This window comes from Macrobrachium rosenbergii, chromosome 4 (genome assembly GCF_040412425.1).
Source record: "Macrobrachium rosenbergii isolate ZJJX-2024 chromosome 4, ASM4041242v1, whole genome shotgun sequence".
Taxonomy (NCBI): Eukaryota; Metazoa; Arthropoda; class Malacostraca; order Decapoda; family Palaemonidae; genus Macrobrachium; species Macrobrachium rosenbergii.
The window spans coordinates 21,122,882-21,194,970 of NC_089744.1; positions in this window are offsets into that span (position 1 = coordinate 21,122,882).

Consider the following 72,089-nt stretch of genomic DNA (forward strand, 5'->3'; position numbering starts at 1 on the left):
ATATATGGCGATAGAGTATGATGGTGTTTGCATATGACGCATTTGATATCGTATGCTGATGTAGGATTATAATACATGCTGGTTTAACATGTTGATGTTTATATCTGACGTTGATGTAGGATCATAATGCATGTTATTACATGTTGATATTGATGTCTTATATTGATGCAAGGTTATTATGCTGATATAATGCTGATATTTGATTAAGATGGAAGTTGGTCTAGTACAATGTTTGATTACAGTGTATTTGATATAGCTTTTTTTTAAGTATGAATTATGATGTACAGTGATACCGAATGCTGATAGCTGATAATGATGTGAAGTGACGTAGTATGTTGCTAACTGATTATGGTATATAATGAAATGGAGTGTTAATGTTTTACGTTATATAAATATATATATATATATATATATATATATATATATATATATATATATATATATGATATATGATTTTGATGTATGGTGATATAGGATGGGGCTGTTTGATTTTGATATATAGTAAAATAGTAGGTTGAGCTTTGATTGTGATGTAGAGTGATATGGAACGTTGATGAGCAGTTTTGTTGAATGATTTTGTTTCTTTGATATACAGTGATGTAATAAATACATGTTTCATTATCATGTATTTTGATAATGTAAGTTAATTTCTGACTAGCAGATGCTCGCTGTCGCTCGCATTTGCTAGTTCCCATATCTGTAACATACCCATACCCATATCCTTACCATACCCATACCCATACCTATACCCTTAACCATACCCATACCTATACCTATACCTATACCCATATCCGTACCGTACCAATACCGATACCCGTACCCCCTATCTGTACCAAATCCATACCTGTACTGATACCCATACCCATATCTTACCATACCCATACCCATATCCATTCCATACCCATACCATACCATTCCCATACTCATACCCATATGCATACCATACCCACACCCATACCCATACCCACAGCTAAATTAACCCTACTAATAATAGTCAGCAAAAGTCTACGGGCAGCACCAGCCCCGTTTACCTTCCGGTCATATACAAACAACTGACCATCTCTTGGTGTAGGTGCAGGAGCAGCTGATGGGTTTTGAACTAATGTTGATGCCAGTGGCGGTTCCGGACCATCGCCAGTAATGCCTGCTTTTGTTCTAGAATTACCTGCTGAGTTCATTTCGAAACGAAAATAAGAAAGCTCGGCCAAAAATCCTTTACTATGTATCGTTGGGTCACTTAGTGTTGAAAATTTCTTGACAGTTATTAAAATATTCTTGAAAGATGTCTTCACAACTCCAGGATCCTTTGAAGCAGTCTTTAGCCCCTGAAGCATTCCTGGAGAAAAGCCCACTGAATTATAACTTCTTAAATTCGTAAAGACTCCAGGATCCTGTGAAGCCGTCTTCAGCTCCTAAATGGATTCCTGTTGGATCCGCTTTCCTTCAGGGAAGAAATCCAGAATCTGTCTTCGGAATCATTTCTTCCACCTCATGGAGAAACGCCCATTGGATTATAACGTCTTCTTAAATCTTAAAGACTCCAGTTGTATAACAGGAGTAGTGTTTACTGTGATCCTCATAATGCAGGTGGTTCATAGTTACCACATGAGGTTAATTAAGCACTTCATAATATTATAAATTCTAAAGGTCAAGCAAGTTATATTTTGATTAGAAAAATATGTACATTACTTTTATTTAAAAAATGATGTCCTTACAAACCTATAAACGTTTTGTTAATGGTACTCAATCTCAACACATTTTATTTCATCATAAAACATGGAAAATGGAAGAGGGAAGGGGAGGGGAGGGGAGGGGGGGGGAGGGGAGGGAAGAGGGATTGGAAAGAAGGAGGGGGGGGGGGGGGGGAAGGGGAGGGGAGGGGAAGGGAGGGGAGGGGGAAGGGAGGAGGAAAGGGGAAAGGGGGAGGGAAGGGACATACACACAAAACACACGCAGAAAGGCAGCCAAGGAAATTAATGTAATAGAATATGATGTACAAGATTACTGTATGATAATGCTTCATCGTGATGTATGGTGATATAGTAAGCTGACCTTTTGGTTTTGATGTATGACAATATAGCCTGCTGGTGTTCATGAGGTATGTTGGTATTATATGTTAAAGTCTGGTAAGGAAGAAGAGTGACATGGTATATGGATTTGGTTTTGATGTGTGGTCATATAGCATGATGTTCGATTATGATGCATGATGATATTGTATAGTGATAACTGATTATGACGTTTAATGATACGGCATGTTAATGGTTGGACAAGCTATACAGTGATTTATTGCAATAATGTTTCATTTTGATGTATAGTTAAGTATACCTTAGTTTTACCACACCACTGAGCTGATTAACAGCTCTCCTAGGGCTGGCCCGAAGGATTAGACCTATTTTTTCGTGGCTAAGAACCAGTTGGTTACCTAGCAACGGGACCTACAGCTTATTGTGGAACCGAACCACATTATAGCGAGATATGAATTTCTATCACCAGAAATAAATTCCTCTAATTCTTCAATAGCCGGCCGGAGACTCGAACTCGGGCCTAGCGAGTGCTAGCCCACAACTCTACCGACACACCCAACGAGGAACTTTGATGTATAGTGATACATGGTGATGTGTGCTTATGATGCATGATGATACCACATTTTGATGTCTGATTATGATAATTATGCAAGAAAAGAATATATAAAAATGGATAGGAATGATCATCTTGGAGAGACGGGGAGACGCTGCTATACAGCAGAGAGAGTGGGAGAGAGGAGCCGCAAGAAAACGCTGTTGAAAATCATCAGCTACCCCAACTTGACATCCACCCCTGTGATGGAAGACTCCACTGGCCCTGGTAGATCCAATTAAGCTGTGACCAGCACAAATTTGTAAGTCTGAACTCAGAGAAGGCATGGAAGCCTCTCAACATAAACTACGTTGGGCAATAATCAACACTCTTGTGAAAAAGCATTGTCTTTCTCGGGGGTTAAGTATACCTTAGTTTAACCAGACCACTGAGCTGATTAACAGCTCTTCTAGGGCTGGCCCGAAGGATTAGACTTATTTTACGTGGCTAAGAACCAAATCGTTACCTAGCAACGGGACATACAGCTTACTGTGGATCCGAACCACACTATAGCGAGAAATGAATTTCTATCACCAGAAATAAATTCCTATAATTCTTCATTAGCCGGCCGGAGACTCGAACTCGGGCCTAGCGAATGCTAGCCCACGATTCTATCGACTTGCCTAACGAGGAACTAAGGATCCAGGGATATAGGACCAGCGTGGTTTCCAGGGTTAAATTCAGAGGAGGTGTGAAACGTCTAAAAAGAAGTAAGTTGGATGCAGAGTGGCTTCAGACTTTTGGTGTTCTCTCTGGAGCTGGGGGATTCATAGAAAAATATTGTTGCATATGCAATTTGGTCATTTTAATTTTCATAAATTAAAATTTGAGTGAAATTTTCATTTCGTATTTTAACTATTTTTTTTTTCGTGTACTATCCCTCATATTAGAATGTAGTTCCACTGAAAATCTAATGAATTAATGACTGAAACAACTGTCTGCTTGGGAATAGATAAATATAACAACAAGGCAACAGCTCTTGTTTGTCTTCTTAGACTTCAGTCATAAAGATTGGAAGAAACGCCAGAGATATTGGAAGTGTTGCCAGTAAGTTATACATGCCACATGTGCTAAGAAAATACATGAAAGGCTATATAAGAAAACTATATACATACTTATATATATATATATATATATATATATATATATATATATATATATATATATATATATATATATATATATATATACATATATGCTTATGTATACTGATATATTGACAAATACTGATGGAATTAAAAAATTTTCACGTGTATTTCAATCATAAGATTGAAGACACGCTGATACAACCATGCGCTTGTGTGTGCATGCAAGCAGTAATCCCTCAGGCAAAAAAAATGTATTCTCGTGAACCAGGTGATTCCAGAAAGAGCATCGTTTGTCATTACCATTCCATCGCCCCGGCAACTGCCCAGATGCGTTCCGTGCTTTGCATATCATCTGCAACATGTGGTAGGAATGTCAACATGGACCGAGATAAAGGAAGGATCTTCCAAGTTCTATTTTCTTTGAAGATGTTTCCGCCGGCAGGGACAAGAAACAGCTTCCGCACATTTTCTCTTTGCACATTTTCTCTTTGTACTTGGGTTGTCTGTGTCGTATATAGGAGAGAAAGTGTCGAAATGATTAGGACAGTTTTGCTTGTCTCTTAGCTGTCAAGTTCCAGTATTGGGTATTTTTCTTTTATATGAAGTATTCATTGCATTTTGAAACGTATTTAGACTGTAGCTTCTTAAAGGAGCTATTTCTCTTTGATGAAGTGTAATGTATTCAGATATTCCCGTAGGGAAGGAATTTTCATTATTTTCTTAGAGAGAGAGAGAGAGAGAGAGAGAGAGAGAGAGAGAGAGAGAGAGAGAGAATCTAAATTCTCCCGTAGCCATGCTGCAAAATATTCACAGGCTATCGTCCTACAATTTGTTTGTTTTTTAATAAAGTTGAGATATGAGAACTTCGTTTTCTGTATTCTCAAAATATTTTCACCACCCATCATCTAAGAGATGAGTCTATCCATTTTTCGATAAGCCTCAGCTTCCTTTTGTATCTTAATAACCAAACAATTTAAATTATTGAGAGATAACTTGGAAAATCTGTTATTAATGCACTACCAAATAGGCATTCTTAACAACCCCCAACACCCCTTCCACAACCCCCAGCGTTTCTTAGATAAAATAATCTGCGCTCTTTTTCTTCTAAATGGCCAGGCTTTATCACGCTGCCGCCTGTCTCGCTAGTTTCACCATCGAAAAAGATGTACCTCGTAGTTTTCTCATCCAGAAAAATTCATAAAATCTGAACAGAAAAAGTAAAAATAAAAAATTACTTTCTTCCCCACCACAATTTTCGCATATAAAATTTGCTTCTAGTAATGATTCGGAACGTGATTCATCTTATCCTTTCGGTGGCGAAGGAAGCTTCGTGAATAATAAATTCCCGGACTTGCAAACTCTTCTTATTTTGTTAGTCTGCTGAAGTTTACAAGAAATTTGTCTACGTCTTCCAATAGAATAATTACTAGCTAACGTTTGTTTATTGTTGTAGAACTTAAATGAGATTGTTAATTTTGCAATTCTCAAGTGAAAATTCGTTGAATGACTGCCCTCATGGAGTGGAATACGCAACAGCTGCGAGGCATCACAAAGGCGCTCTCTTCTGGCCTCATCACTCCGCCTCGAAATGTTGATGAGATCATCTAAAAGACAAATGGATTCTTCTGGGTGATTTGACTTGCTCTGCTTTCATCATCATCTACAAAGGGGGAAAGGAAAATGGAAGTTGGTAAACAGCATGGAAAAGAAACAAAAAGGAAGCGAAGATATTTTTATCCAGTTGATGATGGTCAGTTTTTTTTTTTTTTAAGTTCCTTGTTGGACGAGTCGGTAGAGTTCTCGGCCAGCACTTTGCTAGGCCCGAGTTCGAGTCTCCGGCCGGCCAATGAAGAATTAGAGGAATTGATTTCTGTTGATAGAAATCCATTTCTCGGTATAATGTGGTTCGGATTCCACAATAAGCTGTAGGCCCCGTTGCTACGTAGCCAATTGGTTCTTAGCCACGTAAAATAAGTCTAATCCTTCGGGCCAGCCCTAGGAGAGCTGTTAATCAGCCCAGTGGTCTGGTTAAACTAAGGTATACTTAACTTTTTTGTATTAAAGTACCATGAATGTCATTATATAACGGTCTCCAGTATTTTGAGATATTGTCACTTATAACTTTACTTTCATACTTTTACACTTGATCTGTTGAATTACGGGTGAACTCCCTGTTGAAAATTCATGCAGAGCAATAGCTGCATTGCACAGTACATCTATACCAAATGCTCATCGGCATCACTCTCTTCCTTCACGGATGTTGAGGACCCTTCTCTCCGATGCCACTTTCTAGGTCTTCCTCTCCTCCTTCCTCCCAGTTTTTCTTCCTCTCCTCCTTCCTCCCAGTTATTCGAACTATGTGCTCTTTCCACTAAGCCATCATCATCATCCATCCATTCCCATAACCAGGACGCCTCGAACACTTTCATCTACGTTAACCCTTTTACCTCTCTTACATATATCCACATTTCTCACCCTTTCATTTTTCTTTTACCACAAATTACCTACAGCTGCTTTCTCTCTGTCTTTTCACATTACCGCATTCATAAAAATGTTCAACTGTCATGGAGACGTTACACACCCTTAGTTCAATCCCGTATTTACAACAAACCAGTAACTCTCCTGCTCATCAACAGTTTTCATAACATTGTCGACACTTTTCACATTGAATCTCTGTCAATTCTGTCATAAGTTTTTCTAGGTCCATGTAACCCACATACAGTGTTTCCCTTTACTTTCTCCTATAACTGCTTCATACTAAACATTTAGTCCCTAAATTCTTTTCCTCTTAAACCCTATATATATATATATATATATATATATATATATATATATATATATGTGTGTGTGTGTGTGTGTGTGTGTGTGTGTGTGTGTGTGTGTGTGTGTGTGTGTGTGTGTGTGGATGTGACCTTACAGACCTTACAGTTCGTTCAGGCTGCCCCAGGTCCCTCAGTGTGAGGCACCTCTGATGTCTACCAGAGAATATCTAATGCATCTTCCGGTATATTCTGCATCTTCCAATCTTGGATGGTCTGGGATGCAGCTTAGATATTTGTGTGTGTTTGTTGTCCAGATCTTATAACGTTTAATACCTTTGGTCAAGGACCTACGTTGGAATAAGGCCAGTCTAATGTAAATGGACTACCAGCATCATATGAGGTCCCATTTTAATTATTTTCCCCTGGACTGGAAAGATGTGACCTGGCATCTGGAAAAGTCGAGAAAAGCTGAGGCACCAGGAGCACCGGGAACCAGGTTGTCAGCTAAATAATGGCCAGGTGGCATCCTATGAGTTTAGTTGCTATTTCTAGAGAGAGACTCGAAGTTTAGTATGGTGGTTCGATCAAGTGAATTGAGGTGCCAGTTAATGAGTGTCCAGATATGTACGTTAAATTCACTAGAATGTGAGTTGTTCCTTGTTCCTGTAACTGCAGAATATCTTACTATTTTTATCCTATCAAAAGAACTTAATGAATGCAATGCAACACATGTTTAATAAAAACAAACAGTTAATAATTCTTATGTTAGCGTCATCAGTCAACACTGCAACACACACCGGTGTAAATAACTGGACAATATATGTTATTCTAAACAGATTAATGGCTGTCATGCACTGCATTTTAAAGAGAATAATCATCGTGTACCCTACCTGTCTCTTGGGCAACAGTCACAACTACTCATCAAACTACTGATTAATAGTTGTGATTGTTACCCTGAAACCTGGTAGGATATGGAATGACTTCTCTTAAACATGTCATATATCATACTGACTATCTATTCAGAATTGGACATATTACCCGTTCGCTCACTTAGTGTGTTTGCACAGTGTTACTTGATAAATCTAAGATAAGAATTATTGCCTGTTTGCTAACTTGAGGGCGCGTTTCATTTTTAATTACTCAAGTCAGAATGATATTAATTTCTTGTTAATTTTCTTTAACGTGCGTTGCCTTGCAATTCCTTTCTCATTTACTCTCTCCCTCTAATGTGTGCTGCAAGTGTTGGCTATCTAGGGTAAGATTCAGATTCATCATCCGCTGGATCCCTTTAATATGCGTTTGCTCAGGCGTTGTGTTTTAATTCTCCTGTTAAGTTTTTTGATACCCTGAAAATAAACCTAAGCAGCATTTTGAAACGAGTAACTGTACAGAATTCAATAACTGCTAAACATAGTATCAAGTTACTGTACTCAACTGAACATATCACAATTTCCACTTCGTCAGTCTTTTGTTGGAACTCATCAGTTAAGTTTCGGTTCCGATCCAAGATCTTTGAATTTTCCCTACTTTCGTAATAAAGTAAAACGAGAATCTTCAAATCTTAATCCATCATCGCTTGCAAACGAAGCAGAAAGAAGTGGAGTACAATCTGATTTTGTGGAACAGGAATAACCCCAGTAATATAGGCTACGATTTATCAGTTCCAAAGTTATGTAAAGCAAAATCCGGAAGAGTTTGGGCGAGTTCTGTATAACATTATTTGAATTTCAAATTTTGACACAGTTTCCACGGGGCTCGGCCTTAGGTTGTAGTTTTTTGCAAGCCTCTCTCTGTACTGATAACAGCGAGGTAATCACCTTCCAACTCTGGCAACCTGTGATAATCCTACCTGCCAAAAGGATATGAATAAAAGAACAATTTTGGCCCCAAATACCGGTTAACCCGGTGGGGGGCCATGAAACAAGCCATGCAATCTCTACATATGATACGTACATAATACCATTTCTATTCATCTTTTTTTCCATTTATATCCTTCAATGATTTGTTCATTAACTGATTCAATAATTTTTCATTTTTGTCAAGAAATGTATTTTTCTTTCACATACCACTCTATTGATTTATTTATTATCAAACATCTATACGTGCAAACACATCTGGCGTTCGTGTGTATACATTCTAAAGAGGTATTACAACGACCCATTGTAAAAAGGCACCGTATCTAATGACGACGACATACCCCATTCTTGAAACAGCTCGTATCTTAATCTCTGATGAAATGACCCCAGCATCAAAGATTATGAACCTGTGCCAAAGATGAGCCCATTCGAAAAAAAACTAAAATGGGACAGTGCGGGTCCGACCACATTACTTGCTCAAGTTATTAACTCGACAAAGATATTGCAGCTGTGATCGTGGATCACTGAAAACAGGTGTGATGAACAAACGTTTGATAGAGTTTAAATTATATGCAAAAGTGACACCAAAACGTCGTCATCTCAGATGTGACCTTCGTGCCTTGGTTAAACTACAAAGCTCACGATTCTTAATTAAATTATGCCAATGATGCATGAGTATATCCCGATAAATAGTTTTGTCCTTGACTTGACAGAATTTCTACATTCTCAAAAAAATTTACAGAATAACTAGGAAGGTAGCGTTCCAAATTTTCTTGAAAAAAATCTCAATACATTTCCCACACCCAAATTACTATAGAGGTACTTGACTAACCTAACCTTATCCAACCTAACCTAACCTAACGTCAGGGGCATGGCAAAAAAACCGGGGCTGGTGCAATACTAGTATACATCTCGGGAATGTGCTCCCCGGCAAATGACTGCTTAGTACTGGCAGGCAGCACGAATTAACAACCCTTAACAGGACAACTAATGATGATAAACGACCAAACAGATCTTCACGAACGGTACTGCCTTCACGAACCCGTTTAATCGGGGGAATTAGCCATTGATTGGTTTAATATCAGCGGAAGAGAATATTTCTAAAAAAAAAAAAAAAAAAAAAAAAAAAAAAACCGGTAATTAGACACAGAACTGAAATTTGCTTAACTTCGAGTAGGCTCATTATATTGCTGCTGTAAAGCGGACACTTATACAAGAGTGTTTGAGCCTTAAAGCAAAACTGTCTTGCATCATCCAGTCTCACTATACTTGAACGTGACTGGTTTGTTATGTGTTTATTATATTAATTGTTTGTTTTATATTGGTTATTGTTAATATTGTCAACGTAGTTTACAAGTTGTGAATCATTTTTGCCTGAACGCTCATGGCAATTGTATCTAACACAGCATTTGCTTGTTTCTGCTTGTAGAACGAAGGTTTTGTTCATATGTATGTATGTATGTATGTATGTATGTATGTATATATATATATATATATATATATATATATATATATATATATATATATGAAGAGATTCGTAGATTCGTTTGAGAGCAAAAATATTAGGCGTAATTCTTTTTTTTTTTTTTTTTTTACAATTAAGTCATGATACCCTTTTGACTTCAAGGTGGGCTGCACTGACATACATACATAATACAGACATATATATATATACACATACATGCATATATGTATATATATACTCGTATATACATAATGTTTCCTTAATGAGAGAAAACTTAAAATCAAAGAGGGTCATATGACCCACCTGGAAACACATTTGTTTTATGACCTATTTGGCCTACGATTTCGTCATAAAACCGATGGTATATATTGATGGAATAATTGCCTATTTTGTTACCAATAATGTGTCATCAAGGTTTATGCAACCAACAATGAAACTAAAAATATTTACTATTTACTGAAAAATGGGAAGCGAAGGGAGGCAAACAGGTTGTGCCTCGCAGATTAGCACCAGACAGTACTGCCGACTGCGAAAAAGTATACCTTAGTTTAACCAGACCACTGAGCTGATTAACAGCTCTCCTAGGGCTGGCCCGAAGGATTAGACTTGTTTTACTTGGCTAAGGACCAATTGGTTACCTAGCAACGGGACCTACAGCTTACTGTGGAAACCGAACCACATTATAACGAGAAATGAATTTCTATCACCAGAAACAAATTCCTCTTATTCTTCATTGGCCGGTCGGAGATTCGACTCGCGGCCAGCAGAGTGCTAGCTGAGAACGGAACCCCCCCCCCCCCCCAACGAGTAACGCCTGACTGGGAAAAACAAAAATGCAAGGCACTTGCTTTTATCCAAGGAAATAGACACCAATGGGGCCAGAATGGCCCAAAAGCTTTTTGTGAATATATAATTGAAACAAGTAAAGTATATAAAGATGTTTCAATCAACTTCAAGAATAATGAAAGGTAACTGGCTACGATATTGTTTCAGAGATGTTTCATGAAGTTTGCGCAGGTAAGGATCCGAAACTGGTTTACTGGCATTTTGTCTTACTGCAGCTGCTGTCTTAGTCTGTTATCGTTCTGTTTCAGTGACTGGTGAACCTTTTTGGCTGTTCTGGAGGCGGCAGACTGACACAGCAAAGTCCCCTTATACCGGAACTGATTAAGTTTTTGTGGGACTCCTAAACTTAATTCTTGGCTTGTAATCACTTCACCACAGTTCTTTAAAGTTTTTGTGGGACTCCTAAACTTAATTCTTGGCTTGCAATCACTTCACCACAGTTCTTTAAAGTTTTTGTGGGACTCCTAAGCTTAATTCTTGGCTTGCAATCACTTCACCACAGTTCTTTAAAGTTTTTGTGGGACTCCTAAACTTAATTCTTGGCTTGCAATCACTTCACCACAGTTCTTTAAAGTTTTGTGGACTCTAAGCTTAATTCTTGGCTTGTAATCACTTCACCACAGTTCTTTAAAGTTTTTGTGGGACTCCTAAACTTAATTCTTGGCTTGTAATCACTTCACCACAGTTCTTTAAAGTTTTTGTGGGACTCCTAAGCTTAATTCTTGGCTTGCAATCACTTCACCACAGTTCTTTAAAGTTTTTGTGGGACTCCTAAACTTAATTCTTGGCTTGCAATCACTTCACCACAGTTCTTTAAAGTTTTTGTGGGACTCCTAAGCTTAATTCTTGGCTGGCAATCACTTCACCACAGCTCTTTAAAACACTCCGCTCATGTGAGCAAGCATCAAATTTGTTCAGTAAGTTGGGTGCCAGAGAAAAATAAGATTATACGAGTACTTCAGAACCTCGTACTTTGTGTCAGTTGGAACATTCTCCGTTCTCTAAGGCACACTGAAAATCAACCGTTGTGTTATAACTCTCCCTGTTAATTAACTATCTGAGATTACTTAATGAGGCACCGAATATAGAACTCTCTAATTCAAAATTTAAAAACTCCTCTTCATCACTAATTTAGCCAAATTGCATTACTCCGATCAAAGCAAAGTACAATGATTTTACTTGTGGTTTAATTGCATTCACTCATCAAGCAATGTACAAATGTTTTACTTTAGCACTCAATTCTATCTAGGCTATGCGCAGTTATTTTGCTTATGTCGTACCAGAGTATATTTTGTTTTGTCAGCGCTACTAACGCGAGGAACCTCACGCTCGCTTTTTCTATCAAACTAAGCATCTCTCTCCCTTTTGTAGTAGGAACGGTTTGCCAAGGTTAAGTTCCTACTGCATTCAACCGATCTCCGATTAGTATAACTTTGTGTGTACGCTGAGGTGATCCGTGGAAGTTGAAAGAATGGTTGGTAGGAGCCTTTCCTGAATTTCATGGGACTTTTAACTTTCCCTCTTGGAGTTCTCTGAAACCTTGAGATCAGTAGAAGCTGCGATAGTTTATTATGTCATATGTTTAGAATTCGACACTATATTTCTGCATATTAGCTATTAACTGGGCATAGCTGTGAATTGTCCCATTATATTAATGGGGCATTGTGGGGGAACCCCTTTATTAAATCAAAGGTTTTGTTGTAGGCTGGACTTTTGATCTTCATTCATTAAAACCTTTTACATTTCATTTGATTAGTCAAGAATTAAAATTACGCTTCTTTTGTGATAATATTAACTTTAAAAAGATCCCTGAAGTATAAACCCTTCTATACTTTCAAAACCAGAAGTATTGATTGCTGTCGTTTTACGTGAGCTGGAAAAAATGTTCCAAAACTTGAAAAATGAATGTTACTGAGGGATGTTCCTAAAATGTACAGATGAAGCTTAGACAGTAAGATTTCACATCTCAAAGTTAAAAACTCCCTTATGGCCTCCCTCTAAGCTGTTGATTTTGCAATTCGTAGTCTGGAGACGGATAAAAAGGGTTTATATTTCTTCTGAACCTCCTTTCAAAAAAGAATCCTTGATCTTTACTGAAAGGGTTTCTTAAAACCAATGTTGAGAAGCTGTTACCTAAGACAGCTGCAAAGTAGCTCTTTCTGTAACCATTAATGTGAGAGAACTGCGATTTCAAGAGGTTGTATGATCCACAGTGAAAAGGCATTTGGTTGTGAATACAGGACAGGATTAATAATGTTATAACCTCGCTACCACGTCTTTATGCATCCAGCAAGGAACATCATATTGGTCTGGGTTGATGTGGAATGTTTTCATAAGATGACTACGTATATTTATAATATATGATTACATATGTTGTCCTCTTTATTTCTGGAGAGACAGGGAAGACTTAGCTCACATGCCTCCCTCTTGCTCTTCCAGTTTATTTGCCTTCTTTTCAGAGACTAGCAAAGGCAGTTGCTTCAAACTTTTACTCCACTAGAGATATGTAGTAATTTCTACTTTTGTGTTGTACCTTAATCTTGCCAATATCTTCTTAAAACTTTCCAAGCTTACAGATACTTTCAGGCTATTTTACCAAACTTTTCAGTTTCCATTTACTACCAGCTGATGATACTATAGGTTCTAGGAGACATATTCTCCATCTTTTTTCACCATTCCGCAAAATGTCTAATCACTCTCAAAATATTGCTCTCTGCCCCATGTATCCTCTTTATCAAATAAACAAGGCTCAATATAGCTTTGTTTATACTTAAAATTCTTTCTCCCATTGGTCGTCATCTTCCCGCTTTACTCTCTTATCACATCGAATGCTCTATCCGCGGTACATTAATTATTGCCATATCCCAGTACCTGAAAGTCTCGTCCGTTTAACTGTACCTGTATACAAATGACCATTTACTCATTCATTCTCTTCGTAAAAATGTTTCCTTAAAGTCTCGTCCGTTTAACTGTACCTGTATACAAATGAGCATTTACTCATTCATTCTCTTCGTAAAAATGTTTCCTTAAAGTCCCGTCCATTTAACTGTACCCGTATACAAATGAGCATTTACTCATTCATTCTCTTCGTAAAAATGTTTCCTTAAAGTCTCGTCCGTTTAACTGTACCTGTATACAAATGAGCATTTACTCATTCATTCTCTTCGTAAAAATGTTTCCTTAAAGTCCCGTCCATTTAACTGTACCCGTATACAAATGAGCACTTATTCATTCATTTTTTTCGTAAAAATGTTTCCTTAAAGTCTCGTCCGTTTAACTGTACCCGTATACAAATGAGCACTTATTCATTCATTCTCTTCGTAAAAATGTTTCCTTAAAGTCTCGTCCGTTTAACTGTACCTGTATACAAATGAGCATTTACTCATTCATTCTCTTCGTAAAAATGTTTCCTTAAAGTCTCGTCCATTTAACTGTACCCGTATACAAATGATCACTTATTCATTCATTTTTTTCGTAAAAATGTTTCCTTAAAGTCTCGTTCGTTTAACTGTACCCGTATACAAATGATCACTTATTCATTCATTTTTTTCGTAAAAATGTTTCCTTAAAGTCTCGTTCGTTTAACTGTACCCGTATACAAATGAGCACTTATTCATTCATTTTTTTCGTAAAAATGTTTCCTTAAAGTCCCGTCCGTTTAACTGTACCCGTATACAAATGAGCACTTATTCATTCATTCTCTTCGTAAAAATGTTTCCTTAAAGTCTCGTCCGTTTAACTGTACCTATACACAAAGGAGCATTTACTCATTCATTCTTTTCATAAAAATGTTTCCTTCACACTCACACACACTACACATCCTAGTCAGCCACTCAGCTACGTATCGTCACATTAATCATCGCATTAACCGACCACCTCACCTGTACCCCCGCTGCCATTCTATTCCTGAGCCTTTTAATTACACTCCAGACGTTCTCTCATTCGCCGTCGCTTTCTTTTCAAACCTTCCTCGGCCCTCTACCTGATATTCACCAACTCTTGAGAATGCCAACTGAAACAAAAGAGGATGGCATCCCTTCGTCTGTGTCTTTTATTATGAGATCCATTTATTCATGAGTCTTTCCGTTAGCATTTACTTGTCTTCGGTGCAGCTTCTTTAGAGGAATTTATTTCTGGTGATAGAAATTCATTTCTCGGTATAATGTGGTTAGGATTCCACAATAAGCTTAGGTCCCGCTGCTAGGTAACCAATTGGTTCTTAGCCACGTAAAATAAGTCTAATCCTTCGGGCCAGCCCTCTCTGGGAGAGCTGTTAATCAGCTCAGTGGTCTGGTTAAACTAAGGTATACTTCTCTCTCTCTCTCTCTCTCTCTCTCTCTCTCTCTCTCTCTCTCTCTCTCTCTATATATATATATATATATATATATATATATATATATATATATATATATATATATATATATATACACATTATATATATACATATAATGTACGTATGTTCGTTTGAAATATTCAAAATAAGGCCTCAACTTCTCGATTACGTGGCATATTTGTAGATGCGCTTGTAACGACCAAGCCCTTTATACAAAATGTAGACCAAGACTTCAATGCTTTTTAGAGGCAACAAAAGCCAGGGTTTGAAGAAATCGAGAAGCTAAGAGGAGTTTTTGGCCATTACAGATTCACATATACACACATACACGTATGTATATATATATACATATATAGCCTATACACACACACATACGAGTATGTTTGTGTATTTTTAAGCTTACGCACGGTGGGGTGGGATGCCGCACAGAAATAACGGGGAAAGAATTGAATAAGAATGTGGAAAGATATTCAGCGTCACGTCAGAAGGCTTAAGACAGATGGAGACAGATGGCTGCGAAACAAACGCTGAGACCTTGCAGGTCAAAGGAAGGATCGAGAAAGGGGGCTTAACTGGGATGAGGTCAAATAGATTTAGGAGAGAGGGGAATTTGTAGGAATGAAAGGGATTTATGAGGACTGTTGACGATGGCGCGAGATCCAGGTATTAACATGTTCAGAATTTTCATTCATAGTAAGAAAAATCTCTGCTAGATATTTCTGAAAGGTTGCGTATATAACCATTAGCAAAGCCCGGATGGATAAGCACCCTTACGACAATCTAATTCCACATAAAAACATAAATCATCTAATTCAGTGTCAGCAGGGCTTGACACTGAAGGAAACGAGATTTATGGATGGCAAACGACAGCTGGTGCGGTCAGGAGTCTTTTTCTTATACATTTAGCATTGTTTTTTAAACGATTTACTTCTCGATTCTGCTGCTATAGAACAAAGAGGGGCTAACTTCTTGGCGAGAAAGCAGAAAACATACTTTGAGAAGAAGTCGAGGAGAAGGAAGTAAATAGAATCCAAAAGAAAAAGATATTGCTTTTCATACAACAAAAAGTATACCTTAGTTTAACCAGACCACTAAGCTGATTAACGGCTCTCCTAGAAAGGGCTGGCCCGAAGGATTAGACTTATTTTACGTGGCTAAGAACCAACTGGTTACCTAGCAACGGGACCTATAGCTTATTGTGGAATCCGAACCACATTATAGCGAGAAATAAATTTCTATCGCCAGAAATAAATTCCTCTAATTCTTCACTGGCCGGAGTGCTAGCCGAGAACTCTACCAACTCGTCCAACGAGGAACTTTGCAAGCAAATCGTTCCTTTTACCTATCATTTCATTCAATCGTGATTCCTGTTTAGATTCACTTCGCATTCTTGGTTTACGGATATTTCTTTGGGTAGTGCCCCCAAGACCTTTTTCATTGTATACATGTTCACATCCTCGTTCTACACACCAAGGGTTCGTAGTTCTACAGATAAAAAGTGAAAACGAAAAACTCAAAAGTGGCCAGGTCTCGATCCGTCTTTCAAGCCTTTCGCTTCTGGGACCGCGAATTTAACCTGTCTCTTTTCAAAAGGCGTTTCTGTCACTGCTTTATCTCGTAAAAACACACGTTACCGTGAAGAACTGGTAATGTTTTGGACGACTGCCTGTCTCGACCATAAAACAAAATCCTGCGCTCACATCAAGAGCTGAGAATTTTATGCAAAGTACTCCAAGTTGATGAAGAAAAAAGTTAAGTATATCTTAGTTTAACCAGACCACTGAGCTGACTACAGCTCTTCTAGGGCTGACCCGAAGGATTAGGCTTATTTTACGTGGTTAAGAACCAATTGGTGACCTAGCAACGGGACCTACAGCTTATTGTGGAATCCGAACCACATTATACCGAGAAATGAATTTCTATCACCAGGAGTAAATTCCTCTAATTCTTCATTGGCCGACCGGAGGCGAGAGCGCGGGCCCAGCAGAGTGCTAGCCGAGAACTATACCGACCCGTCCAACGATGAAGGGGAAGAAGAAAGTCAAAGAGTTGGAGGCAGTGAGCAGCCTCCAAGAAGGCAATGGAAATCAGGGAAGACGGAAAGAGAGTGAGATTACCATAGCTTGTAGACAGAGAAGAAAAAATGAGTCATTTGATGGAACAACCGGAGGATAGGGTATATTTCAGTGGATTCAAACTGGGATGTAGCAGACTTGCGGGCATCAAACTTATTCTTATAGATATAAAAAAAATTAAAGATTAGCTGAAAATTACTCAAGATTTCCAATATAATTCTCAAGTAAAATATATTGAATTGTCATAAGATAATTTAAGTGAAAGTTCTATTAAAAATCTACTCAAAATTGAGATTGAAAGAAATATTAGCTGAAATCGGATGCAATCAAGAAAAAAAAGGCCATCAAACTATAATTGATTTAAAGTTTTCAATAATTTCACTTAATCTGATCTCATTCAGATAGAATTACATATCCTAACAGCATAAGTAATCATATCATTCAAACAACTTTGGGAAAAGTGACGCCACTACTCCAGCCGAAATAAACAACGTTGATTCTGAGTCGGATTTCTGAGCAGTCAAAAGTTCATTAATCCAGATTAATCCCGTCTTATTTACCTTCTCTTCCAAAGGATTAATCTTTAATAATTAATCGACAAGGCCTCTCTCTCTCTCTCTCTCTCTCTCTCTCTCTCTCTCTCTCTCTCTCTCTCTCTATTATTAGCCCTTTGTTGCTTTTCCTATAAATAGTGCTCCAGTTGAAGACCAAATTAATTAGCTGAAATAAGGAGACAATTTCTGTTGCAAAAATATTAGCTAAAAATAATCATAAATTATGCCCCGAAAGCTCTCTCATTTTGTGTGTTAATATTGCTCAATTTAAACCTTAATTTCGTTGAAATAGGGCACAATGGCCAAAATACTGTATGAAAATATTCGTTTTAATATTAAACAGTATAAAAAAAGATTACCTCATAATGTTTAGTTGGACTGACATCTGATTTATGAAAATCAGATTTTGCGAAAAAATCGTTTAATACATGACTGTTTATTCTCACATGTACAAACAACATTATATATATAATATATAATATATATGTAAATATATAATATATATATATGTATATATACTGTATATGTATATATATATATATATATATATATATATATATATATATATATATATATATATATATATATATCTTCTTCTTCTTCGTTTTAACGTGCTTTTTTTCCCATTTTCTATATGGGGTAAGCACGATGCCTTCTTTACGAAGGACTTTGATTTGGCGTTGGGGTAGGCCGTAGCCTCGATCGGCTGCCCTGCCTGACATCGCTTAGACCCCTGTAACGATGTGTACGTGTATCGTGCCAATCCCATATATATATATATATATATATATATATATATATATATATATATATATATATATATATATATATATATATATATATATATATATATATACATATATATATATATATATATATATAATATATATGTATATATATACTGATATATATATATATATATATATATATATATATATATATATATATATATATATATATATATATATCAGTATATATATACATATATATTATATATATATATATGTATATATATATATATATATATATATATATATATATATATATCAGTATATATATACATATATATTATATATATATATATGTATATATATATATATATACATATATATATATATATATATATATATATATACATATATATATATATAATATATATGTATATATATACTGATATATATATATATATATATATATATATATATATATATATATATATTTGTAGACCTGGAACTTCTAAGTCTTCTGTTGGCCACAGTAGAGCAGCTGATAACATAATGTGCTATTCTCTCAAGCTATCTCCATCTGTCTTTCATCACTATGTCTCATCTCCGTATGAAACTTTCTTAATTTTCCCTGTGGTGTGTTTTCTAACTCCATCCTCCCATGTGACACCTAGTATTTTTTTCTTAAAGCTTTGTTGTCTACGATTTTTTTTTATATTCTATTTTCATACCACCTGTTTGTGAAACTTATCTGTCCTTGGATATAAAAGGGTGTTCGCATCAGGAAAGGTTACGGGTAAACTGAAAGCCTCCTGCCTCTCTGACAGCCTTGTTCCTTTTAGTTTCAGCTAACCTCACTGTCCCTTTATTTTATAGTTGAACGCTGCTCTCAAGTTAAGTATACCTTAGTTTAACCAGACCACTGAGCTGATTAACAGCTCTCCTAAGGCTGGCCCGAAGGATTAGACTTATTTGACGTGGCTAAGAACCAATTGGTTACCTAGCAACGGGACCTACAGCTTATTGTGGAAACCGAACCACATTATACCGAGGAATGAATTTCTATCACCAGAAATAAATTCCTCTAATTCTTCATTGGCCGGCCGGAGACTCGAACTCGGGCCTAGCGAGTGCTAGTCCACAAATCTATCGACTCGCCTAACGAGGAACAGCTTATTGTGGAATCCGAACCACATTCTACCGAGGAATGAATTTCTATCACCAGAAATAAATTCCCCTAATTCTTCATTGGCCGGCCGGAGATTCGAACTCGGGACCTGCAGAGTGCTAGCCGAGAACGGTACCGACCGGTCAAACGAGGAACTACGCTGCTCTCAAGAGCAATACTTTATGAGAAAGGGGGATAGAGGGAACTGGATAGCACATTTTACATAAAGATGGACACGTAAAGACTATAACTTCAAATTTAAATCAGAGAGAGAGAGAGAGAGAGAGAGAGAGAGAGAGAGGGAGAGCAGGTAGGGAGACGAAAAAGGGATGGTAAATGTCAACTGCAGAACAATAACGTTTCTATTTTTGGAGAGGCCTTGCCAGAGAAACAATGACAGCAAAATAAGACACCAATGCATCATACTCTTATCCTCCGCGCCGCAGGCTGCCAACCCCCTCCCCCTCACCCCGACTTAGTTATCAGGAACAGTCAAACTCATCACCAGCTGGTTTGACAAGCACCTTTCTCCTTTACGTGACATGTTACAGACTGTTTACCCGTCTTCCTATTCTCGTTTTCGAGGCTAAGATAAAATCCACCGTTTATTTGTCAAGAAGCGTTCAGGCATTCATCTGTTTATTAGTTTTTCTTATCACTTGTAAAGTCTTTTGTGCATTGAAGATTGTTCCAATTTACTTCTTTTGCAGTGAACTTGGTTAATTTTTGTTGTTGTTGTTTGTTTTCACCTCGTACCTTAGATTATTTGACCCCTTACTACTCCTTTTCTTTCTTGGGTATATAGCCACCTCAGTGGAAGTATCAACAGAAATTAGGCCCAAGGCCCAAAGCTGGGACCTATGAGGTCATTCAGCGCTGAAAGGGAAATTGAGAGCACAAAGGTTTGAAAGGTGTAACAGGAGGAAAACCTGGCAGTTGCACTATGAAACGATTGTTGGGAGGGCGGACAGTAAGATGGAAGAAAGAAAATGTGTAGGAATACTGGCTACTTACTTACTATATCTCGTTTTCATTAAATCTATTTTATAGTGAGGGTCGAGGCGTTGCCACATCTTCAAGTTTGTTGTACGCCTAGTTGTTACAGTAATCTCCTTTGGAAATCATAAACAAAAAATCATAAGGACCTTCAAAGATAATCTCGTTTCAAACCCCTGCATATCAGGCCGTACCATTAGAAATTACCTCCCTCATCCTGTTTTTATAACGAAACTAATTTATTTTCTAATTTTCTTTAACCGAATCTTGGTAATCAGTGAAATCTATGTTCCCTTTCATGTCAGTTACTGTATCAATGGTCGGAATTTCTTTTCTTACGCAGAGTTTGAGGACTGTTATTCGAAGCGCACATTCGTCAGAAACATCTAAACTAGTGACAGTTTTAGACCTTTGCTTTTTTTTTATCTCGACAACTGCCTTCATAAATAAACGTTCGGTGTCTCGTGCTTCCTTGGTGATTCCCTCAACTGTAACTTTGCTGACTTTCGTTGGTATCACCTGTAACTTTGCTGACTTTTGTTGTTGCCGCTGTAAGAGCTTTCCCCAGAAACTTTAGTAGCCGGACCTCGTGACGCAAAATACTTCGAAACGCTATAAATAATCTCTTTAGCCTGAATATGTAGGACTCTAGTTGACAAGCTTTGACCAATCATGATGTCAAAGGTTTATTACGGTTCCTTAATGACAGGAGCGGAATATTCAATACCCATCCTTGACCTGAGATAGGCGATGAGGTACGTTGAGTCCACGTTTCAATTTATCATGGTTAAGGAATTAATCAAGACAATAATCATTACCAACTGATATATATATATATATATATATATATATATATATATATATATATATATATATATATATATATATATATATATATATATATTCACTTTAGTCATCCACTGGGTTTCTTTTTCTCAATATATTTTACAATAAAATTATAAGTTTGAGATCGCCCATACATAGCGCTAATCCCACTTCAAAGCCTGAGTATGAACGTTCGTTCCTTTGGGATTTATGCATATTTTGAATAATAATGATAATGATATTCATAAATATTGAATAGCATATTATATTTAAAAGCTTAATTATGCTCTGTTCGTCTACATCACCCCTTTTAAACTTATGTGAAGGTATAACGTAGTACCATCGTCTTCTTGTTTGATAAAAAACGTAGAAATATCACCTATGAGTGTCATGTACTTAAAAGGAAGAAGTCTAGTTTCCATCTCACCAATTTAGTTAAATATATTTTGAAGTTTTCAAGGCTCAGAAGCAAATAAAAAGGAAAACTTTAGCATGAAACGTAATAAAACGATTTTCACATCTGTCAAAGTATATAATAATAAACACAAGAAATCTCAGTTTAAAAAATGATAACGACCACTACCTTCTAATATCATTTGTTAAACCCATCTGAATTTATTCATGAAGCTGAAATCCACTGACAGGAAAATATGTAGAATAATTCAAGCTTCTTAAGGCTACATAACGAAGAACATAGAGATGAGGCAATCCTTCGCCCAACTGAACGTTCAATCATCAAAAGTGGACATTAGCCGAGCAGCTCAGGGCTCAGCTCTCGACTTAAGATCAGTCATGGCTTACCGTCTACACAGACTTTGAAAGCAAATGAATAAAGAATTGAAGCTCTGAAAATGGACTTTTTGTACATTACATGTATGGAAAAAAAACCGTAAAAGGATGAGAAAAATGTAGATTAGCAGGAGAAAAGGTAAAGAAATTATCGTGATTAAAAGGATGAATACGAGTGTGTTGAGTTGGTCTGATCATGTGGAGAAAACGAAAGACAATATGTTTGTGAGATTAGTATACTGACTGGAAGTATAAGAATGAAAGATGGAGGCAAAGTGAGAAAATACTAGGTAGGTGGCGTGGAATAGGCACTGGAAGAGAAGGGTCTCATATTCAAGTAGGAGATTCGTACATGACAGAAGAGAAGGACGAAGTGCTGTTGATTAGTTTCTTGTGCGGATGTATGAAGCTCCTGACTTTCTCAGGTAGGAGGTTAATCCTTGATTCAGTTAAAAGATTCATATGGTACTGACTGTTGACTCGTTTCTCGTATGGAACCACGCCCAATCAATGACATACATACATACATACATACATACATACATACATACATACATACATACATACATACATATATATATATATATATATATATATATATATATATATATATATTTACATACATATATATATATGTATGTATTGTCACTACCAAATTATTTCTCCCTAAAATGTCCCTTAGTAAGTATCATGCAAAGAGTGAAAAGAAGGCCGTATGGTGGTTGTGGGGTGTGACGTTACAATAATCTAATTAAAGCACTGAATAAAAGATTAGAGTATAAACTTATTCCTATATCAAAACACAATGATTTTCAGTTTGGACGAACTTAACTTGTGGCGTGGCACTAGTGTTCTCGGCTAGCACTCTGCTATGCCCGAGTTCGAGTCTCCGGCCGGCCAATGAAGAATTAGAGGAATTTATTTCTGGTGATAGAAATTCAATTCTTGGTATAATGTGGTTCGGATTCCACAATAAGCTGTAGGTCCCGTTGCTAGGTAACCAATCGGTTCTTAGCCACGTTAAATAAGTCCAATCCTTCGGGCCAGCCCTAGGAGAGCTGTTAATCAGCTCAGTGGTCTGGTTAAACTAAGGTATACTTAACTTTAACTAGTTAACGGGGAAGGGGTGGTCTTATCCTTAGAACGGTTCCTCGCTTCCAACTAACGGAAGTATCATGTTTTGCTTGAGACGACTTGGGGAATTTCGGGAGTTCCTTTGACCTTCAGTCTACTTGCTCTCTCTGCTCTGCTCTGCTCTGCTCTGCTCTGCTCTGCTCTGCTCTGCTCTGCTCTCTCCTCTCCTCCTTAGCCATTATATGCGTGCTCCAGTCTCGATGATTCCGAGTATACGCTTGTTACCACAAGCGGATATTACGTGTTCCTGGTTAACTCAGGCAGTCTGGAAATATCTTGAATTAACAGATTACGAAATTCCGTAGAGAAAATCGTAACTAACTTGCTTTTAAGCATTATTCCAGATAACCAAATTTCACTGATTTCTGTATAAAAGGCTGTTTCTTCTGACTAAATTTATGTACGAAATTAACTCTAAGTTTGTTAATGGTTCTGGAATATAAGAGAAAACTGAAGAATTTGATTTTGTTTAGCATCAACGGAAAACGGTGCTAGGGAGCGCCATACAAAACAAAAATGATAATCTAATAAATTATTCATTCTCCGATGAGGTGATAATGAAGATGAACAATTTCAAAGATAACCAATACAGTTTGTCACTCTCTCTATAGTCCTCAGTTCTTCAATGGAGGGGTGGGTAGAGCTTTCGGCTAGCACGCTATTGGCCCAGCGTTCGACTCTCCGAGCGGCCAATGAAGAATTAGAGGAATTTATTTCTGGTGACAGAAATTAATTTCTCGTCATAATGTGGTTCGGATTCCACAATAAGCTGTAGATCCCGTTGCTAGGTATCCAGCTGGTTCTAAGCCACGTAAAATAAATCTAATCCTTCGGGCCAGCCCTAGGAGAGCTGTTAACCAGCTCAGTGGTCTGGTTAAACTAAGATATACTTAACTTTTATCGTCCTTTAACTGGTCACTTGAGATGTATCAACTGAGGGCACCTTCCACAACAGCCATCATTTCGCATCCGAAACAAAAGGCCCACAACAGAGCGTTACGCCCTTACTAATGCTTGCATTTTTAACTGCACTTAACAAATATTAAGGGATTTCTTCCTGAATATCATCTTGCCAGCAATTTGGTTCTGCCTTTCTGCCCTCCTCACAAACTTCCAGATTAAACATACTTTAGCTAACTTCTCTTCACAGACTACTTTGAGATAGTTGAACCAAAGGTTCATCTTTGATTCAGCAGATGAAAGTCAAACGAGGCAGTGAACGGTGTCTTGTTGTTCACTGCAACTAGACAGATATCGATGTCGAAAGCGAGCTTCGTAGTCATGCTTAAAGCCTCACTAATGTCTTTAAAAAAATATTATGATTGTCTTCTTCTTCTTCTTCTTCTTCTTCTTCTTTGTTCTTTTCAATCGAGCGTTACAACAAAAGTCCCATAAAATATCTCGGGGCAACTAAGACTCATAATTTTCCGGAGGGAATTCACCTACGTTAGTTCCTAACAATGGAGTGTGGAAGAATGAGTCTCGGTCTCACCCTTCCTCTTTCTGCTTCATTCTTATCTTTCTGCTTATTCTTTTTTTTTTTTTGTCTTTTCCTTTCCCCTTAATAAAGAACCTTCGGGCAGTGGGGTCTGCTTCCTGACAACTTTACCTGCATAGATTTGATACACTGAATTCAGTGAGATATTTGAACACTGGGGCTCGATGGATCATGAAACATTTCAGATGAAATAAGCCCTCTACCATCCCTCCGGTTATTTTGGAACTTATGGAGTAGACGCAAATTTTTGTCTAAGTCGCGGTTGGTAAATATAATGATGAAATTCAACCCCTTCCGTCAACTGCCATACATGTTTATTGCATTATCAATACAATGGAAACGTCGCTGTCAATAACCTTAAAAAGAGAACGCTGAAACTGAACTTTCCCGTGATGGCTTCCGTTTTATTTTAAGCACTGGACAAATAAAGTTATGTGATTTATTTTTCCAACTTTTAACACGGACTTCTATATTTATATAGAAGTCCGTGTTTCAATTACTTTCGAAATGAACGCTATCCCTTTTACAGGTTCATGCCAATAAAGGTTTAATAACCTGTTCTGCACGTCACAGAAAATAGAAGAAATATGCAAAAGACATCACGCCGCAAGTTCAGTTTAAATAGATTTCATTCGAAGCGATTATTGGCCAGACTCCACTTTTGGTTAACGAGTTCAATTCAACGCTCACCATTTCTGGCGAAGATTTACTCAGCATACTGATGGTGGAGTGGAGATCAAAATTGATATTTACAGTCAAATAGATTTCAGGGCGTTTATGAGGTTCATGTGAGCTACTCGCACCATTGGCTCCTGCCCCCGCCCCCTCCCTCGCTGATAATAAACCATTGTATTATTTTTACTAGGAATTATCATAAAACACTTAATTTCACACGAAGAATATTTAATGACAATGCATATTTAATTACTTGTTGTTCTCCCTTTAAGAGAACTTGCGCTCACTGAATTTGAGACTTCTTTCTTGTGTAGAAATTCGGTGTCCTGTAGACTGCTTCATTAGGAATCACTCGTATGAGCAGTTTTTGAAATTCAGAATCGTTCAGCAATGGTTTGGCTGGCAGGAGATAAACGATTTGCTTGCTCAGAATTGCATGTTAGTGTTCTCTTCATCATCAGCTCATGTATAGCATTCAAACTTTTGTTAGGAAACTTAGAACCTATTCTCTCACCAACTTATTGATGTATTCATCAGTATTTCTTTGGGAGAACATCGGATCATAAAAGCTTACGATGGTTTATGACGAATGCAGACCATGCACACGTAGCCTTCACATATCGGGAGAAAACCAGAGTAATTCGAATGACGAGCATAATATATCAATTTCTCTTCATTAATCTCTGTTACGGTAAAATTAAATGACATACATAAAAGTCAGGTTCTTCATATGCCTACTTGTATCACTCCTTGGATACACCCTTAGCAAACTCTTAGGAAGTATAAGTCGTAGCGCACTGAGTTAAATGTTAATGCATGATTAAAAGTTTTCGAAATGCTATGTACATCCTTCAAGAACACGTGTGTATGGAATTAAAACGATGGCAAGTACACAACAAATTTGTTCTCTGTTTATTGTAGTGCTTGTTCGTTTGCTCAGTTGCTCATACATTAATTCACCATTGTAGAAAGGATTAGGGATTAATTAATAAGCAATAAATTTTGAACCAAGTTATTAATTATCAGCTGGGTTTTATGTCTACGTCGGTAAGCAATTCAACTGGGGGAAGATCTGGATAATTTATGATATAGAGGTAGTGACGAAAATATAATATAACAATGAATAATAATCAAAAATGTCTCATCGGATGTGGCTATGCTATTTCTGTTGCATATCTCTTACTAGATATTTGAAAATATATTGATCAAACCTGGAAGTATCGATGCATAACAATGATAATAATAATAACATACAGTGATCAGAATCAAAGTCCTGCTAACAAGCAGACTGGTTGGCACTGACACATCATGAAGCTTCTTAATGCTGTAGTCTAACACACACGCCAAAAAAAAAAAAAAAAACCTTCTTGGCAAGCCTTCCCAGTGCAAGCCAAAATGGCCACAACCCAACCAGCTGGCCCTGCTTCAGCCCAAGGGTGCCACCATCCAAATAAGAAGACCTCCAGATGAGCCTTTCTCAAGGGATTTCAGGGGCACCCGAAAGGTTTGGAGACCCACCTAAATAGACGCCTTTTCTAGGAAGCCTTGGTCCCCCACCCTTTGTGGGGATGTTTTTCGGTATGGAGACCTGCCTCCCTCCTGAGACCTTGGAGGAGAACTTACCTGGTGGGGTTGCCTTGGCTTCCTCTGGGAGGGAATCATGGGAGAGAGGCTGGAAACCCTCCTTGGGATACTTACCTGCCTGGCAGGAGCCATGTCTCTCTCATGAGAAGGAAGCCACAGAGGAGGACACTCCCAGTCAGGGTGCCCAGACTCCTACTGCAAAGGCATATCCAGGGGAGCGGCTGGGGGCCCTCTTCAAGGGATGCCTTACTTAGAAGGCCAAGGCAATGCTCTCCTGTAGTGACATTTCCCAGGTTGGCAGGAGCCCAGGCTCTCTTTTGGGAAGGCAGTTTTGAAAAAGGGCATCCATTCTTTGGGTACCCTGCCTCCTTCTGAGAAAATACCCTGAGGGAGGGGCTAGAGACCCTCCTCAAGGGATCACTCACTAAAAAGCCTTGGTCCCAATCCATACGATGAGGCCCACTTCTGGGAATGTTCCCCGCCTTGTAGGTGTCTTGCCTCCCTCTTGGAAAAGCAGGCCAAGAAAAGAATCTCGCTGTTGGCATTAATATGGGTCACTCTGCAAAAGCAGCCATGCATTAGAAGGCTACAGACTCTCCTCTAGGGATCCCATCACTGGGGAGTCTTGACCCATATCCCTGCAGTGAATCCTTCTCTGAGGACACTTCCTGACCTGACAGGAGCATTGTCTCTCTCCTTGGAAGGCAGTCACTGAGGAGGCTCTCATTGACAGGGGTTCCTCAGCCCACTCTGGGTAATCACGCCTGGGGGAGGGGCTACAGGCCCCCTTCAAGGTATGCCCATGGTGAGACCCTTCTTTGAGGATGCTTCTCAGCCTAGCAGGAACCCAGCCTCCCTCCTAGGAAGGCAAGCCCTGAAGAGGACCTTGCTGGTAGGGTTCATGGTGGTAAGTGGTCTAGTGGCTTCATAAAGTGATGTAGGTGAAACATTTGCTAAAATGCAAAATATAAAATTATTTATTGTACTCCAATGTGTTTTCACTTTTTACTGAATGCGATCTAGCAGAGCTTTTGTGTACACACGTCGTCTCTATCTCTAGAACGGCTCCTCTCTCAACTGCTAGTAAAATTCATTCCTTTGAAGGAAGCTCTGGGGTCTTCTTCCTATATGAGATGGGGTAGGTTTCCTTCTAATAGTCTGTCTCCTTCTCCGCTAACTGACTGTCTATCTTGTACCTTAGTTATATACATGGTGCCTTCAGCCATTACTCGAACATTCTACTACTTAAACCTCCGAGAAATCGCTATTAACTTGCTTATAAGTGACATTATAAATTAGTAAAACCTCATTGTATAAAATTAACACATCTTTGTTAATGAATCTCGAACGTAATTGAAAATTACCGAATCTTTAGTACTCTTTTTTCAGCTCTATAACAGAAAACGGGGCAAAGGAGGACCTATACAAAAGAAAATTTTAGTCTAATAACATTTGCTTTTGACACCTAGCTCCCTCTGGGTATCGGTTGGAGACCTTCTCCCAGGGATGCTTTCTCCTAGAAGCCGCCCCCTTAGGAAGGGTAGTGCCATCAGTGCACCTCTCGCGGTGCACTGCAGGCATTACGCAAGGCTCTTCGTAGCGTTCCTTCAGCCTCTAGCTGCAACCCCTTACACTCCTTAAACTGTACCTCCGTTCCTAATATCTTTCCTCCATTTTGCTTTCCACTCTCTCCCAAAAATTGTTTCGTAGTGCAACTGGGAAGCTTTCCTCGTGTTACACCTTTCAAACCTCCCTTACTCTCGATTTCTCTTTTAGCACTGAAAGACTTCATAGGCCCCAGCGCTTGGCCTTTGGCCTAAATTTTATATTTCAATTCCAATTCCTAAGAAGCCGTGAGGTGAGACCCTCTACCTGCGTCTCATGGAAGGCTTGCCCCGAGTTCCAGGTTCCTTCTGTGAAGGTATCCCCGGGGGGGTGGGGGTCTCCCGGCTGACCTGTGTTGTGACTCTCAATCTCAGTGCACAACATAAAGGACATCTGAACCATATTTCTACAAATTAAAACTCCCCGAAGAATCAGTCTAAGTGATTCTTGGAAGGCTTCAGCTCTCAAAAGATGCTCCGGAGTTCAATGAAGAATTAGAGGAATTTATATCTGGTGATAGAAATTCATTTCTCGTCATAATGTGGTTCGGATTCCACAATAAGCTGTAGGTCCCGTTGCTAGGTAACCAATTGGTTCTTGGCCACGTAAAATAAATCTAATCCTTCGGGCCAGCCCTAGGAGAGCTGTTAACCAGCTCAGTGGTCTGGTTAAACTAAGATATACTTAACTTTTTTTTCCAGAAGCTTGCATATTGTCGGCAATTCCAGATCTTTGGATCGATTCGAACTGGGTCTTATTCCTCATTTGGAAAAGCGTCACCAAAATAATAAGAAATTTGACGGCTTTAAATTCACTGAAGGGCCTCTACAAGTTTCTTATGTTCATAGAGGGAGAGATTTCCTACATCAAAAGTTTCGAGCTTATTTCTATGAGAGGCTTCCGGGGCAATCAGTGAGTTCTCAGAAAGCTGAACAGGAAACTGGAAAGCGTCTGCCAGCTGGTGAAAATAACGAGCCGGTTTTCCTATTAAATAAATCTTCTTTCCTAAGGCAGACACTTTATAAATTGAAGCAATCTCGAACAAGGTTTAAAAAGAAATTCCAAAACATTCCACACAAACTCCCACTTCTTTTAGGGTCTTAGGAGATCTTGAATGTTACAGGAAACGTTCCATAACCTTCCTTGGGGAAATGTTCAAGTCTCTGACGTAAAATTTTAATTCGTCAATCTGGAAATTTTTTACGGTAACACCTACCGCTATATTTGGTATTTGAGACTGACTTATAACTGCACCCGTTTAACTATTATTTTATACCTTCACTTTCATATTTATGTCTGAAAATGAATATCCAACTATGATTGAATGTACTTTAAGAATGACATACTGGGAAATCTGGATTGAAGTTTTAAAACACATTTTTTATCATAATTATTTACAAAATTACAAAACATACATAATTTCCTGAAGCCTCAGTAATATATTATTACATTACTTTACCACTTTATTACATACGTTATTTATTGATTTTTATCTTATGTTGCTGTATTCATAAAGTTCTTTTAAATGATCTTGATATTAATTTAGAGATTCTTCAGATCCTTGCATCATGTCCAAACTATTTGACCTCCTCCGCCAAAGAAAATTGCTGGCTTCTTCGGGATGATTCTCGAATATGCTTTTTCGATGCAGCAGCTCATTTCCATCTTGAGTGCCGTAAGTAAGTAGCTCCTACTCGTTTATGCAGTTTTATTTCGTCTTTATATGGAATAAAATTCTCATATCTGCCCGTGACGACTTTCATACATCATGAAATGGGTCTTAATCATTTCTCGCTATAATGTGGTTCGGATTCCACAATAAGCTGTAGGTCCCGTTGCTAAGTAAGCAATTGGTTCTTAGCCACGTCAAATAAGTCTAATCCTTCGGGCCAGCCCTAGGAGAGCTGTTAATCAGCTCAGTGGTCTGGTAAAACTAAGGTATACTTAAGGTCACAATCCAAGAGCTCTCGAGATCAATGCCAAAAGTAATACCCATAAAATAAGCTCAAGCAGAGGGAGGATACGCTACAACGAAACTGAAGTGAATTCAGTTTCGAACTCCTGCCTAGCGAGTTCCAGTCCACAGCTCTACCGACTCATCCAACGAAGAGCTATTGGATTGTGCCCTGCCCCTCCCTCTCGACCTCGTTGCACACTTGACTTCCCTGGGTCAATTTGTTTCATTTCTCCATAATGTCCACTTCCAGGATGTGGAAGTTTCTGCTTCTTTCTATTCAGAAACAACATCCTCAATATAGCCTGGTCCCTATAGATGAAACTGAGAGCGAAATATATTGGAAAGCAATATAGTGCCTAACATTTTATATTTAATTGCAATTTTGCAAGAAATGCGTATGCCATCTGCTCTGTTATTATGGTTATAAATACACTGATGTTCACAAAGTGACAAGCCTTGAGTATCTCACCCCCCCCCTCCCCCTTCACAGCAAAAGACTTGGCTCCCCCACAGCGCCTCCCTTCTGCCCTTTTTATTTCAGCAGAATTAATCAGCGTCGATTTTCAAAGGTGGTTCCCATTTTAGGTAATCATGCCTAATCCAGCACTTCCTATTTCCAGGTTGGTTCATTTTCAGCTGAAAAGAATTTCTTAATTGAATGAGGAGTAGTCCGGCTAATACTAATTAATTAACCTCGTTAGTGTCATAACTGTTACCTGTTTTGAGTGCTAAATCTTTTCAGCATTTTGTTCAAGTAAAGCGAAATGAACTATTTACGACACCTGTGCTGCGCATTCCGCATCTTAATTAGTAACGCTGTCGATTTCTTAGAATTTAGATCTGGTCTCATCAGCATTATTTTCCACTTGGTACTCTCTCTCTCTCTCTCTCTCTCTCTCTCTCTCTCAGCACACCTACCGTAAGCCATTTGAATACCCCTCCGAAACCCTCCAAAGAACCAGAAGTTAAGATGTGAAATGAACCTTTTTGGTTTTTCCCTTATTCTTCTCATTATCTAATCCCCCTTAAATCCTGGACCACTTAAGGCCGTCTAACTTCCTACTCTGTCGGCCTCAATACGTAGGATCATCTTCAGATCAAAGGTTCATCCAAAAGCAGATGAAAAACTACATAATATTCGCCTCTAAAAATAGAATAAAAGTTTTTTTTTAGCGTGGAAAATAAAATATCACGGGTTTATTCCGTGAGCAGTCCCTTGATATTAAAAGCAATCAAAACTGCGTTTTGAAATATGAAAAAGATCTTTCATCAATTGAGAGAATTGTTTCACGTACAGTCTCTCGGAAAATAAAATAAAATCAGAAGCAAAAGTGGAACGAAATAAGATTGTCATCATCAATTTCCCAAACCCGTAAAGTGTACCAAAGATTTAAGAGAGAGAGAGAGAGAGAGAGAGAGAGAGAGAGAGAGAGAGAGAGAGAGAGAGAGAGAGAGTAGATTAGATTCCACGTTTGAAAAGGTTATCAGCGAATTGCACTAACTTTTTCGGAAGCCCTCAAAAAATATTTTTTGTGAAAAATATCGTGGATGAAATAAAACTATTCGCGAGATCTACAGTAGACATCAGTCAGTCGTTTATCCATCTGATTATCTTTTCCTTCTTTCCATTTGCTTTTGAGTATTATATCCTTTTTTTCTTTTTTAACTTTCGGAGGATATATTTTTATTTTTTACTTGACCCTTTGCTTTTTTGTTAAATGTAACTGACCTTGATATATTTCGCTAGAACAGAAATCCGTTCTAGCTTCAAAGATGTGATACCTACACAACGTCTACAAACTGAGAGGTCACTAGGAACTTCATAGGTAACAAGAGCAGTTTGTGCCTTTACAACTTATGTTTCATCCATCTCTGGTACCCAAGTAATGCATGGGACGTCAATAAGCACGTACTCTATGTATTTGCCTATATTCCGTATTCATTTCTTGTTACAAACGTCAATTCTAGCATATGAAAATGTGTCATAACATTACTTCTGATTTGTACATTCAAATAAACCACTTTCACCTGTTTTTGCTGCACATTCTCTAAGCATTTTCAACTAATTCCCTGATGACAAGTATCATAATTGCTGAATTATTGAATGAATACATAAAGTGTACAAGTAGGCTTAATAAATGAATGTGTGATAACTCGCACTAATGGTAAATATACAAAGTTATAAATAATAATTGCAGGTTTACACCAAATGATGAATACATCACCAAGAAAATCACAGAAGCAAAATTAACCCCATTAACTGAATACTAAAAGCATACATGGCAACAACCGCTTATGAAATTCTTTTATATCAGTCATGAATGCGCTATTATCAAAGCCTTTTACGCCAAAACAGAAGTAGGAGAGAGTTAGAACCTCGACTCGTGAAATTGGCAATGGTTCTTTTTACGGTATGATTCATACTGTCAACAGTATACACACAAACAGTTGTTATATATATATATATATATATATATATATATATATATATATATATATATATATATATATATATATATATATATATATATATTGCTACAAGTATTCACTTGCTGGGATCCCTTCATGCTCAAACTCGGGGAAATAACACCCAGATTAGGGAGCGGCCTTAAGCCGGTTCCCTGCTAATTAAATTTTGCCCATTAAATGAGTTAGGTTCTACACTTTCCCTCACGAAAGCCTCCTACGCAAAGCGCTTGTCTTAAGCTGTTTGTCCCAAGACACTCTTTGGCCGATCCCTCTTCTTCCCACACAGGATCTGCGTTTCCAGGCTGAAACGTAAAACTGCCCGAAGCCGGAATTAACAGGAATCGCCCTCCTCAGCCAGGACACCTGAATTGCTTGAGACTATGAAAGCCGGCAAGAAAGCGATGTCTGTTACAGGCTGACGCCTTACCATCCGAGCGCTACCTGAAGTGCCACATGTAGAAGATCCGACTCGTCTGAGAGTCATTTTATTCTGTAACCAAGGAGTTTCGCTAGAGGACGAAAGGTACTGTGTGGTAGAGAGTGTTCGGTCATTTATCTATTACTCTTATTTAATTTCTTTTTACCTTTTCGCCTTGCATTGTGCTAGACCCTGAAATTTGTTGGTAATTTAACTGAACATATCCTAACGTTATTCCTTGAGCCTTCAGCGTTCCACGTGATAATTAAGCTGTTTTTCGGTTCACCCAGTGATCGTCCTCCTTCTCCACGCATTACAGAAGGGGTGTGCGAACGCTGTAGAACATCTATATCCTTCTGTGGCCCTACGTCCATCAGTCAAGCCTTCTAGCTGAAATTATTTATGTCTCATTATTGAGTGGCACTCTGAACTTTGTCTGTTGTTAATTTTAACCTGAAAGTGTCAAGAGCCTAGCGTACACGACTCCCTGTAATTTATTCATCTGATTTCTGTAAATACATGTAATCAATTTAGTCCCGGAATTTCTTTTCTGAGTCCTTTCCTTATTGAATTCTCACTTAGATCACCCTTTGTTTTTGTATTATGACGTATTGGTTTCCAGTCAGAAGCATCCCCAGCAGGTTAAGAATTGCAGCTGCACCAGTACTTATAAGAATATATATATATATATGTGTATATATATATATATATATATATATATATATATATATATATATATATATATATATATATAAATTATAAATAATATATATGTATGTATATATATATATATATATGTATATATATATATATATATATATATATATATATATATATATATATATATATATATATATATATATATATATATATATATATATATATATATATATATATATATATATATGCATATATACCTATACATTGCTTTCCGTAAAGGGATATAACCCTTCCAGTCTTCAACAGGGCTTCACTGGATGAGGTTGCAAACCCCACTCCTTTCTTCTCCCTAACAGCGACCCCAATCCGCAGTCGACTAACAACTGGGTACGTAATTCTCTATTCGGGTAAAAATAGGCACAATGTATTTTTCAGGATACTGTTAGTGTTCAAGTTGACTCACACACTTGGGATCGATTTTGGGTATATCAGTAGCGAGGCGAGATTGTTCTGAATACATATTTATAGGTTTTTTCGCCATTTATAGAATCAAACATTCCTATTCATATTACAATGACAGCTTTTCATAAGTTACTATGCCTTTTTAAAAACCCGTTCTCCTTTTTTCAAAAAATCGAATTATTACTTAGCTTTCTTTAAGTTTCTGGTTATTCATATTTCTGATTATTCTCATCAAAATTCCAGAGCAATCCCAATGTCTTAGTTTGTTGCAATCATCACATCAGAACATAACCATCATTCACATTATCGCATTAGAAGCATCACTTTAACATATAATTCATTAATGGAATTCACGTCTACTTCGCTCTGTCATTCACGTCTCATCAATAACGCTTAAAATTCATTTACTGGCGCTGGCCATTCAAGCTGAAGTTTAATGTTTCAATGTGAATGATGTTGTTGAAAGGTATTTCTTGACATGCCTGTTTTAGACCATGACATATTTTAGGCATTTTATGATACCCGAGTGGAATTCATTTTTCAGTCTGAAGATATTTCGTACATGCTGTATCTTGTTTCATTTCAGCAGAATGTTTGTATCATATTTGCAGTATTCAAAAACCTTGTAAATATTTGAACTTTTATTGGTTACTGTTCCCTTTTTACACTGGAGTGTGATGGCATATGCGGACAAAAAAAATTATATTGAGATTCCTTTACATCGCAGTGTCAGAAGTGAAGCTTCTTGTCTTGACTCTCTCTTTTCAAGTTCATATTCCTGAAAATGGTTATTTTAAAACCTTGTTTCTCAGAACACGAGAGCTGTAATTGCTCTACTCACTTTTCCCAGCACTGTACTGGCATTTGGTAGGTTGCGTTTCAGAGATCTCACGACTTCTGGTTGCTCGCATAACTATGGCACGGTTTCTATAAATATATGTCGTCAAATGTTTCTCGTAAATTGCCTCATACAGGATTGCATGTTTGGCACAGCGCTATCATTTTTTTTTTTACCGAGACCAATATGTAAAGATACGAAGACAGACCCGCGTAAATAAAGGGTTCCGTAAAGGAGAGAATTAGATTTTCTGAAGGTACTTCGATAGAAGCAGCATTGCTAATAACATTCAGAGTTGAAGCGCGGTCATTTTTCTTTTATTCATTGACGTATTCATTTTTATTTAATAATTATGTCTTGGCATATTTAACGACGACTGGACGAATGTTTATTATGAAACATGCCTCTTAAAATATCTGTCCTTCATAAACTGTATATTTCCAACGACACTAAAATTGTTGATACTTTCTCATCGCCAGTTTAATCACCATCAATAACGAACTTTATATGAAAATTAACTTAGAGTGTTTCACCCTTTTGCAATCAAGAAATGGAAATTTATCTCCCCGCCACCAAGCCAAACCTCTCTACAACAAATGGATGCGACTTCGATCCCATTGATTGCAAGCCATAAAAGGGGAAATATAGACCACATTCGTTCCTTTAATCTGTCTCACAAAAGGGACCATCACGAAATTGATGGAAGCAAAAACGAGGTACGATCCGCAGGCCAGTTACTGCGTCACTATGCCTACGGTGGGGTCCACAGACTTTTTCCTCTAGGACTAGTTCAGAGCTTCGTTACCTCAGGGAGATTTCGAAGAATTCTGCCTTCAAGCTAGCTAAGACTTTTGCCCAGATGAAGTTTCAGAGGCCTGTGTCTGCATACTTGGATCAGTTATTTGACCTTTGATGGGGTTTCAAATATGCCTATCGCCAGACGTGTTCGACGTCTTCTGTAGTTGGTTCCACAGGAGTAAAGGAAGACTTCTGCATACAGATTTAGCTCACAGACCTCTGCAAACAGGAGTGATATTAAGACTTATGTGCACAGATGTAGCACAAAAACTTCTGTCTTCTGGTAGGCTTAAAAGACTCTTACCATCCGCAGTAGTTAAATATGACTCCCAGTTTATGACTGATTTTTGGAATTTAGGCTGTCATTCAAGCGGCGCTTAAGACGGCGAAAAGAGGGAGTTGAAGTGGTTGGACAGCAAAATAAACAAACCCAGGACATAAAAGACATGAAGAAGAGGACCTAAAGGTGAAACTGGGAACCCTCAGTTTCACCACTTAGAAGTAGTGGTTAGAGAGGTTAGACAAGACCGAAGAAAGGGAACGAGAATGGAGGTCAAGTAAAAGTGTAAATAGCGGGTGCAGTTACAGGACAGAGGGATGCTGTAAACACCCTTTAGTAACGCATAGAGTGCACCACTTGAGGTGCACTGAAGGCACCACCTTGTATGGATACTCTTTTGGTTAAGATTTCAATCTTACCACTGCCTTCCCTCCTTCGTCGCCTTTCAGGGTCGTCCCTTTTCCATAGTTCCTCATTGGACGAATCGGTAGAGTTCTCGACTAGCATTCTGCTAGGCTCGAGTTCGAGTCTCCGACCGGCCAATGAAGAATAAGAGGAATTTATTTCTGGTGATAGAAATTAATTTCTCGGTATAATGTGGTTCGGATTCCACAATAAGCTGTAGGTCCCGTTGCTAGGTAACCAATTGGTTCCTAGCCACGTAAAATAAGTCTAATACTTCGGGCCAGCCCTAGGAGAGCTGTTAATCAGCTCAGTGGTCTGGTTAAACTAAGCTATACTTAACTCAGTAGCTTAATCACATTCGTTCCATTTGTTTCCTCAGTTTTTCATCTAAAACTTCACTTTTTAGATTACTGATCATACTTCGCTTTAATTGAATTCTATATAAGCAATTACGCTTTCAGCCAGAATCTGAAATTAATGGTGCGAATGGTACGAGGTATAGCATTTCAGAATTACGGAAAACTTGTAATTCACATGATTTCCTATTGTAAAATAAGGTCTAGGTGCTCCTATGATATAGTTTTAGAAGGATAGCAGTTGTTCATGATGCTGTAGTAAACTTCATAAAGACCATTTTCTCCTTATTTTGTTCACTGATAAGAATCATTAAGTTGCTGCTTAACGAAATTTATACTGGCGTCGGCGGTTAGCGTTTCTTCGAAATTCCTAGAAAAAGAAATTTTGTTTACAATCTCAGATGAACAAAGCAGCCTTTTTATTTTTTAGAAAATGGAAAGATTAAAATTGAAAAAGTTAGATGTACTGCTAATATATATATATATATATATATATATGTGTGTGTGTGTGTGTGTGTGTGTGTGTGTGCACTAGCTGACCAACCCAGTGCTGCCCGGAAAGAATCTTAATAACAACCTATGGGCGGGCCCATTAAAACTCTGAATAATAGTCTACGGGCAGTGGGAGGGCAGAGGGAAAGGGTAAAGAAGTGAGAAGGTAGAGGAGGAGGGGAATGGGGAGGGAGAGGGAGGGAGGGGAAATGTAGGGGAAGCAGAAGGGGAAGGTGGAGGGGAGGGAGGGGGATGGGAGGGTGAATGGAAGGGGAGGAGGAAGGGATACGGGTAGGGGAGGGAAAAAGAAGGGAAGAGGAAAGAGAGAGGGGAACTGGAAGGGGGAGGGAGAGGGAATGGTGAGGGGAAGATACAGGGGGAAAGGAAGTTACGCTCTCCTGTTGGAAAAGAATAAACGATATCACTGAACAAAAACAATAAATCAAGGATCTTTTTCTAATTCTAAAGTAAATTTACTAAGAAAAAGTCAATTGCCTCCCTTTCTTAGATGTTTTAATGCAAAATCAGTATTTCTAGGAAACCAACCAACAACTTAACATGTCCATTTCTATTCAGGCCACCACCTTAATATCAAAATATCCATTTTTTCTTCTAATTTATGTTTTTACGAGCATTGCGCATTGTCAATCTTCAGTATTTGGATCAAGAAATCGAATATATAAGAAAAATAGGAACAGGTTTATGTTAGCCTTCACATATACAAGATATCCGCTATAATAAACCCCACAAAAAGTTTTATAGTGAAAGTAACAAGGAAAAAGAAACCCCTAAGAACATTCTCAGCCTGCCTTATCTTAGTGGTTTTAAAACCATAAAATTACTGTTAAAATCTTTTAATGTCAACCTGGTTTTTTTCCTATAATAACAGACTAAAAGGAATGTTAATAACAAAATAGCCCAAGGAAAGCAACAACATATATAAAATTCCATGCTTGGACTGCTCTTCTTTTTATATAGGTCAGTCCAGTAAGGATTTAGAAGTGAGAATTAAACACCATAAGTATTCTGTCAAAACTGGGCAAACATCCAGTGCAATATTCATTCGCTTAAGTGAAAACTCACACAGGATCGATTGGACTGACAGTTCAGTGATTGCCAGATCGAAAGATTTCTCTTCACGAAATTTTTTAGATGAAGGGACAAGTGTTTGGGTCTAGTATCCTCTTCTTAATAGTTGTCCTGAAAGAGGGATAAATAGCAACTTTATGTCCCCCACCCCCACCCCAACCCCCACCCCCACCACAACTCAATAAAAGATAAAAAGATATATGTTGACATAACATATATGTATATACGTGTGCGTTTGTGTATATATATATACATGAATATACATATGTATATACATTATATACATACATATATGTGTATCTGTATATACTGTATATATATATATACATATATATATATATATATATATATATATATATATATATATATATATATATATATATATATGGTTATGTGTATTTGTCAGAATAAGGGCACTCCAAAATAACTGAAGCCCTTTCATTCAGAATAAAGAATGATTATACTTAGCTTCTGAAGCCTGAAATCTGCAAGAAAGTTAAGAATACACTTTCATGTGGTTTTTATAGTACGTTATTACACAATTCTAGAGTCTAATATTTATATAATATATATAAATTATATATATATATATATATATATATATATAATATATATATATATATATATATATATATATATATATATATATATATCGGTCATAAATACGAATATGCACTTTCCAGACGAAGTAAGCATACACATAATTTAGTCTGGAATGTATCTATCTTTTTATTAGAAGTAAATATAACATGTTCCTCCAGTCTCAAGAGAGTTTACTCAATTTCATCCGATGGGTTTTCGTATGCATTCAATCAGAGTAAAACGCATATGTTTTATAACAAAATAAAGTATGCAAACCCTTCAACAAGGACAAATATACACAAGTTTCAGCCATATGAAGCATATTTGTTTTCATATAAGGGAATTAAATATACTTTTCGGCCTAGGATAATTTACATCCAAAATGGCAAGGTTAGCATGCCAGCGCACATTAGTAATTTCGTCTCTAGACACACGACCACCAAATCCAAGTGCCACTTCTGGAATGAAGTGATTTTAGCCCCTCTATAAACGTGCAGTTCAAAGCTAGCAACAGGTGGCTCATATGAGAGCTATTAATTCCTGTATTCCAACGGGAATTATATATATATATATATATATATATATATATATATATATATATATATATATATATATATATATATATATATATATATTATATATATATAGTTGGTTCTATATCTATATATATATAGATATAGATATAGATATAGACCCACCTACATATATATATATATATATATATATGTATGTATATGTATATCGTATATAAAAACAACTGGTCACTTTTTTACCAGATAGGTGTGTGTAATTATAATAACCACAACAATCCCTCTTAACTTCTCGAATTCTTCACTTTTTTGGATACACTTGCCACTACAAAGCCGGAGATCCAAATGAAAGAAAATGAAGAAATTCTAACGTCCGGAGCAGGATTCAAACGATCGAACCTCCGTAGCTGAGGTCACCTGAAGACGTCGCAATGCAGCGACGAAACGGCCGTAGTGATAAATGTGGGCAGTGTAAAAACTCCAGGTACTGTACATGGATGAATGTAGCAGTTTACGTGTTTCTTTATCCAACAGCTTAGTCAACAAGAAAAAAGATTTGGGAAATACGCAAAGGTAATAAAAAAGTTGATCAACTACAAAAAAAGCCATTGGCTTTAGTGAATGCTGGCTGCGTGAGGAACTATGCTTGTATATAGTGTATATATATGTATGTCTGTATATATATATACATATGTATATATATATACACATATATATACATAAATAGATAGACAGATAGATAGATATAAATAAAAGAAAATATGTATATACATATAACATTATATATATATATATATATATATATATATATATATATATATATATATATATATATATATATATTTATATTTATATATATGTATGTATATATATGTATATGTATATATATATATAGTATGTATATATATATATATATATATTATATATACATATGTATATATGACTATATATCAAATATAAGGAGCCCATAAAAATGCCAAACCTGTTTTTGACTTAACTGCCTTTCATTCAATTAAGCACCCATTATCATCTTTCACTTCTTGGTATAAATAGAAAAATATATAGAAAGCAGGTCATACAGAACAATACTTAAAGGATAGATATAAATAACCTGAATAGAAAAACTGTAATCATCCTTAGAAAATAGAAAAGGCGCAAATTTATTATATAATAAAAACATGGAATCGCATGGAATTAAGACTCAGATTAACAGGAATACAGATAGACACATTAAATATAACTAAGAACTCAAATTAAAATTTAAGCCTGTGTTAAAAATCTAAGAATAAATAAATCATCAGAGTTTCTAAGAATTATTTAGCAATAAGCGAGTTTAAATGACCAGACTGACCAAATCAGCCTAAAATTACAGGACAAGGAGTTACTGAAGTAATTCTGGTAAATCTACATTCCAGGCTCAAGGAAAATCCACCGTATTTCGACGGAATTATTCTGCTATAATTTCTCTTCCTCTTTTGACTATTGGCTTTCTTATAATGAAACTATTGGAGAGATGGAAATCACCATACTCGTAAATGAAGATTTAACTTACGGCAAAGTAGAAAACTATAACATCAATCCGGTCACTGCGTAGGATTAGAGGTAAGTTTTAACTTGTTTCCTTTGGCTGTTACCATTTCCGAAGCCATCGCAGTTACTTGAGGTGAAACTCTAAAGGAGCCTAAGAAAGTGAATCATTTCCGTTCGAGAACAAAACTCCACACGAGAAGAAAATGGAATGAACAAATGAAAACACTAAAGAAAAGTGGTTTTATGATGCATGCTATTTTTGCCTCGAGATTAACCAGATCAAAGAATAAATGCCTCTCATCCCCAACACTAAACATTTATCATTCAGAAAATTACCAGCACAAGACATATAAAAAAAGTGATTGTCTACAATCCTCCGTTTTCCACAGTTCCCGACAACCTCCCACAGCACCATCGAGAAACTGGCGCTCCCCTCACTTCCTCTTCTTTTTCTCTTCCTTTTCCTTCTCTGTCTCTTCATTGCCGTGATTTGATAACGGAATAAAATCCCCTCCCACCCATCGGTACTTGAAAGAGGGTTACAGTCTCCTGCTCTGAAATATTAGAAAAAAAAAAAGAGGCAAAAAGTCAAGCTGTTGCTTATCTAAGCTCTCATTTTCCTAATGAGGGAAGAGATAATGAGGTCAAGCCTTTTACTTCCAAAAGACTTGTACGTCGTTATCCCGAAAATTATCCTCATTAGTAGAGCGAAGTCGGAGTCCTACCCACTGCTTGAATGCATTTGTGCGGCCTTTCTCTTGAATAAATCATATTTGTTCATTTTTCATCTTCAGTCGCTCAGATTAATTCGTTCAGGGAAATTCATCACTTCAATTAATTTTGTTTACCCTTCATTCTTCTCGGCTGAAGAAGAACATGCGTTCATAATTAGAGCACCGTGTATGTATACTGGCTTACTTGTATTCATTACTTTTCCATCCTTTGTCGATCAGACAGGTTCCTTCAGGTGAATACATCTCGTAAGTTAGCCTTGTGTAATCATCTCCTTATCCTTCTTGACAGAGGAACATCAGTCGCTTAATTAGAACATGTACTTGTGTGACTTACTCTGAGACTTCTGTATGGCCTTGTTAAAAAGCTCACGGGGATCTTTAACGTTTAAGAAATTCGTGCTGATGTCAAATATTTATGTAACAGTATGTTTAAGTTAAGTATACCTTAGTTTAACCAGACCACTGAGCTGATTAACAGCTCTCCTAGGGCTGGCCCGAAGGATTAAACTTATTTTACGTGGCTACGAACCAACTGGTTACCTAGCAACGGGACCTACAGCTTATTGTGGAATCCGAACCACATTATACCGAGAAATGAATTTCTATCACCAGAAATAAATTCCTCTAATTCTTCATTGGCTGGCCGGAGACTCGAACTCGGGCCTAGCAGAGTGCTAGCCGACAACTCTACCGACTCATCCAACGAGGAACTGCATCTTGAAAAAATATGACTGTGTATGAATGGATCATGGCAAGGCTTGAAAGGCAACAGAAAACAGAAATTAACATAACAGAGAAAGATTCGAAAAAGTTGAAAACTACCCTTTATGCTTCGACAACTGAATTGTTTAGAAAAATGCTTGAGAAGGTCACTTCAGTCGAAGACACAATTTCTTCTTAAACTCATAACTTATGAAAATCACAACAGCAGTCTTTGCGTTTTACTCCGGAATCAAATTTGGTGATGCATTTTTCTGGTTATGAAAACCGCACCAAAAGCCTAAGGTTGTCGCACTTTGATTTCCAAGTACTTTTCTTCAACTCACGAAGTCTCAGAAGATTAAATGTGCCGTGACATCTCTATTGTCTTCAGCACACTGATGGATCCAAATGACGTTTTCTGAAAGGCACAGTTGGGTCCTCAATATTTAGGGCACTTCATCCCACTCTCTATCTCGCTGTTGAAATATGAAAGTTAGGTGTCCTCGTTAGGTAAACTGTTCAGATGAGAAACTTACAGTTGTCTCTGATAAAACGAGGTTAACTATATCAGGTCGAAAAACAAATTTTCATGAAAACTTGAAAAATGCGAAAGTTTGCTTGTACAAACGCCTTACGAAAAGACAAAATTCCACTGATAATAGAGAACGGGAATTGTTGGTGAATCCTTGTTTGAGATGGCAGAACCAACCACCAACGTAACTCACTTCAGGACTATGAACGGAGTTTTTTGTACCTGAGGAATTTCCAGTGCCTTACGCGCGGCGTTTCTGCCCCATCATCAATGGGGTATCTTGTGTCTAATGAAAAGATTTACTAGTACATGACAGAAAGTTTCTGTTAAGCTATGGATAGCATCTCTAGTACCCCTTGGGCCGAGTTTCTGTTGTTTTATTCATTTAGAGTTTCTAATATCTAATGAATAGCGTTATGAATTGAGTATCTGTCAATTAATGAACAAGCATTACTGACAGCCACTCCCTCTAGAAAACAATAAGATCAATAAAATGAAAACCTCACACGCACACACACACACACAAAATACTAAAGTATGGGTTTCTGGAAGTTTTTTGCTAGACACAGGAAAACAAAACGAGGGTTCCTTCCCACAATAATATTGCTTACTGAACAGCCGTCGTTAACAGAACCCTAAAAAAGAAAAATGATGTATCAGAAGAAAAAGTCCTCAGCGGATTCTAAACAGTAACCGATAGGTCTGTGTTAGCAATGGCTCCACGGAAGTTCCTCCTCAACGCCAGTGTTTGCTTTTATTTTCCCCTTCCTTTGTCCGAAGCGTTTGAAGCGCTCGCCTGAGTCCCAGAAGTAAACAGAGCTCTGTTTATATGAGTAGAAGGAAGCGATCTCGAAGGTCACTCTTGAATATCAAGAAACATCTTTCTTCATTACAAATGTCTGCAGGAAAATAAACAGAAAGAATATGTATTTTGTTAGGATGACAGAAACCGTGAATAAGGTCAAAATAGCAAAATCAATTGAGTGGATCAAAACATTTACAGGAACTTACAAGACAAGTGGCCGGGAAATAAGCGTCTACCGTTTTAACAAGAAGCATTTGAAGAAGAAAAATTCGAAGGGCACTAGGAGGTTACAAATTATGTTGTCTTTCCCGTTGAGGAAACACGGACTCGAGGCCGATTGCAAGACTATCAAACGTGAACCTACATCAGATATCTCAAGCTCTTTTCCAAACGTAACCTGTGCAACCGTTGATGAGACTTAAACATGCATAGTTAGGATGAATGCATAAATAAACATTAACTTTTTTGTGGTGAAATGCCACCACCATGAAATCAAACAAAGAATGGTTTCACTGCTTAAAGGAACAAACAAATAAAAAAAACACCCGAGTTTACCTATCACGCTCTTACCCGAAGGTTACTGTTGATTTGAAGACTAAATGTAAACACCTTCCCTCTTTTAATAGTTATTATGAACCTTTAAGAGATGGATCTTTGACAAGACAGTATGTATAAGTTTAATGTATCTTTTATCAAGTAGTGAGATGTTTGCTTGAATTATCAGTATGTAAGTACAATCAAAAGGGGAAAGCGATGGAAGTTGGGGTGCTGGTGCAAGAGAGTACTTTAGGCATGTCATCATAGGTCAGATTTACTCTCATTCTCCTCCATAGGAGAATTTTCAGTAGTATGACTACTGCAGTTTGAAGGTGTGGTAATTGCTAATGCTTTCACTGTTAATTACGTTTCCTGATGATGATTCTGTACGCTTCATAAGGCGCGAAGCAATTATATTGGGACTTTCACCGCCCATGTTACTGGAGAGCAAGATCTTTGGGGAAAAGCCTGAGGAGTACCAGGTTCCCAACCGGGAATGATAAAAGGAATTTTTATGGGTCTCCCCTGGTACACCACCAACGGCTCGCCCCCCCGCCCCGCCAACCCTCCAACCTGGTACACCTCCACAGATACTGGACACAGCGTGGGAGGCGATGGTTCCCTCCAAAGATTCTTCAGGAGATATGTCACTTCCACAAGGGTACGACATCTCGAGGAAATGAACTAGACGACTTTTGCATCCAGCTGAGGAATAGAGATGAGAAGACTTCAATTGAAGGGAGTTATTCAAAGGAATTCGGGGGAACTGACCTCCCAGTGAATGCAGACTGTCAGAATCGATAGACACGCAAATAGATAGGCGTCCTAAAAGGGATATACAATTGGTGAATAGGTACAACATGAATAAAATTGGAGATAAGAAATGTGTGAAATAAAAAATGTAAAAAAGGATGAAGTAAGACGATGGTGTTTTTTAGTTTCTTCGTCTTACAATTTTTAGAATTCTCGAAGTAACTGGCCAACCGACTTCGATATGTTAATGTAACCTGAAGTTAACAAGTTTTGCCAATTCTTTTTCCTTAGAACTATTTGAATAGTCCGGAGCTAATACCAAATCAGCCATTTTCTTCATCCTCACTCTGAAGCTTATAATGTTGATTCATTTTGTTCTCTCTTTCGGATTGTTTCAAGGATCTGAAACCAGTGAACAAAAGATCAATACTTTTTCTTGAGTAGTCATCAATAGAATACACACCGAACATGTTAGACCAGTTCTTTTCTTGTGCCAGTCCTGGTAGTGTCTAGAGCTTAATGGACTTTCAGAAGGGAGGCGGAATTGTTATTCCATTTATTCACGATAAAAATAAAAAAGATATAAAACTCGTTTTCCCTTTGAATACAGCAGCGCCACAGTTTTCCAGCAGGCTTGAGTTCTCCCTTCGGAGATATAAAGAGGATGAACCGAGACAGACGCAAGAAGCGTCCTTCTTGGACTTAGGATATACTGTCCTGAAGATTAAAAGTTTTCAGTCTAAGACCTGAAGGATATTTTGTTGTAAATTTTTGTACTTCATTCTGCGACCCGATGGATATTATTCTGTAGGTTACAAGAGATTATCCTAAAACTTGTAACATTTAAACCTTGGCCTTCCACAAGTCTATTCTAAAATTTGGAAGAAACTATATGGCTAAAAGCATCATTTCATTCCACTTAAACTTTGTAGAACACACTGACACACACACACACACACACACACACACACACACACACACACATATATATATATATATATATATATATATATATATATATATATATATATATATATATATATATATATATATATATATATATATATATATATATATGTGTGTGTGTGTGTGTATATATATATGCTTAAAAAATCACAGTAGATGCACGTGACTTCAGTATATAAGCGAATCCAACAGGAAAATGACAGGCAGAAGTTCAGTACCAAGCGCTTTCACGTTTATTAACGCATCGTCGTCGTTAACAAACGTGAAAGCGCTTGGTACTGAACTTCTGCCTGTCATTTTCCTGAGATTCGCTTATATATAAATTATATATACATATATGTATGTGTGTGTGTATAATATATATATATATATATATATATATATATATATATATATATATATATATATATATAAATAATATAAATCTTTGTTCATAAGCTCTGAAAAATGAAAAATTATCTCTCTCTCTCTCCCTCTCTCTCACCCACCTTTTATCGTCAACTGCAATATGTTATTAATTCTCGAAGATGGATGCAAGATGACGAGGGTGCCGTATGTACCAAACCCAAAGGTTTCAGAAGTTTGGACTAATTATGAATCTCATTATCATAAATAGTGGCGCTAATTAATTCACTTAAGGAGGTGCTCATATTTTACTGCGTTATTTTCATCGTCATTCCATTCTGAGACCGCTGTCACTCGGTATGAAGAGTTGTTACTCATATTGTTAAGAGAATTAACGTCACTCTTTGAGGGAATTCGATCGAATTCTTTTTATTTGAAACAATCCACTAAATTGTGACGTTTTTTACCGGCGAAATAACGGTTGGAACATTTACATGCCATTAAGGATTCGAATGTTTTTAATTCATGCAGTTTAGATGAACACCGGACTTCAAATCGTTTAAACATTTTCTCCTTGCCGTATAATATTCAACTCGCTTCCTTGTGCTACCATAATCACCTTTCGACCTTGTTGTACGGTAGTGCTTTTGTCGGTATTTGTTATATCTTTACCTCCACGAAGCTAGGTTGCAATGCATTGCTCCTTGTATTATTATTATTATTATTATTATTATTATTATTATTATTATTATTATTATTATTATTACCGTAGTCTCTTTCTTATTTATTTGTTCTAATTCTGACGTAACTTGGTAAGCAGATACCGTGCAGGTGGGTGTTTACTTTCCTTATATCGTAACTCTTGACCTATTTCTAAGGTAACAAGCCATTTTAAGGTCAGATTTTAAAAATACGTTTCGTTTAGACCTCAGAGACAGAGATATAAATGACTCTCAGCAGCGTGTCGAAGGTACTGCCGTAGGTATTCGTTACTTTGACTAATCTTTCTGTGGCACAGGCCGTTTTAAAGGGTGACATTTAATGTTTCTCTGACATTCACCAAACCTGGTAGGTATATAAGAGTGTATTGCGTGTGAGTAATTATTAGCACCGAACATTCTTGGCCTTGGCTTCTTTTTTACTAAGTTACAGGTCCGTTGAGAAGTATACATTTGAATTTCATCTGACTTTGGGGAAACACGGTAGTTGAGGATTATTTTACCCAAACAAACTTAGGCCTTGACCTATTTTCAAGGTCACAAGTGAATATAAATTCACATACTGTCTCCTATTCTATCCTTAATTATTATAATTTCACCAAACAAAATATTTATCATTTATGGCTTCCAAAAGTTTTCATAAGCCATATACTACAATGCAATTGCATTATGTAGCGAATGCTACCGCAACTGGGTAGACGTGTTTGTCAGAACCGATGCAATCTGAGTACAATTTCCAATTTCATATTTACATACAAGGTGGGTTTGACACTACGGGAGAGTTGAAGTTCATTGATAACGACGAATATATATTCTCATTTCCTCTTTTTCAGTTTTTTCGGTATTTCCTACAAAAACAATAAGAAAAAGCGGTCGAAAAGATGTGCAATTATAATAGTCATTAGCTGTGTAAAATAACCATGCTTTTATAACCATCTTGACTGTGCGACAGAAATTTTCCGCACACTGCAGATACGACTTGGTCTTCCTTTTGTTTTAAATGGAATGATTCTTTTCAGAACTATTTTTCATATTCTAAAAAGGACTGACTAAAAATATTCGGCTTTTCCTACAATCAAAATAAAAAGATCACATCGATATTCACATGCGTTTGCAAATTCACAGTTTAATCGACCAGATCATTTTATCCGACGAAGGTGATAAACGAGTAACAAGTTCGTCTTGTGAAGCGGTAAATCAGGTCAGGAGATTTGGCCAGATGCCTCGAATGAGAATAATTGTGTCGTAAAACATAAGGGTGATCTATGGCTCTGGTGTCCCACCAAAGTTTATGAAGGGTGTCCGGGTGGTACTACACAGACAAGAAAAGGGAGGAACAGGGTTGAATGCCAAAGGCGCCATTTTCAAAGAAGAATACCTGATGTATTCTAAATGCACTTATACCTACATGTATATATATACACTATATATATGTGTATATATATATATACATATATATATGTGTGTGTGTGTGTTGCCCAGTCGAGAGGTAATTTCATTGCTTACCTGTTACTACAAAGTCTGTTGGGAGCACTGATAGTGATCGCATCAAAAGGCTTCTGGTAGTGCATATCTGAACTTACTCTGCATTCTCTCTCTCTCTCTCTCTCTCTCTCTCTCTCTCTCTCTCTCTCTCTCTCTCTCTCTCTCTCTCTCTCTCTCTCTCAGGTCTACAGCGAAACAAGTTTTACCTAAAATAATTTATTTGACAAAATCTAACATAACTAGACTGCAAGATATGAGATGAAATAAAATGGAATATTAAAGTTCCCAAAAGATCAACAATTTTTCAGTCTTTACAATGTACACAATACAATAAATGCTTGAAATAAAAAGAAAATATATAAATGGAGGAAAACAATCTACAGTTTGGGAAATTGAAAGTGGTTCCTACCTCCAAACAGCAATGTTCACAGTCTTAATCGGTAAATCTCGAACCACAAAGTATTCACTGAAGACTTTTAATAATGTTCAATGTTGGTCTTCGAATGATCCTTTTTCTCATAACTAATCCCTTCACACCCTGGGACTCCGCCCACAAGAAACGCACAAACAGACGTTTCCACCGGAACCTGGGCATTTCCGGCGAATGCACTCACAAAGTCATGTGGCAAGTTCCCACGTCTTGAGAATACCTGACGTCACAATTTTACTTAATTAGGAAATGCGTCAGATAACAGCTAAACATATGATAACCTAAACACGGAGCAAAATCTTAAAATATAGAGACACAAATAGAAAGCGTTTGTTGTCAAAAAGAGTAGAAAGTAAGTCTCAAAACACAGCAATTCAACAGACCTTTCATTATTACAAAGAGAGGGTTTGTCTCTTAGGGTATACAGAGACTCGGCCACTCCGAGCTCCATTTCGTTGGTCCTGCAAGTAAGGAATGAAAAAGAATCTAAATTTATAGGATGGTCATATTCTTGAAAAAGAATCTAAATTTATAGGATGGTCATATTCTTCAGTGTTGATGAATGGTGGTAGAGGACGTTTTGCTTAATGGCCTCTCCGTCCTAACAGATCTTGCAATATATTCGAAGATGCGAACCCTGAACTGCCGTTTTGATTTTCCGATGTACATTGCACTGCAGCAATGACACTTTTACTTATAAACAATACACGACTGCAGCTCAGTTGGTATCACATCCTTGAACCTGAAGAATTTTTGCAATGCAGATTTTGGCCTGAATACCACTCGAGTGTCTATTTGCGGGTATATATGTGTGTGTGTGTGTGTATATATATATATATATATATATATATATATATATATATATATATATATATATATATATATATATATATATATATATATATATATATATATATACTTTTAGGCATAGTTTCTCTCTCATACAATTTTCGTTAAAAGCAATTGCCTTAGTGGCATCAACAAGTTTCTTGCAGGTATCTTCATACTGTCTGAGTTTTTTCGGATTCCCGTCCGTCAATTTCTGGTGAAAAATACGCAGACTTCCTTCTTCCACTTATTGATTTCTGTCGCGACAGCTGTTTCGCCTGTATGGCATTATCAGAAATTGACGAACGAGAATCAGAAAAAACTCAGACGGTACGAAGATACCTTCAAGAAACTTACTGATGCCATTAAATTATATATATATATATATAGTATATATGTATATATATATATATATATATATATATATATATATATATATATATATATATATATATATATATATATATATATATATATATATATATATATGTGTATATATATATGCGTGGAAAATGAAGGAGAATGGTGCGATGTGTAGGGGTGTTAGACATACTGCTGATGTTCTGTGTAGGTGTATGACAAGGGCTGAAGTGGGATTTTTCCACAAGGGGTGCTCATCTATTCACTATTCGTCCATTCAAGTATGACAGCAACCACGGTCTATCTCCTTTCTTTTCGTGTTAATAGAAACACTCTGAGAAACAGAAAACTTAACATTAGCACGTCGTCCCCAACACACACACTGGGTGACTAACCCATTCTCAGATCTTGATCAGAATGCTTCAAAACATACTGCTGAATATCCGCATCTACTCACCTTTCTAACCATGTCTCTCAACTCGTTTTATCTTACGTCTTTCATTTCTTCTTACAAAGGCGAGTTTGCTAAGAATTCTTTCCTTCATTCACAAGTGCTTATCTGGTTACTCCCCTCTCCAACACTTTAGCCGAAATCCCGCTACCTTCCTTGTTTCAACTTGAGTGTGTGCTCGTCTTATCTCGGCCCACAGTCATCTGCTACATTCACCCCAAAATTCATACGAACCTACCATTTCCTTTCTTCCATCATCCACGCTACCTGCCGGTGCTCTATCTTCCAGGCTCTTGAGAGTGAATCATTCTGATCACCAATGAATAAATATTAATTTTTACAATCAAAAAGCATTAACAAGTAGCGTTTTGATCACGTTTCTCTCTGTGAGCCATATTCTTAAGGTTACAAATCATGCTTTGGCTTTACCCTCAATCGCAGTCAAAGTCTGATAACGTCGTTCAAAACCAAATAATCATCGAAATTTTTCAGCTGCATCGTGTGACATATTCTGTTACACGGAAAACACGGGAAGCACTACGAAAAATAAGTTTAGATGGTAATGTAAATACCGAGTCATGAAGAACTAGAGTCATGTTCTTCCATCATCAAAATAGATATGTCGTCAAAGACCCGGGTTTTTCCTACTAATGTATCAAGGCGCATAAGCTATAAGAGAGGATACTGACAAATTTTGCTCAAAAGAAAGTGGTCTCCTGTTGTATTATAATATAATATCAAAAAGCAAAAGCTCTTTTTAAACTTATAGAGAGCTTACTCCTAGTCAGAATGAAAATGACGAGCGAAATGACTGCAAATCTCGTCACTATGAATAAAAACTACACACGAATGAACTAGAGTTTTCGTTCTATTAGTAAATTATGAAAAAACACTACACATGAATGAACAAGAGCTTTCGTTCTATTAGCAAATTATGAATAAGCACTACACATGAATGAACAAGAGCTTTCGTTCTGTTAGCAATTTATGAATAAACACTACACACAAATGAACAAGAGCTTTCGTTCTATTAGCAAATTATGATTAAACAATACACGTGAATGAACAAGAGCTTTCGTTCTATTAGCAAATTATGAACAATCACCACACGCGAATGAACGAGAGCTTTCGTTCGATTAGCAAATTATGAATGAACACTACACATGAAGGAACAAGAGCTTTCGCTCTATTAGCAAATTATGAATGAACACTACACATGAATGAACAAGAGCTTTCGCTCTATTAGCAAATTATGAATGAACACTACACATGAAGGAACAAGAGCTTTCGCTCTATTAGCAAATTATGAATGAACACTACACATGAAGGAACAAGAGCTTTCGCTCTATTAGCAAATTATGAATGAACACTACACATGAATGAACAAGAGCTTTCGCTCTATTAGCAAATTATGAATGAACATTACACACGAAAGAACAAGAGCTTTCGTTCTATTAGCAAATACAAACAATTTACACGATAACGAACATATCACCCGGTTCATCGACTTTGCAAGTATACTCCAGTCTAAGTATTAACGTTTCCGAGGTAATCTTCATTCCGTTAGTTTAGTTCGAATTCCAGAGACCGGAGCGTGTTTATTTTATTTCGTGTGAAGGCCAACGGGATGTGTAACTCCATGGCATAATCAGCAGTGGCCAAAAACGAAAAGGAAATTGTATTCGAAGCGAACAAAAATTCATTTACACCAAACCTAAAGACAACGATAATTAAATAATGCTCCTGGGAACAGAAGTCCCACGCACAATAACAAACGAAGAGCGAGCAGAATGTAGCGACAGTCCCTCATTCTAGAAAGAGTGGATTCTATCACAGTAGCCAGATAAAACAACAGCCAGCGACTTGTAAATAGAATCGGAAATGGGCAAGCTTGATTTTTACAGGATCCAGATAAAGTAAATATCTTGACTCTAATGGCGAGATGGTCGGGAAGAGCAGTATCCCAATTTGGTTCAGCCATTGTAGGAAAAGGAAGAAAGGACGAAATAAGTACGAGGGCGGTGAGAAACACCTGCACCCCCCCGCCCCCAGTACTGCTTTTGTAACTTCTACTTCGATACATATGAAAATTCTGAGTCAGAAATTGAATTCCTTTCCTGCTCTCACTGCAAAGGACGGTGAGGGGGAAATTCATTGGTTTTATGTAATTCAGTTCTTAAGGGAAAGTGGATAGGGAGGAATAAAAAAAAAAAAGCAAGGCTGACTCCATAGCTGTAATGACGTACTGGCAAAAGATGAGAGAGAGTAGATGAATTGTAATTTGTCTGGCGCCTCAGCTATCAAGAGTCACAAACGCCGAACAAAGTATTTTAATTTTATGTTAATAAGAAAAATATAAAAGAATAAAGAAAACATATATGAGCACTGCAAAAAAACCATAAATATAAAACTCCGAATGAATTGCAATACACGGGAATGGAGCTTCGTAGTTTTGGAATTAAAATTACTATTGGCAACTTAAGTAACTGATCTGCTCTTTCGTTTCCGTAAATTCGTGTCAGCATTTGATAAAAATCAAATAAAACGGAACTGTAATTATTCCTCGGCACAGACGCATGATTAATTACGCTAACATTTTCAATTTGGGAGTTGTGGAAGAGAACAGAAAATAATAGATTGAGCCTTTCGTTACTCTGACCACTTTAAGACTTTTGTTTCCTTAAGTTGGGTACAGTTCATGACTTGAAAAGTACCGTTGCGTCCAATGTAAAACTGAGTGGAATTGTTTAAATATTCCTAAAAAGCAAACTGATATTTGTTGAAATACAATAAAATTACCAACTTGCACTGAATGAAAATGAAAATGGACGGCAAAATATTCCATTAATAAGGTGTAGTTGAGCTGACTTCGACTTCTTAATAATATATATATATATATATATATATATATATATATATATATATATATATATATATATATATATATATATATATATATATATATATATATATATATATATATATATTATTCAGTTACACGTGTGCCTTCAGTAATTTGCCGCCTCACCTGGTGAACTTTTCCATCACCTTTCAAAGACCAGGCCATCCATCCTGAAATTGCAATCATCCCTAATTGTCATAACTCTGATCTGTCAGCGTTTAACTGAATCTAATGATATGTAATCACCCCAAATATGAAATGTTCGAAGCGAGAAAACTCTGTTATGATGGATGTTGCATTTCGCGTGTTATGACTTTTAGATCATTAACAAAGCTTTCATTATCAACAACCATCAAGCACCGGGCTCGTTATGCGGAGATGTTGATATAACGCATTGCGGGTGATACTGAGCCAGTGTAATACATACTTCATGTAAACACTGGGCATAATTGTGGTAAGGCTCCTCAGAATTTTGCATTCATTATTGTGTAATTATGATGACTTACATTTTTATGCAAATACCCAAATAAACACATACAGGTTCTGCATAGTTCTAAAGCAGATGTCTACCTATCACATCTGACCAATTCGCATCGAAAATGCTTGTAAATAGATACAGAGGCCAACGATTATCACTTTATCTTTCCTTTATTAAAACAAACACCATACAGTACTCACCACTTTGCTTACAGGGCATTAATTCTTGTTTTACTGTTGCAAATCAATAGATGGAACTGAAGCATGAAGTCCTAGGTGGATTTTCATTATATGCTGATGTGGTAGTGATGAAATGAATGCATAATGGGTGAGTCTGAAGAAAGGACGTGGGGTGTTATGGCACAAAATTGAAAGGTCAAGGCAGGGCGACTGAGGACAAGGGAGCGGTAACTTATGTGGCAGTATTGTTTGGTTGAAAATATAACCTGCAAAACAAAAACGGTCGCATATAGTTGGTGAATTACTAAACTTTCCAGGTACAATCTAATGGTTACCTGCACTAAAGTAAAGGTGCTTGTGCGCTTACAGAGAGGATGATAATTCTAACAGCAGTCACCTTATCGAGCAAGACTTTGATATCATTCTTTTCCTGCCTCACTTTCCCTTCCTTTGCTTTTTGAGTTATTCTGGCTTAGACTAAACCAGGTCATTGGGCTGCTCATTCTATCGACCTTTGCCCTTTGAAAAAATTGAGTGATTTTGGGTATGCTCTAAAAATAAACTTAAATTTCTAATTTGTGGCTTTCATGGAATACATTTACGCTGAACTGAATAATGAATTTTTGCACACGATTGATGCTGAAGTTCAAAGAGACGAGTTGTGAATGCTGATCTTTATGAAAGTGACCCCACCAATTGTGCTGGAGATGTCAGGAAGCGCTTTTGCATTTCTATCTTTACATCTTTCTAGTTCTTTTACATCTTTCCCACTGTGCTTTCACAGCTCTGAACTACTGCACAAATCATTTGAATGAATGCTTGATTTGCATTGTACAGTACCAGGAACTATCTTTTAGTCAACGTCTTTCGTACTTTCCTATATTTGATCCGGATGCTATCTTTAACACCTTGGACTCTAATTAAATCGTTACTAATGAAGGAAGGGTCGTTCCTTAGATTGCGTATTTGAAAAGCTTGCAGAACTAAAAGACATGTACTTTAGAAACACTACATCTTACATAAACTTCTTAACAGTGAAAATGAAAAGGATTATTTTTTATTTCTCTGAGCCTCATATGAATCTAGTTTCAGATTTAAGACGCCACTAAGCTTATAGGTGATCATATCTACGAAACTGAAATCATTTTTAAAACAAAATATGACTGGAGAAAAAATAAACGCTTATAAACTTTCACCCATGAGAAAAGGCTGTAGCAAAGGCGTGACTAAGTGGCTGCGTCTACAAACTTACTGATGTATTCAAACAACAAACAGACAGGTCAATGGTTCTTGCAAGCGGAAATGTAGTGCCTGGCACGAGGCGAACAAAACAGAGGTCAGAGTACAACCAACTGTGTTTGTTGGAGGATGGAAAGATGTACATAAATCAATATACAAGACACGCATGAAGTTATAGTACATATAGCTGGAATGCTAACATTGTATTGCTTGTGCTAAGAATGATACATGATACATTTAACATAACAATAATATGAATGAGAATATATGTACAAATAATGCGTGACATCTGCTGTGTTTCTTGTACGTGTACGCTTGGTGCACAGAGATGTTCGTTGTGAGGAGATTAGCTGGCCAGGTAAGATAGAGGGTGTGTGGTTCCGGGTTGTAGGTCGGTGTCTAGGAGGTAAGCTGGCTTTAGGCAGCTGATGGAAACCCACGTAATTCTGCCAGCCAGTGTCATTTGGTAGGCTTTGAGTCTTCTCTGGATGACACGGTATGGTCCCGAGTATGCTGGGGAGCGGGGGGGGGGGGGCTATGTGTGCGCCTACCCATATGAACGCTTATTTTGCATTCTGTAGTTCACTGGGGACATACATTTTTCTGGCCATGTGGTAAGTTGTCTTCGCCGGCATTATTCATTCTAATGCTTTGCAGGTGTCAGATGGGGATGTTGGGCTTGTTAGATGTTTAAGGACATCTGCTGGCAACGTAAATGATTGGCCGTACAGGGCTTCTTCTGGAGATGCATTGAATGCCACGTGTGGTGACGTTCTCAGGGCCAGTAAGACCCAAGGTAACTCCTTTCTCCAACTCCTTCCTTTACATCTAGCACCGAGTGACGCTTTCAACGACTGGTGTAGCTTCTGGGTTGTAAGCCATTGTGTGTATTATCTTTGTCCCCAAATTGCCTGCAAGGGCATTCCATAAGATGGATGTGAAGTTTAACCCCCTGTCGCTCGTGATGATTGGTGGGACTCCATGTCTGCTGACCCATCTGATGAGAGCCTTCACACAACTCTCCGCCATCTGTTGCCGCATTGGTATTGCTTCGGTCCACCTGGTATTTCTGTCAATGATGGTAAACAGGTATCTGTACTCCTTAGAGAGGGGTAGAGGTCCCCCTATGTCGATGTGGATGTGGGTGAGTCGGCGGTGTGTGGTATGGAACTCTCCTATTCCGCTCTCTACATGCCTTGTTATTTTTGAAGTCTGACACGGAAGGCATTCTCTCGTCCAGTTTTTTATGTCCTTTTTCATTCCCCACCAGACGTACCGCTATGCTAAAAGTTGGGCAGTTGCCCAGCCTCATGGGTGGAACAGGTTGTGGGCGAGGTTGAAAGCCTTTTTTCTGAGGCCTTCTGACAAGTAGGGAGAGGGCATCCAATACTTGTTTCACAGGCGACAGTTGTCTCTCCATTGCTGATTAACAGGTTGCTCCACATAAGGGTGGGGTTGTCCCGCCACTGTCACTGTAGGTCCACATCATCTCTTTGTGCCTCTGATTATTTTGGGATAGGCTATCCAAAGCTGGATGGTGTTGACGCAATTTCTCGAAAGTGCGTACGCCACAGTGTTTGCTGAACCCTTCAAATACTTGATGGTGCAGGAGTGTTCAGTTATTGCTGATAGGTGACACTGTTGTCGTGCTGACCATGTGTCTGTTGTCTTTGTGATGGCATGCACCAAGGGTTGATGATCCGTTTGTATGACGAACTGCATTCTCCATTTCCCTGAACACATGTTTGGCATAGGCAAGTTTCTCTGTGGCTAACCATCTGAAGCGTGCATGGACTATGGGGCCTTCCATTTCTATGTGGTACTGGATGTTGTGTTTTGCTGGTTTGGTTAAGTCATACTGCAGGTTGTCTTTGAAGACCTCCTGGTATTCTTTGTAGAAGTCAACGTATCTCTGGTGGTGGGGTAGCTGCTGCAATGGGGCCTGTTAGTTGACTCTGCTGTTGCGGTGACAATGTGGTGGTGGGTTGTTTGCACAACTGTTGAGGAGATGATACTGGAGCTGTTTTTGGGATCAGTTGTTTTGATGCTACATCCACTAGCAGGTCATGCTCTTAAAAGTGCTACCGTCACATCTGCTGTGGTGAAGGTCCAACTGTAGTCTTTCCCATTGAGTGACATTCATATTTAGCTTCCTGTACATCTTGAGTGGCGCTCCACTGGCGGTGGATACGTGGAGTGTTGGTGGGTGGGATGGGGTTGAGTTGTTTGTGCGGGCTGGCTGGCACAAATGATTTGTATCCGGTGTCATCAAGGAATTCTGTGTCTGACCTTTCGTACCTGATGAAGAAACACACGGACATTTTAGCTGTTTGGGTCACAGATGTTTTTTGAAAAAAGGCTGCCTCTACTACATTTGCGTGCCTTTTTTCCAAATTTCCAAGGGAAAAAGCACATTCCCTCTTGTGGTTCATTTTTCTTCTGTCTGGTCTTCCCCTTGATGGATTGTTTGGGGAAGCCCTGCTTGTGGATGGGAGCGGCTGGTCCCTCTGGGTCGCTGTCGGATTGGGGATACCTGGCCTGGGCATCTCCGTGGTCACCAATGTAGCGAAGGCGTGAGTAAGAGGCTGGGTCTACAAGCTTACTGATTTATTCAAACAACAAACAGACAGGTCAATAGCTCTTGCAAGTGGAAATGCAGTGCCTGACACGAGGCGAACAAAACAGAGGTCAGACCACAAAAACAGAGATCAGTGTTTGTTGGAGGATGGAAAGATGTACATAAATCAATATACAAGAAATGAATGAAGTTATACTACATATAGCTGGAATGCTGACATCGTAATGCTTGCGCTGAGAATGACACATTTAACATAACAATAATATGAACGAGAATATATGTACAAAGGATGTGTGACATCCGCTGTGCTTCTTGTACCTGCACTTGGCACGCAGAGTTGCTCGTTGTGAGGAGATTAGGTGACCAGGTAAGATGAAAGGTGTGTGGGTCCAAATGACATATTATCCTTCTTGTTGCGAAGTAGGAGAAACTTTCAATCAGATGTTACATTTGAAAGTGGGATAAGATTTCAAAATGGTGCAAGTATGTTTCTATGCAGTGGCTTGAAAAATGTGTAAATTTTACTTAACATACATGCAAGCAGCTGTGAAATTGTATACAAAGTTATTTGTAAACGATTTATAATTCTCTTACATTATCCATATATATTCTGACTTCATCGGGTAAATAGGTTCCACTTTCTTTTACGACTTGTGTGGAGGAATTGCTAAAGAACCTGGACTCTCACTTCAAAGATCGCGGTTCGGTCCCAATGTGAGTCAGAAATTTATTTCTGTGAAACACATTCTCATTTGTTCATTCCTCTCTCTCTCTCTCCCTCCATATATATATATATATATATATATATATATATATATATATATATATATATACGCCTCTGTGTGTATCGTGGCATGAAGGTAATGTTTTCGTGCCTTCCTTTATATGTCGTCTCCCCAGTCTGATTTAAAGTCTCGTTTACCCTTGCACAAAAATGCGTATTAGGTCAAACACCAGTTTCTCTACCTTCAGCCAGCTGATCTGCTGCCTTACATATGCTTGCATGACTGACTGCCCCAGTGTTAACAACCAAACAAGCGATTATAGTGGTCTACCTGTAAGGTCTGTTGTGGGTGTTGCGCGATTTTGGACAGTCCGGGATGCTTGTGTCCTTTCAACCTTGGTTGAGGCGTTCCTCTATTCACTTCTTGCCATGCTATTGTGCATTACAGTATTTTTCCTTGGGTGGTCGAACTTCCTTACACCTGCTTGAAAAATCCAGCCCAGCAAAATCACATGGCAAGCAGTAATTCACAGGAAACTGGAGTGCTTTAGTCAGTATGGCTGCTTCTATCGTCCTTTTTCGTTAGGTGATCAAACCCTTTACGAGCAGATCACCAGAGTAGGTGAATTAATTTAGCATCTCTGACGAACAGGTACTTATATAGATAAAACACTGTCACTCTGCCGAGTGTATCCTTCTAACTGATAAAGCTAAGCTGTTACTGACAAGATTCCATTGGCTTTTAATCCGACGCAATCAGTAATTAGCCTTACGATTCACAGAACTTCCTCATTAGATGTGGCGGAGATTTCACTTTCGGCAGGCTTTCCTTCCCTTCCACCTTTGCGGCAGTCTGAAGAAATGGCAGGATGGCCCTTACACCAGCCCTGACATGGCCTTTCCTCTTGTCTCTTATCTTTCACGGGAAAGGAGGGACCGAAGTATCCTGTGCATCCTTCGGCGTTGAAAGTATAACTTTTTTTACCTTCTCCCCAATCCATAGATCCCTTCCTGATCAACGGATGGTTAAACAATTATCATATGATTTCTACCTATTACATGGCATAAATAATTATGACATTTTTTTACCTACTCCCCAATCCATAGATCCCTTCCCGATCAATGGATGGTTAAACAATCATCATATGATTTCTACTGATTACATGGCATACATAATTGTGACATTTTTTACCTGCTCCCCAATCCATAGATCCCTTTCTGATCGATGGATGGTTAAACAATTATCATATGATTTCTACTGATTACATGGCATAAATAATTGTGACATTGTTTTACCTACTCCCCAGTCCATAGATCCCTTCCTGAGCAATGGATGGTTAAACAATTATCATATGATTTCTACTGATTACATGACATAAATAATTATGACTTTTTTTACCTACTCCCCAATCCATAGATCCCTTCCCGATCAATGGATGGTTAAACAGTTATCATATGATTTCTACTGATTACATGGCATAAATAATTATGACATTTTTTTACCTACTCGCCAATCCATAGATCCCTTCCTGATCAATGGATGGTTAAACAATTATCATATGATTTCTACTGATGACATGGCATAAATAATTATGGTATTTTTTTACCTACTCCCCAATCCATAGATCCCTTCCTGATCGATGGATGGTTAAACAATTATCATATGATTTATACTGATTACATGGCATAAATAATTATGGCATTTTACGTCACATCTAATTAGAACATTAATATGGAACATCTGTTGAAATATTACGGCATCAATATGGCGCATCAGCTAATGCTGTGCACTGCTACTTCGCAATGGACGGACGAATTCAAGTTGCTATATTTGTAAAGATCATATATAACTAGATAGAAAGAGTGTGATTAACGTACCAATACATCAGTACATCACTACGTATATACGAATATTCTGAAACATTCGTAAAGAATATACGTAAGCAATGCCGGTGGCAGTAACATTTTCGTTATGCCGCTGGTCGCTGAAATTATGCCAGACTGGGTTTGGGCAGTGACTGGGCAGATGACAGCAAAGATTTAAGAAGAGACGCCGGGCACAGCATTAGGCTACAAAAAAAATACTCTGAAATAGAGAATGATAGCTTTTTCTGGGAAGGATCGAGAGAAATGGAAGCAGGAAAAACTTCAATAACAATTAATAAGCGGAACTGGAATTATTACGTAAACACAAGCGCAGGTAAGAGTAGACATATGTAAACGGCGTATACACAGACTTACAGCACACACAAAGTAGAAACGGTAACGGCAAAGGAGCCAAGAACCTCAAGTGCCAGAATTCTAATGAGATGAGCGGGTAACGAGACGAAGGCAATCGTTTACAATCACGATAAGGAGAAAAGGGGACTTGAACAGGTGCAATCACCTGGCGCGGCAACTCGCTATAAAATCGAGAACCACATGAGCGATAGGGTAAAATAAAGAAATCAAGCGAACATCACAGAGGCGACACAAAATGCTCATCTTTTTTACGACTGGTTGACGTAGCATGAAGGCCATTCAAGCTGAAAACGTCTAAGGAAGCAAGCCAGGGACCGTGAGAATGATTCAAGGCTGCTCGTTCTTACTGGGACATGTGGAAAAAGTATTTGCGGGAATAGGAAGTCGAGATTACGAGCCCTAAGTCATGCGAGCAACTGCGATATTCATTTTCTTTTATTAGCAACAGATTTGTTGGGTAGTGCCAACCGACCTTAGCCGGAGATCATCAAGAAAAGGTATGAAACGAAGCTAAACTCCGTTGAAACCCCAAACGGAGGAGCGCACAAACTCGAGGCCTCCAACTGTACAGTACTGATACAGATATGCAGATGCCGCTATACCCTTTTATTCTGGCGCGCGGTTTTGACGTGGTTCTACCTGCCGAGACTATTTTGAGAAGTTTCCCTTCTTTCAACTCTAATATGCCTCTCTCCCCTCACGCTTCTTCCACCTCATTACCCTTCCCTCCTCCTACCCTCCCTCGACCTCCACTCCACCTGCCCTGGCCCTCCCTAACTTCCGATATGGCACAGTACCTCCTTACCTCCTTAGATGTCTGGTATCATTTTTCTTAAATGTTCGGCAGTTGTTTTATGTGGTGGCTGGGCTGATCTTGCCAAGTTCTGTTTATTTTTATCATCGAGATTCATTTCATTAGTATTTTTCTATATACTGTTCGTGCGTGTGTGGTTTGACTCTTTAAAATACGTTGCATAAAACTTAACACCATATTTTACCAGTATCTTCAAACTGTGTATCTGGGTGTCAGCTACGTATGTTGCCAACATGCAAATGCTACCAGCAGTTAAGGAACATTTGTGGCCACAGATACTAATTAAGGTGAGATATATACCTCTAGTAAATAGGATAACGTTCAAAGTTGGATAAATCAGAAGGTTAATATTTTCTGTTCACAAGTAACCTCTTCTTACTGTTGAGAACAATGGTCCGTCGGTACATAAACAAATAGAGAAGCTAATCCTTCACTCAACCAGTTCTTTCTTGCTTTAGTTAACTCGATTCTTAATGTTGCCCCTTCCGGCAAAAGCAGTGCTGCCACTTCCCTATTTTTTTAAATTTATTTTCCTCTTATTTTTTTTTATTCCCGCGAGGCCTGGGCTAGTTCGTGCAAGTCCTTTTCCCTTGGACACATAGATCAACCAGCGTTCGTTATTTAAAAATCAAATGTAGCTGCGGCTTAATTTCACTTCAATTTTCGTCGAGGGCAAATTAGTCATTCGTGGTGTAATCTCACTTGCATGCTACATCTCAAAATAAATCCTGCTTTCACCACTGGTCCCTATCTGCTGCGCCGCCCCCCTAGGCAAATGAAAGCCGCCACTGTACATGTGGTCTGAACCAGCCACTAGCGGGGTTTGTGAAGCGAGCGTCTTAAGGAGACGATGCTTATGATTTATTCTGATTTGATTTACGAATGTTTGGTCTGAGGCGATGACTAACCTGGAGGAGAAATGAGGCCAAGACACCTTTTTATCTGCCTATTTCGTTCTGCTTAGTGAATATGTCATATAAATTGCTTTTTCTCACTATCTTTTTTCAGCCAGCTGCCATTTCCTACACAAGTCTTTTGGAAACGGGGGTTGAGGCGGGGTGGAGTTAACAAGGTATTCCCAACTCAATAAGCAAATGAATACTGGAATTGTGATATATATATATATATATATATATATATATATATATATATGTGTGTGTGTGTGTGTGTGTGTGTGTGTGTGTGTGTATAATATATACATATATATATATATATATATATATATATATATATATATATATATATATATATATATATATATATATATATATGTATGTATATATATATATATATATATATATATATATATATATACATATATATATATATATATATATATATATATATATATATAATATAGACAGATAGATAGATAGATGTAGGTAGATAGATAGGTATAAATGCAAACAGGTTGACACATAGATAGACAGATGTGTGTTCATATGTATGTATGCCTCATAAGTAAATTTTTATCTTGTTCATTCAACACACCCTGAGCTACCATATGAGAGTTATATTGCAGCAACGATACAAATCAAACATACAATTTATAGATGCAAGATCAAGAGCACAAGCAACATTTAGATCGCGTAAACAAAGCCTACTCCTGGGTTAATCTGATAAAATGGTTTTATACACTCGATCGACAACGGCTGGCTCCTATCGAAGAGTACATTTACAGAGCGCAGTCTCACAAAAATCCTCACATACTGTACACACAGAGGACGACTGTAATATACTGTGTATGCAGACACAAACACCAGTTTCACGTCAAAACACTCATACGCACAAACGACGTCAGTGGAAAATATATAAAAAAAAAATCTACAGCCCCGTTTTAAGGAAGCCTTCACAGGATCATATCTGGTTAATGAGTCAGCCAAGCACCTGTTGGTTTAGTGGACGTCAAAAATGTCTGTTTTATAGCGTTCGTTGTTTACTAGCATCAGCGGCGGTGTACGACTGTATACAAAGGGGCAGACGCAAGTACAAAGCAATGGCAACACTTCTGACCTGTTTAGAGCGACGAACATCACGCAAACATTTCCATAAAATTAATCTTGAAACCGTTCTCTCCCTCATTTTCCACATCCATGATTCGACAAAGCCTCGAAAACAGGAAAACATTTTATGTTGAGATAAACACATAACGTTTGAATAATAGAGTTCAGTATCGCTTGGAATGTTATTGGCAATATGAATCACGGCCCGATAAAAGAGAGTATGTTGTGAACGCTGAGTTCGAAGTCGTGACACACACGCACACACACACACACACACACACACACACATATATATATATATATATATATATATATATATATATATATATATATACATATATATACTCGTATATATATATTCATTACGTTTCCTATAATTTTTTTTTTCAGTGTGGGGGAAAACTGAAAAAGGGATCAAAGTTTCTATTGTACACATACATTGAACTTAGTTTAAGTTTTACATTTCTGGAAATCACACATCGTAGAATGCTTAAAAAAAACAGCTGGGGTATTTATAAGATCAACGAATCACAAAAATAAAATAAGATGAAGGAAGGGAAAAACAAATCTCCGAAGCTGATAATTATACTCTTGCCGTTTTTCCAGAAAGCCTATGGTGCTTCACATTTCACATTTCTCATTTGACATTTCTTTAGGTCTCTCTCTCTCTCTCTCTCTCTCTCTCTCTCTCTCTCTCTCTCTCTCTCTCTCTCTTACGACTTAATTGCTCACTCACTAGCGGATCCAAAAAATTTCATGGGGTGCACCAATTTTCATATTATGCATACACACATATATATGTATATATACATGTATGTACACCGAATCCATTATTATTATATACATGTATGTACACCGAATCCATTATTATTATCATTAAGATTATTTTTTATTATTATTATTGTTATTATTGTTTTTCTCGAAATTTTAATATTTCCATAACAGATTTTTGTATTTTTCCCCATTTTATTTCTCATTTATGTTATTATCTATAATATATATCTTCAAAATTATTATTTTGTCATTATTTTTCATGGGGGGTGCACGTGCCCAGGTGGCCCCCCTCCCCTGGATCCGTTAGTGCAAAATACTTGCAAAATATATGTCTCTTTTATGAGGTACCGGTATATGCAATCTCTCTCTCTCTCTCTCTCTCTCTCTCTCTCTCTCTCTCTCTCTCTCTCTCTCTCTCTCTCTCTCTCCCTCCTTCAATTTATGATCTCTCTACGACCCACTGTCGAAGAAATAATAACGTAAGAACAAAATGTTCGGATATTTCAGAAAAGACGAAGCCATTTACGCGAGTGTTTAGTGGCCAGAAATCGTTACGAGTTGCCAGACGCTGCCATATATTAGACTGTTTATACTTGCACACTCTCGGGATAAAGCCGTTTTCCTCAAACATATTACCCATTGAATTTATATCTCCCTCGTTCCGTTACAATCGGCTGGAAAGCAGGAAAATAAAAATGCACGTAAAACTCTAACATACATCAGTTTTCCATTTTTGGGCTAAGCTTCATGTACTTTTCCAAATGCTGTCTTTTGTATTTACTGTATTTACTGTATCGCCATCAGCCTCTTTTCTCATGAGCCCCATCTGTAGCCAAATTCGTTTGGCTTTTCCGTGGTTGGTAGTTTAAAAGGAACAGCCCTCAAAGCAACGTAGATCGGCAGACTATAACTGAGCATCTCTCTCTCTCTCTCTCTCTCTCTCTCTCTCTCTCTCTCTCTCTCTCTCTCTCTCTCTCTCTCTCTCTCTCTCTGCATACCATCTCCTGATGAAGAAGAGTCGTTTTTTCTGCTACACTTATTTCAACGCAGGCAATCAAGGTACTGGATATTACCAAGTTATGTAACCGCTGCTTTATTCAACAGTTACTGTTATGCACACGCACAGAAAAACTCACATGTACATACACACATTTTACACATAAATACATACATATATACGAGTATGTATATATATATATATATATATATATATATATATATACATACAAATATAATGTGTGTGTTTGTGTGTTAGCATCCTTGTTAGAAAATCTGATTTACCACAGTCATCTGACAGCAGGCTTGAGATATACTAAAACGAAAGGAAAAGGAAAGCATCTGAATCACTGTGCAAGCATGCATGCATGCAGACCACGACTTAGGACAAGCTCGTAGCTTAAATTCCTTTCCCAAACGTTCCTAATACCCTCCACCTGTTGTCACGACAACTTTGACACTTCTTCTTAACAATAATTAAAAAAAAAAGAGATGTGTACCAACACAAATTTACGAATGGCTGGTGCATGTCATTATATACAAAGGCTTCTTCTACGAAAATGGCTGCTTATATTACCTAATGTGTAAAGCAATAAACTAGTCAAAGGGCGTGCAGACATAACAAACAGACCGCAATCTTAACCACTTCTAATGTAAACTTCACGAAAGTCATAGATTCTATAATTGTACAACACTAACACCATTTGGACAAATAAGTGTGTAAGAAATTTGCATAGCATAGATATCAACATATATGAATAGATTCGTGGACCCCGCCATATTATGCTTCAGGTAAAATAATATATTCATAGAAAAACATTGTAAGGTACATAATAGTGAGGGATAGCTTTAAACATTTAAATAACCAATAGCTGTACATTTGCACAAGTGACAGAAGTTCATATGACAAATATGTACATCTTTACATTAAAAAGCCAAAAATAGAAGATAATCTATTAAAATTCCCTGTTGTATATGAAAGTTATATTCACTGAAAGAACTGGACTTTTATATATTAAAATTTTGCCGCAGGGGTTTTTAAGTAGCCACGTAGGAAATCCATTATGCAGCAGCTTATTGATGGAAAGTTGAAAGTTAAATATGAGGGCTTTGCCTTCACCGCAAACTTTACCAAACCTAAAAAAATTCTATCAGATGAACCAAGTCATATAAAGTAGCATATTTGAGTAAAAGGCTGAAGTTCTACTAAATCTCGGCCAAAATTTCTTCTTTTATCACACTTCATTAAAACTTATTATCAACAACTTTAATATTAATCAGCATCTAAAAATGGCCTAATTCGTTCTAGAGATCTTAAGTACTTTGGTTATACTGAATTACCGTTACATATATATATACAAATATATATATATATATATATGTGTATATATATATATATATATATATATATATATATATACATAATATGTATATACAAATAAATGCATATAAATATATATGTGTGTATATATATATATATATATATATATATATATATATATATATATATATATAATAATATGTATATACAAATAAATGCATATATATATACATATATACAGTACATACATACATAGCCTACATACATATATATATATATATATATATATATATATATATATATATATATATATATATATATATATATATATATATATATATACATAATATATATATATATATATATATATATATATATATATATATATATATATATATATTAATATGTATATATTTCTTAAAAATGCAGTTTCTCGTTAGCCGAGTCGCTACAGTTCTCGGCTAGCACTCTGCTAGGCCCGAGTTCGAGTCTCCGGCCGGCCAATGGAGAAAGAGAGGAATTTATTTCTGGTGATAGAAATTAATTTCTCGCTATAATGTGGTTCGGATTCCACAATAAGCTGTAGGTCTCGTTGCTAGGTAACCAATTAGTTCTTAGCCACGTAAAATAAGTCTAATCCTTCAGGCCAGCCCTAGGAGAGCAGTTAATCAGCTGAGTGGTCTGGTTAAACTACAGTACACTTAATTTCTTAAAGATGCACACACACACATATATATATATATATGAATATATATATATATATATATATATATATATATATATATATATATATATATATATATATATATATATATATGTATATATATATAGTGTATATATATATACTGCATATATATACATAAATATGTATATACATAATTTATTTATTTATTTATTTATTTATTAATGTTACTGGATCATCAATTAATCTAAAGCTATATTTGATATACCATCACTATTCAGATTTAGGAAATTTACAATAAAATTTGGCAATCTAAAGACTATAGTAGCATTATTAGGGCAAAAGTCGTTTCTATGTATATCTTATTGTAGAAAATCAGTAAATTATTTCTAATTAATCTTTCATGTTAAATTTACGAATTATTACCTTTTATGATTATGATATATTTCTAGATTTAAATTAAAATAATTATTGTGTAAGACTACTAAGCAGCGAATGAGTTCTATATGTGGAAAAGTTGTATAAAGATTACTGAAAACAAAGTCGATAACATTTTCTTTACACACACACACATATATATATACACATATATATGTATACAAAACAACAGATGGCAAATAAAGGAGAACACAAATTAACGAGGGAACATATTTGAGATTAAATAACTCTAAGTATCATAAAATCCTTAAATATCAATTTTATAATCGGTTTGATTGAGAGTATTTCTATAAGATATACTCAAGAGAAATAGAACAAAATGCTCATGTTCTTCTACACACACACACACTTAAATATATAGGCTATATATATATATATATATATATATATATATATATATATATATATATATATATATATATATATATATATATATATATATATATATATATATATATATATATATATATATATATATTGCTACAAAGATTATGCAGACAGCATAATGACAACTGCATATCTTGTACAAAGCCAGCCCACTCACCTCAAATTAGAATAAACAGAAGAACCAAAGAGCACAGAGAACTTGTTTGTCAGGTCGACACCCCAGATTTGGAGTTCCTCTATTCCTCGTCTAAGACCGCCCGCCCCCCTCGGATCTTAATTCCCCTTTCCTGGAGACGGTGATTCTCGCTCTCTCTTCCTCTCTCACAGGACCCTGGTGTTGTGATTAGCGGATTACCGGCCACCGGCATAGCCAGAGGACACCATTAGTGAGGAGTGGAGAAAGTTGGTGCGAGGATGAATGGACCCTACCTTCCAAGGATCAGCGCCAGAAACTAAGGTGTGGCGCCACATGGGAACCGCATGGCCTCAACGCCCCCCATCGTGCATCTGTGACCCGTGGGTCAGACCATGGTCAGACCCCATAAAAGGGAGACCAACTCGAGACTCCGAGAGAACCAGATGAAAGGCGCCACAGCCTCACTATTTCGCCCCCCTTTACCTCTTGACCTAGCTTTGACCCCCACCCCCCAAAAGTGCCATAGTCCGTCGTCAATAGCCCTTCTTCAATTACTAAATTTCATCATATCTTCCTTTCCGTACCTGTGTCGACCTAACCGCTCAACTCTCCTCGCTGCTGGGAGAAAGAGAGCTGGTTTGGTACAATACATGTAACATGCGATACCGGGGTCTAAGCGATGTCAGGCAGGGCAGCCGAGCGAGACTACGGTCTACCCCAAAGCCATATCAAAGTCCTTGAAAAGAAGGCATCGTGCTTACCCCATACAAAAAATGGGAAAAAGCACGTTAAAAGATGAAGAAGAAGAAGAAGTGATATTAGTGACCTGTTTGTTGACTGTTATTTTGCACTGATGAAGTGTTATTACTGTGTATTGTGAATATTTATGAGAGAGGAATCCCCTGCCTCCAGCAGAACCTCCTCAGTGCCAAAAATCCATTCTTCGGGTAACCTCTTGACTGTATCATTGCTGACCAAACCTGACGCGGTGAACCGACTCTGCCCCGACTGTACGCTCCCCTCTCACCCATACAAGTAATTCACGTGTCCCGTCAGTCCCCCTTCGGGTTCACGTTCTGCTTGGGATTTGTCCCCTTTTAAAGTAATTGTTATCAAGTGTTTTCTCAAGGATCACCCATTGCTGTAATGCGCCAGGACCCTAGCAGCACTCCACACCCTTGAATTAATTGTCAATACATTCTTGTCACTATCTTGAGATTTTCTCTTATGATTACATGTATAATTGATTGACTGAATGATATTGCTATGTGTGGAAGTATGGTCAGGTGTGACCTTACCCCCGCCCCCTCCTTGTGCCTATAAACTCAAGGCCCCACATTCACATTTAGCAATATATACATACATCCATCCATATATATATATATATATATATATATATATATATATATATATATATATATATATATGTATGTATATATATATATGTATATATATATATATATATATATATATATATATATATATATATATATATATATATATATATATATATATATAATAATATATATATATATATATATATATTTATATATATATTATATATATACATATATATATGTGTGTGTGTGTGTGTAGAACATGTGCATTTTGTTCTATTTCTTTGAGTAAATCTGATGGGAATAACCGCAACCAAACCGATTACAGACTTGATATTTAAGGATTTTATGATACTTAGATTTAGTCAATCTCAAATATGTTCCCGCGTTAATTTGCATTTCCCTTTATTTGCCGTCTGTTGTTTTGCTTCAATTCATTGAAAGAAACAAAATTCACCTACAACACGACCAACTAGCACAGCTATTTATAAGGACCGACAGAACATGACAATTTGTCACGCTGTAAGTAAAACAATATGCGGGTAACGGTGAGCCTCTTCACTGCGTCTAAATGAAATACAGCCGTTTGTTTATAGTGCGTGACCATGTGTCTTTTCTCATATCGCCCCATCACAGTACATTGGCATCGTCCATGACCCAATTAGGCTTTTCAACAAATGAAAGTAGTTCTTAGTTGGACTGGTCAGTATCATTCTCGGCTAGCACTCTGCAGGGCCCGCGTTCGAATCTCCGGCCGGCCAATGAAGAATTAGAGGAATTTATTTCTGGTGATAGAAATTCATTTCTCGGTATAATGTGGTTCGGATTCCACAATAAGCTGTAGGTCCCGTTGCTAGGTAACCAATTGGTTCTTAGCCACGTAAAATAAGTCTAATACTTCGGGCCAGCCCTAGGAGAGCTGTTAATCAGCTCAGTGGTCTGGTTAAACTAAGGTATACTTAACTTTTAACAAATGAAAGTAAACACCAAGAAACGAGTATTTCTGGAGAGTAACATGTTATATGCATATTTAGTTTTGTAAAAGAAAATTTTGCACTTGGGGAAAAGTGGATCAAAATTTCGCTTGTGACGAAACTCTAGTCATCCAGCGAGTGACGGCAGTAGCGAACATTTAAATACATACCAAAACGGTCATATTAAATAGTTTACATCGGCAAACTAAAAACAAAATGTAAAACTCTAAAATACTGTGATGTCCAAAGAAAGCCTAGAGGCAAAAGGAAATAAACTGTCAAGAATCTTTCAGTTTTAATATTAATAATGACCAAATACTGAGTTACACTGATAGACATGGACTATTCCTACCGCCTAAAGTCTTGCGAGCTTTTCATTACAGAACTAATTTCCTCCAAGAACGTAAAATAAGATGGATGTGAAACTGGGGGTCCAAAATGCGTAGAGTTTTTACCACGCCGTGATAGGATGCGGCAAATTTTTATTCCCAACAGAAGAAGCAGACGAGAAAGGAAATGAGTAATTGATGAGTCGTATTTTTATTTCCGCGTCTCGCGTAAGTTTAGCAGCAAATTCAACAGTTCAGTGGTTAGGACTTCACTGCGCCAGTGAGATGTCGAAGGGTTTTAGGTACATTCTACAGTATTAAATCCTATTGGGCCTCTGTTGACCTACGTAGCACGTTTGGTACCAAGTTTTCATTTAACATTGGTGGGTCGTATCAAGAGTGGAGAAGAGCATGTGACCAATAATCTCATCTCAAAATACTTGCTGAAGA